The sequence below is a fragment of the Stomoxys calcitrans genome, chromosome 1 (genome assembly GCF_963082655.1).
Source record: "Stomoxys calcitrans chromosome 1, idStoCalc2.1, whole genome shotgun sequence".
In the NCBI taxonomy this organism is placed as follows: Eukaryota; Metazoa; Arthropoda; class Insecta; order Diptera; family Muscidae; genus Stomoxys; species Stomoxys calcitrans.
Window position 1 is genome coordinate 96,857,446 of NC_081552.1, and position 72,089 is coordinate 96,929,534.

Here is a 72,089-nt window from a genome sequence, read left to right on the forward strand (position 1 = left end):
GTCCGTCCGGCCGTCCGTCCGTCTGTCTGTCGAAAGCACGCTAACTTCCGAAGGAGTAAAGCTAGCCGCTTGAAATTTTGCACAAGTACTTCTTATTAGTGTAGGTCGGTATTGTAAATGGGCCATATCGGTCCATGTTTTGATATAGCTGCCATATTAACCGATCTTGGGTCTTGACTTCTTGAGCATCTAGAGTGCGCAATTCTTATCCGATTGGAATGAAAATTTGCACGACGTGTTTTGTTATGATATCCAACAACTGTGCCAAGTATAGTTCAAATCGGTTCATAACCTGATATAGCTGCCATTTAAACCGATCTGGGGTCTTGACTTCTTGAGCCTCTAGAGTGCGCAATTCTTATCCGATTGAAATGAAATTTTGCACGACGTGTTTTGTTATAATACCCAACAACTGTTCCAAGTATGGTTGAAATCGGTCCATAACCTGATATAGCTGCCATATAAACCGATCTTGGGTCTTGACTTCTTGAGCCTCTAGAGGGCACAATTCTTATCCGATTTGAATGAATTTTTGCACGAAGTATTTCGTTATTATATTCAACAACTGTGCCAAGTATGGTTGAAATCGGTCTATAACCTGATATAGCTGTCATATAAACAGATCTGGGGATTTGACTTCTTGAGCTTCTAGAGGGCGCAATTCCTATCCGATTTGGCTGAAATTTTGCATGACGTATTTTATTTTTACTTTCAACAACTGTGTCAAATAAGGTTCAAATCGGTTCATAACCTGATATAGCTGTCATATAAACCGATCTGGGATCTTGACTTCTTGACCCCTAGAGGTCGCAATTATTATCCGATATGCCTGAAATTTTGTACGATGGATCCTCTCATGACCATCAACAAACGTGTTTATTATGGTCTGAATCGGTCTATAGCCCGATACAGATCCCATATAAATCGTTCTCTCTATTTTACTTCGTGAGCCCCAATGGGTGCAATTCTTATACGAATTGGCTGAAATTTTACACAGGTCTCCAACATATAATCTAATTGTGGTCCGAACTGGACCATATCTTGATATCGTTTTAATAGCAGAGCAACTCTTTTCTTATATCCTTTTTTGCCTAAGAAGAGATGCCGGGGAAAGAACTCGACAAATGAGATCCATGGTGGAGGGTATATAAGATTCGGCCCGGCCGAACTTAGCACGCTTTTACTTGTTTTTTTTCTGAATTTTTCATGTGGTCATCATAAATTAACCATCTTTTATAAATAAAGGAACTACCTGAAATGTTTGTAACGTTTACGAAAAGACGATGAATTTTATTGAGATCATGTAGATCTTGAGAAGAGGGAGATGGGAAGGGGGTGATAAGATGAAGAGGTAGGTACGGGGCAACTGACTTGAAAGTTGCTATGGTGGAGCTCCGACTCCAGAGGGAGGGCATTATCCTCGCCAGAACACCAGGCGAGAAGGCTTCCAAAAGGTAGGTGTGGTGCTTCCTCATTTTTTATTTAGACATCTTAGTTTAGTAGTTTCTTTTTCGGGCCAAACATCCCTTTTCTTTTACATAGTAAGCCTGGCATGTAAAACTTTTTGTTCCTGCTCATGTGACACGCTTGCGCAAAGAACCACCCCATCCGGCGGGCACTAGCCGCGCATGCGCTACCATGCCAGCACAGCGACAAGCGGTCAGGAAATTCTTGCATTTATTGGACCAGGACGGGACAGCATCTCTTCTTAAGCAAAAAAGGATATAAGAAAAGAGTTGCTCTGCTATTAAAACGATATCAAGATATGGTCCGGTTCGGACCACAATTACATTATATGTTGGAGACCTGTGTAAAATTTCAGCCAATTCGTATAAGAATTGCGCCCATTGGGGCTCACGAAGTAAAATAGAGAGAACGATTTATATGGGATCTGTATCGGGCTATAGACCGATTCAGACCATAATAAACACGTTTGTTGATGGTCACGAGAGGATCCATCGTACAAAATTTCAGGCATATCGGATAATAATTGCGACCTCTAGGGGTCAAGAAGTCAAGATCCCAGATCGGTTTATATGACAGCTATATCAGGTTATGAACCGATTTGAACCTTATTTGACACAGTTGTTGAAAGTAAAAATAAAATATGTCATGCAAAATTTCAGCCAAATCGGATAGGAATAGTGCCCTCTAGAAGCTCAAGAAGTCAAATCCCCAGATCTGTTTATATGACAGCTATATCAGGTTATGAACCGATTTGAATCATACTTGACACAGTTGTTGGATATCATAGCAAAACACGTCGTGCGAAATTTCATTCCAATCAGATAAGAATTGCGCACTGTAGAGGCTCAAGAAATCAAGACCCAAGATCGGTTTAAATGGCAGCTATATCAGGTTATGGACCGATTTGAACTATACTTGGCACACTTGTTGGATATCATAACAAAACACGTCGTGCAAAATTTCATCGCAATCGGATAAGAATTGCGCACTGTAGATGCTCAAGAAGTCAAGACCCAAGATCGGTTTAAATGGCAGCTATATCAGGTTATGGACCGATTTGAACTATACTTGGCACACTTGTTGGATATCATAACAAAACACGTCGTGCAAAATTTCATTCTGATCGGATAAGAATTGCGCACTGTAGATGCTCAAGAAGTCAAGACCCAAGATCGGTTTATATGGCAGCTATATCAGGTTATGAACCGATTTGAACCATACTTGGCACAGTTGTTGGATATCATATCAAAACACGTCGTGCAAAATTTCATCCCAATCGGATAAGAATTGCGCACTGTAGATGCTCAAGAAGTCAAGACCCAAGATCGGTTTAAATGGCAGCTATATCAGGTTATGGACCGATTTGAACTATACTTGGCACACTTGTTGGATATCATAACAAAACACGTCGTGCAAAATTTCATTCTGATCGGATAAGAATTGCGCACGCTAGAGGCTCAAGAAGTCAAGACCCAAGATCGGTTTATATGGCAGCGATATCAGGTTATGAACCGATTTGAACTATACTTGGCACACTTGTTGGATATCATAACAAAACACGTCGTGCGAAATTTCATTCCAATCAGATAAGAATTGCGCACTGTAGAGGCTCAAGAAATCAAGACCCAAGATCGGTTTATATGGCAGCTATATCAAAACATGGACCGATATGGCCCATTTACAATACCAACCGACCTACACTAATTAGAAGTATTTGTGCAAAATTTCAAGCGGCTAGCTTTACTCCTTCGGAAGTTATCGTGCTTTCGACAGACAGACGGACGGACGGACGGACAGACGGACGGACATGGCTAGATCGACATAAAATGTCACGACGATCAAGAATATATATACTTTATGGGGTCTCAGACGAATATTTCGAGTAGTTACAAACAGAATGACGAAATTAGTATACCCCCCATCTTATGGTGGAGGGTATAACAAGTAAAAGCGTGCTAAGTTCGGCCGGGCCGAATCTTATATACCCAAGATGGGGGGTATACTAATTTCGTTATTCTGTTTGTAACTACTCGAAATATTCGTCTGAGACCCCACAAAGTATATATATTCTTGATCGTCGTGACATTTTATGTCGATCTAGCCATGTCCGTCCGTCTGTCCGTCCGTCTGTCCGTCCGTCCGTCCGTCTGTCTGTCTAAAGCACGATAACTTCCGAAGGAGTAAAGCTAGCCGCTTGAAATTTTGCACAAATACTTCTTATTAGTGTAGGTCGGTTGGTATTGTAAATGGGCCATATCGGTCCATGTTTTGATATAGCTGCCATATAAACCGATCTTGGGTCTTGACTTCTTAAGCCTCTACAGTGCGCAATTCTTATCTGATTGGAATGAAATTTTGCACGACGTGTTTTGCTATGATATCCAACAACTGTGTCAAGTATAGTTCAAATCGGTTCATAACCTGATATAGCTGCCATATAAACCGATCTTGGGTCTTGACTTCTTGAGCCTCTAGCGTGCGCAATTCTTATCCGATCAGAATGAAATTTTGCACGACGTGTTTTGTTATGATATCCAACAAGTGTGCCAAGTATAGTTCAAATCGGTCCATAACCTGATATAGCTGCCATATAAACCGATCTTGGGTCTTGACTTCTTGAGCCTCTAGAGGGCACAATTCTTATCCGATTGGGATGAAATTTTGCACGACGTGTTTTGATATGATATCCAACAACTGTGCCAAGTATGGTTCAAATCGGTTCATAACCTGATATAGCTGCCATATAAACCGATCTTGGGTCTTGACTTCTTGAGCATCTACAGTGCGCAATTCTTATCCGATCAGAATGAAATTTTGCACGACGTGTTTTGTTATGATATCCAACAAGTGTGCTAAGTATAGTTCAAATCGGTCCATAACCTGATATAGCTGCCATATAAACCGATCTTGGGTCTTGACTTCTTGAGCATCTACAGTGCGCAATTCTTATCCGATTGCGATGAAATTTTGCACGACGTGTTTTGTTATGATATCCAACAAGTGTGCCAAGTATAGTTCAAATCGGTCCATAACCTGATATAGCTGCCATTTAAACCGATCTTGGGTCTTGATTTCTTGAGCCTCTACAGTGCGCAATTCTTATCTGATTGGAATGAAATTTCGAACGACGTGTTTTGCTATGATATCCAACAACTTTGTCAAGTATAGTTCAAATCGGTTCATAACCTGATATAGCTGCCATATAAACCGATCTTGGGTCTTGACTTCTTGAGCCTCTAGCGTGCGCAATTCTTATCCGATCAGAATGAAATTTTGCACGACGTGTTTTGTTATGATATCCAACAAGTGTGCTAAGTATAGTTCAAATCGGTTTATAACCTGATATAGCTGCCATTTAAACCGATCTTGGGTCTTGACTTCTTGAGCCTCTAGAGTGCGCAATTCTATTCCGATTGAAATGAAATTTTGCACGACGTGTTTTGTTATAATACCCAACAACTGTTCCAAGTATGGTTGAAATCGGTCCATAACCTGATATAGCTGCCATATAAACCGATCTTGGGTCTTGACTTCTTGAGCCTCTAGAGGGCACAATTCTTATCCGATTTGAATGAATTTTTGCACGAAGTATTTCGTTATGATATTCAACAACTGTGCCAAGTATGGTTGAAATCGGTCCATAACCTGATATAGCTGTCATATAAATAGATCTGGGGATTTGACTTCTTGAGCTTCTAGAGGGCGCAATTCCTATCCGATTTGAAATTTTGCATGACGTATTTTATTTTTACTTTCAACAACTGTGCCAAGTATGGTTGAAATCGGTCCATAACCTGATATAGCTGTCATATAAACCGATCTGGGATCTTGACTTCTTGACCCCTAGAGGTCGCAATTATTATCCGATATGCCTGAAATTTTGTACGATGGATCCTCTCGTGACCATCAACAAACGTGTTTATTATGGTCTGAATCGGTCTATAGCCCGATACAGATCCCATATAAATCGTTCTCTCTATTTTACTTCGTGAGCCCCAATGGGCGCAATTCTTATACGAATTGGCTGAAATTTTACACAGGTCTCCAACATATAAGGTAATTGTGGTCCGAACCGGACCATATCTTGATATCGTTTTAATAGCAGAGCAACTCTTTTCTTATATCCTTTTTTGCTTAAGAAGAGATGCTGTCCCGTCCTGGTCCAATAAATGCAAGAATTTCCTGACCGCTTGTCGCTGTGCTGGCATGGTGGCGCATGCGCGGCTAGTGCCCGCCGGATGGGGTGGTTCTTTGCGCAAGCGTGTCACATGAGCAGGAACAAAAAGTTTTACATGCCAGGCTTACTATGTAAAAGAAAAGGGATGTTTGGCCCGAAAAAGAAACTACTAAACTAAGATGTCTAAATAAAAAATGAGGAAGCACCACACCTACCTTTTGGAAGCCTTCTCGCCTGGTGTTCTGGCGAGGATAATGCCCTCCCTCTGGAGTCGGAGCTCCACCATAGCAACTTTCAAGTCAGTTGCCCCGTACCTACCTCTTCATCTTATCACCCCCTTCCCATCTCCCTCTTCTCAAGATCTACATGATCTCAATAAAACTCATCGTCTTTTCGTAAACGTTACAAACATTTCAGGTAGTTCCTTTATTTATAAAAGATGGTTAATTTATGATGACCACATGAAAAATTCAGAAAAAAAACAAGTAAAAGCGTGCTAAGTTCGGCCGGGCCGAATCTTATATACCCTCCACCATGGATCGCATTTGTCGAGTTCTTTCCCCGGCATCTCTTCTTAGGCAAAAAAGGATATAAGAAAAGAGTTGCTCTGCTATTAAAACGATATCAAGATATGGTCCGGTTCGGACCACAATTAGATTATATGTTGGAGACCTGTGTAAAATTTCAGCCAATTCGTATAAGAATTGCACCCATTGGGGCTCACGAAGTAAAATAGAGAGAACGATTTATATGGGATCTGTATCGGGCTATAGACCGATTCAGACCATAATAAACACGTTTGTTGATGGTCATGAGAGGATCCATCGTACAAAATTTCAGGCATATCGGATAATAATTGCGACCTCTAGGGGTCAAGAAGTCAAGATCCTAGATCGGTTTATATGGCAGCTATATCAGGTTATGAACCGATTTAAACCTTATTTGACACAGTTGTTGAAAGTAAAAATAAAATACGTCATGCAAATTTTAGCCAAATCGGATAGGAATTGCGCCCTCTAGAAGCTCAAGAAGTCAAATCCCCAGATCTGTTTATATGAGAGCTATATCAGGTTATGAACCGATTTGAACTATACACAGTTGTTGGATATCATAACGAAATACTTCGTGCAAAAATTCATTCAAATCGGATAAGAATTGTGCCCTCTAGAGGCTCAAGAAGTCAAGACCCAAGATCGGTTTATATGGCAGCCGTATCAGGTTATGGACCGATTTAAACCATACTTGGTACAGTTGTTGGGTATCATAACAAAACACGTCGTGCGAAAATCCATTCTAATCGGATAAGAATTGCGCCCTCTAGAGGCTCAAGAAGTCAAGACCCTAGATCGGATTATATGGCAACTATATCAGGTTATGGACCGATTTGAACTATACTTGGCACAGTTGTTGGATATAACAACAAAACACGTCGTGCAAAAACTCATTCAAATCGGATAAGAATTGTGCCCTCTAGAGGCTCAAGAAGTCAAGACCCAAGATCGGTTTATATGGCAGCTATATCAGGTTATGAACCGATTTGAACCATACTTGGCACAGTTGTTGGATATCATATCAAAACACGTCGTGCAAAATTTCATCCCAATCGGATAATAATTGCGCACTGTAGATGTTCAAGAAGTCAAGACCCAAGATCGGTTTAAATGGCAGCTATATCAGGTTATGGACCGATTTGAACTATACTTAGCACACTTGTTGGATATCATAACAAAACACGTCGTGCAAAATTTCATTCTGATCGGATAAGAATTGCGCACGCTAGAGGCTCAAGAAGTCAAGACCCAAGATCGGTTTATATGGCAGCTATATCAGGTTATGAACCGATTTGAACTATACTTGACACAGTTGTTGGATATCATAGCAAAACACGTCGTGCAAAATTTCATTCCAATCAGATAAGAATTGCGCACTGTAGAGGCTTAAGAAGTCAAGACCCAAGATCGGTTTATATGGCAGCTATATCAAAACATGGACCGATATGGCCCATTTACAATACCAACCGACCTACACTAATAAGAAGTATTTGTGCAAAATTTCAAGCGGCTAGCTTTACTCCTTCGGAAGTTATCGTGCTTTCGACAGACAGACGGACGGACAGACGGATGGACATGGCTAGATCGACATAAAATGTCACGACGATCAAGAATATATATACTTTATGGGGTCTCAGACGAATATTTCCAGTAGTTACAAACAGAATGACGAAATTAGTATACCCCCCATCTTATGGTGGAGGGTATAACAAGTAAAAGCGTGCTAAGTTCGGCCGGGCCGAATCTTATATACCCAAGATGGGGGGTATACTAATTTCGTTATTCTGTTTGTAACTACTCGAAATATTCGTCTGAGACCCCATAAAGTATATATATTCTTGATCGTCGTGACATTTTATGTCGATCTAGCCATGTCCGTCCGTCTGTCCGTCCGTCCGACCGTCCGTCCGTCTGTCTGTTGAAAGCACGATAACTTCCGAAGGAGTAAAGCTAGCCGCTTGAAATTTTGCACAAATACTTCTTATTAGTGTAGGTCGGTTGGTATTGTAAATGGGCCATATCGGTCCATGTTTTGATATAGCTGCCATATAAACCGATCTTGGGTCTTGATTTCTTGAGCCTCTACAGTGCGCAATTCTTATCTGATTGGAATGAAATTTCGCACGACGTGTTTTGCTATGATATCCAACAACTGTGTCAAGTATAGTTCAAATCGGTTCATAACCTGATATAGCTGCCATATAAACCGATCTTGGGTCTTGACTTCTTGAGCCTCTAGCGTGCGCAATTCTTATCCGATCAGAATGAAATTTTGCACAACGTGTTTTGTTATGATATCCAACAAGTGTGCCAAGTATAGTTCAAATCGGTCCATAACCTGATATAGCTGCCATTTAAACCGATCTTGGGTCTTGACTTCTTGAGCATCTACAGTGCGCAATTCTTATCCGATTGGGATGAAATTTTGCACGACGTGTTTTGATATGATATCCAACAACTGTGCCAAGTATGGTTCAAATCGGTTCATAACCTGATATAGCTGCCATATAAACCGATCTTGGGTCTTGACTTCTTGAGCCCAATCCAAATCTTATCCGATTTGAATGAGTTTTTGCACGACGTGTTTTGTTGTTATATCCAACAACTTTGCCAAGTATAGTTCAAATCGGTCCATAACCTGATATAGCTGCCATATAATCCGATCTAGGGTCTTGACTTCTTGAGCCTCTAGAGGGCGCAATTCTTATCCGATTAGAATGGATTTTCGCACGACGTGTTTTGTTATGATACCCAACAACTGTACCAAGTATGGTTTAAACCGGTCCATAACCTGATATGGCTGCCATATAAACCGATCTTGGGTCTTGACTTCTTGAGCCTCTAGAGGGCACAATTCTTATCCGATTTGAATGAATTTTTGCACGACGTATTTCGTTATGATATCCAACAACTGTGTATGGTTCAAATCGGTTCATAACCTGATATAGCTCTCATATAAACAGATCTGGGGATTTGACTTCTTGAGCTTCTAGAGGGCGCAATTCCTATCCGATTTGGCTAAAATTTTGCATGACGTATTTTATTCTTACTTTCAACAACTGTGTCAAATAAGGTTTAAATCGGTTTATAACCTGATATAGCTGCCATATAAACCGATCTAGGATCTTGACTTCTTGACCCCTAGAGGTCGCAATTATTATCCGATATGCCTGAAATTTTGTACGATGGATCCTCTCATGACCATCAACAAACGTGTTTATTATGGTCTGAATCGGTCTATAGCCCGATACAGATCCCATATAAATCGTTCTCTCTATTTTACTTCGTGAGCCCCAATGGGTGCAATTCTTATACGAATTGGCTGAAATTTTACACAGGTCTCCAACATATAATCTAATTGTGGTCCGAACCGGACCATATCTTGATATCGTTTTAATAGCAGAGCAACTCTTTTCTTATATCCTTTTTTGCCTAAGAAGAGATGCCGGGGAAAGAACTCGACAAATGCGATCCATGGTGGAGGGTATATAAGATTCGGCCCGGCCGAAGTTAGCACGCTTTTACTTGTTTTTTTCTTTTTATTTTTAGATAATCTGTACGTCCGTCCGTACGAATGTTTAGTTTTAAGTATAACGAGTTAAGGGTCTATGTAAGCCGTCACCTGGAGCACTGCGGTCTGCGAGCGCTTTTGAAGGAGGTCCCACGCTGGTGCAGAGGAGATGAGCCGTTGGTGAGCAGCGTTTTTTTTTTATTTACTTTTAATTCAAAATTTTCGTTTAGTTTAAGCTTTAGCTATTTATTCAGTCTTTTTTTTCCTTTTTTTTAAGTTTATAATTAAGTTTCTTTCTTTAGTTTGAAATTTATTTTCCAATAAGTGTTTTAAATTCAGTTCCTTTTTTTCACTCTTTAGAGTTAGGTATTAATGTAGTTTTAAGAATAGTTTTTATGGTAATTTTAAGGTTATTTGGTAATTCAGTTTGTAAGATGTTTTTTTTTTTTTGTTTAGCTGTTGAAATTTCTTTTTTCTTCAGTAATAAAGGATTCGAAATTTTCTGAATTGGTTTTCCTCTTTGTTTTTTTTTATTATTTTTTTCTCTTTTTTTTTGGAATTCAGTTCATTTTTCTTGTTCGTAATTTAAAATAAAAGTGCCCTTTTCAATTTTGGGCTTCTAGAGGTTTTATCCCACTATGGTATTTTCTTATGGGTTATCATACACTTGCTATGCAGTCATTGTAGCAATACCACACAACAACACCAACACTACACGGCGGCGGCTGCACTTTTCTTATACTTTTTTATGCTCGTTAGGCTCACTTCCAGTTGTCTTCTCGGCTCACCTCCGGCTTGCTGCACAGTCAAAATCCAAAAGAAAGATTTTTCCTTCTTAGGGCAGAGGCATATGCTGTCATTTGGCCCAGCCAGAACTTCCTCTGATGGGCCAAATGACAACACAACACCAACTGTCCTACTGTCAATCAGACAGGGGTCGTGGCTCATGCCTAAGCAGTTCGCTATTGTCCGCCAGGTGGCGCTTCGAGCGACATTAAGGCGCACGCGACAAACCCAACCATCCTTTGAACATTACTGTCAAAGGATGGGAGGGAAAAACGTGCAAATTCCTAGGATATCTCTGGTTCAATAATCGAATAAATCCGAGCGGCAATTCCTAAAATGTATCTGCACTGCAATCCCTACATTATTCGAGCACTACCTTCTATAGTTTTACCATCAAAAATACAATGTTTGTACGACCTATCGTTCAGCCGACTTATGCCCAAAAGCTTCGTTCTGTGGCTATTTGTGTACGATCCTACTCCGGTTCTCACTGCCTCGACTTATTATGGGATCTTCTATATAAATCTACTCTGGTTTCTATCATATTTACAATTTTTTCTGTAAAAAAAACATATCTAATAGTGTATACGCCCCTTAAGAACGATAAATTGATATCATTGAAATAGGGTAGGCCTCCCGTATGAGCGGCCGCAACCCCGTAACGGCGTTAAAACAAAAGAATGAACACCGTCATTTATAATTAAAGTGATAAAAGCAGCAGCAACAAGCGGACCGGCCATGTTGGAGAAAATTCAATGGTAAGTATTTTACAAAAAAATTAAATAAAATGGTTTAAAAATATGAAGTGAATCATAAAAAAAAATAATGTATGTGCCGTGCTAACTATTAGTGTTGAGTTCTCTCTGATTTAACAAAAAGGAACAGATTCAGTGCCAAAAAGTTATGTGTGTGTGTGTTTATATGGCAAAAAAAAATGAACGAAAATAATTGATTGCAAGATCGCCATAAATTTGTTAAAAATGCCTGTGTCCAACCAAACCAATTTCTAAAAAGGCGTAATAACGTAAATAACAAAATACCTAAATTGTGTGTGAAAATCTGTGCCTTAAAACAATTGTCAAAAAAAAAAAAAAAAAAAAAAAAAAAAAAAAAAAAATGCGGCCTCCGCCGCATAAATGAGGTCGACCTGATTCAAATAAACAAAAAAATCAGTCAGAATACCAAAAAAAAAATTAATAATTGTAAAGATCCAAAATTCATGTGTGCTTTGAATTAGAAACAAAAAATATATATATACCGATACATATTCCCTGTGAGTGCGTGTATGCGTGTAAAAGTTCCAATTCAAACGTCCATATGTGGTTCTGCAATATGGAAATTGAAAACTGTACCTTTAAGACAGACAAGAAAAAAAACCCACTAGCCAAAAATATAATGGTTAAAAAAAAAATTGTGCCCTGACATATATATATATATACAATATATATATATGGACACATATGTCCTTTGATGGTGTGAGAAAAAGACGCTACAGATCCAAAAATTAGAAGCCTCATGATGAGAACCAGCTTCCAATTACATGTGTAGGTGGCTGTTACTGTGTGTCAATAAGTGTGCGTAGTGTAATAGTATAAGAACTATCGTATGAGGTTGCGGTACCTCATTATGAATGGAGGTGGGGGTACTAAACGAACCTAGTGTCAAAAGAGAACAGAAAAAGAAGAAACGCCATTATTCTGAATTTATGTGTGTGGAGAGAATGGTAAAAGCAAATGTAGAATCAAGAGCACAATAAATTTGAAAATCTTAAAAATCTTCTTCTTCCTGTGGATCCCAAAAAGATCAAAATAAACGAAAAAAATTAATATGTGAGAAAGAGCTATTGTGAATAGACTGCAAGTTCGATGAACTTAAAAGTGAAAGTGTTGAAGGAAAATTAAATTGAAAATAGAGAAAAAAAAATCCTAACAAAACCCAAAAAAAATTTAACCCAATTTGTGCCAAAACTAATAAAAACTTTGAAATTCTAAGAAAAGTAAATGAACAAGAAAAATAAAAACCAAAGAAAAGCAAAAATATTGTATTAAATGTTGGTGAAATAAAGGAATTACTCCAACAAATTAATAAAAACAAATAAAAATGAAACAAAATTTTGCCAAAAACAAAAAAAAATGAACATTTATGACGTTTTAGCTATGTGAAATTAAATTAAAAACTGAACAAATTTTAACGAAAAGTAAAAACTGAGAGAAAAGAAAAAATTCTTTCAAATTATTTTCTCAAAAGTTAAAAAAATCCAAACTAGAAACAAAATTGTAAGTGTTTAAAAATTCGTGAAAACAAAAATTTAAAAAAAAAACAAACAAAGGAAAAATATATTGCAAACCGAGTAAAAAAAATAAATTATTAAAAATCAAAGAAAATTAATAACAATCAATAAAAAACCGAAAAATAAAAAATTTAAAATAAATACACCGATCTCAGTAACCAACTAGATAAAAACGGATTCAAACGCAATTTAATTGTCTAAATCAAACACAACGGAACTACGAAATACAAAAAATACTAAAATTAAAAACTTTAAAAATTTCCAAAAAATCCCTTCGTAAAAAGTATCAACCAAAGTGAATAACCACACCGAAATCGGTTCAGAATTTTAACTCTATTAGCAAAACATACGCCACTTAAAAAGTCTCTTTCTATTTTGCTTGATCTTCTCTTTTCTTTGACAAAAATTATTGTTTTTCTTCTATCCTTCCAGATTCCAAGGAAAAACTAGAGGACGACAACAGCTAAACCCAGGGCTGTACCACCAAAGGCTGGAAGACTCCCACTGGAAATCAGGTGATTAAGGTAGGTAATAAATGTATCGTCTATCAAAGTAATAACGTTCTGATTCCCTAGGTACTAACAAAAATCGCCTGCCAGCCCCATCTGACCAATAAGGTAAGTGCTTCCCCTCTCTACCTCCTTTCCATACTGGTTTGTTTGTCTGGCGAATATGGCCGTGCCGCCCTAAATATCGTGTAAAATCCGCCATGATCAGAAAGTTGTCATACCTACTATACCCGCCGCGCAAGGTGTTGATTACGCGAAATCAATAAGCCATAGAACCAAAAGCATATCCAGAAGAAAAGCGCCAGCCCATGCGTCTTTGCAATCATAACCTGATTCAAATATCCACCGGTATATATATATCTGGGCCCCAAATCACCTGTGGCAACAACTTCTCCGAGACCGTCTACCAGTTCAAAGTCATTGGCGGTGCTCTTGACCACCAACTTCGGGAATGTGTGCCAGAGTCATCGTCACCGGATACTGTGGTTTCGGCCTATTCACCTGGGTGAATTTGCCTCGTGCCTTTCCTCACACTGGGATTCCAACCGCCATAATCGTCCTCTGGCAGCTCATAGTCCTTACCGTCTTTCTCCCTTACTACGATGTGCAGCCTAATGTCATAGCTTCAGTGGGGCACAGGGGGTAGGCTCTGGAGGTCTATGACAAGTCACAAGTTGGCAGCCCCGAAACGTCCGCCCACGTTGGAATCCCCACTTGAGGAAAGCTTTTGCGGTACTCTGGTTACGAGACTCTAGCGCTCATCTCCGATGCCTGGTGTAGATGGTTCATCGCCGATCTCTTGGTCTGTAAGCAACATATGGAGGAAAGATGTCACGTTTGGCCTGGGCCCTCTGTATCTGGTGGCAATACCATAAAAATAGAACATAATCAGAATTAGGTAGACCTACATCCCGTTCGTTTGCGCATGAGTAATCCGAAACCCTATGTGAAGCCGTCTGTCTCACCCCAGGCCAAACAAACCATATCCTATTTGCACTATTGTCTCTTATATTTTCAGCATCAGACATTAGACGCTTGTAAGTTCACCTAAAGTAAGGTATGAAATACTTCCTCTCCTACTTCCATTCGCAACCATTAATACCTTATTTCCTCTTCTTAATTACAGGCTATCTTCAAAGGATCCAGACCGCCTCTTCACCCACAAATGCCATAATCTCCTGTCTCGCATCGAAAAAGGATAACGAAGGCAAAACGGTAAGTGTTTCATCCCTGTATATGGTAGATATAGCGTAGGAAATAGGTCCATATCTTTTCGTCCTGGAAAAAACTCAAAAACAATGTCCAAGAGCAATCCCAGCCTACGTTATTGTTGTCGTTGTTGTAGCAGTGTATTGTACCCGGAGACCTATGTCTGAAGCTGATAAGGTCTTCAATCTTCTGTTAAAGAAAACAGACAAGTCGTTTCACCAATACTATATGAGTATATGGTATCTCCTCTCCATTACCACAGAAAAATCTGGGTTTGGAATCGTCTGACCCAAACCACAGAGAATAGCTGCAGATAATCCGCCAACTAATCGTGATAAAAAGCACTCCTGCACCAATAATCGAACCATACTCTCCTCTATCACCGCGAAAGAGAAAAAAAAATATTAGCAATATGGTGGAAATAGTCAGGTTAAGACCCATATCCAAAGATTTCTGGAATTTATGCAAGATCATCAGAATGCCTGGTCTCATCCCCTTGTAGGTTTCACAGATTAGGTTCACAATTGCGTGATGCTGCCATCTCCTTCTGGTGGTATGATGTTTACATTCTGCAATTTCTCCATCAAATAAAACTAGTCACTCACACCTGCAACAATCGGTGCCAAAAGACAAAGCAGATTTCTATTTGTATATTTTACAAACTTTCTCAAAAACAATTGAGGGTAATTTCGTAATAATTTGCAAATTGATTTTCTATTTGCGAATGGACAAAAAGAGGAATTGGTAAAAAAACGCTGCATTCGAAATGCGATCTTGCATGCGCATAAACCGTGCCACTTCCACGATATTAGAAAGACTAAGCAGACCGTACCTCTCTATCGTATACGGTCTTTGCCCTTATCATGAGGAATACCAAAACATAGTCGAAACTAGGTTATACTTCTCTTAAACGCCGCCGAAAAAAAGTCTGGGTTACATATCATGTAACCACAAATTGTGTGAAAAACTGTGGAACTATGAAATCGAGTTTTCCTTTAAGACATCCTACTGCTTCAAGTCCTTCATGTGGTATACTCCCAAAGGCTTGCCTTTCAAATCCTCTATCTCATTGAGGCAGTTACCAACCGGTTTGACTATCCGGCATTTGTGGAATTTCAGCCCTAATTTCGCATTAAATTGGTTCTTGAAGTCGCTTTGTTGAAAACTTCTTCGGTACACCTCCTGACCGGGTATAAATTTGACGACTCTACTGCGGATGTTTTACCTCTTCTCGTTGCCCAAATATGCCTTATGTAGGTTATCTCTGACGGTCTTCCTTATTAGCTCCAGCCTAACCGACTTCGGAATGACCTCACTTTCGGGATCATTCAACAACTACAACCTCTTCGCCAGGACGTACACACTGCCATGATTTACCATGTTCATGCCAAACAAGGCAAAATAAGGTGTCACCCCTATTGAAGAGTGCACTGAGGAACGCAACGAGCACTCTATCTCAGACAAATGCTTGTCCCAATCCTGATGGCTTTCCTTCAAGTACGAACGTATAGCCGCCAGGATGGACTGATTCACCCTCTCCGAAGCATTTGCCTGAGGAGAGTGCGTAGCCGTTCTTAGGTGACTGATCCCGAAGTTCTTCATCAACTCCTGGAACTCTTTGGCGACAAACTGTTGCCCATTGTCTGACACAACGGTCTCGGGCGTACCAAATTTGTGAAAGACTTCAGAAATCAAAAATTTTATAACATTTTTGGCACTGGCCTTGGCCATCGCCTTCAAAAGTACAAACTTGCTTAGATGGTCTAGAACGATAAAGATGAAAGCATTCCCATTCCTAGATCGAGGGTATGGGCCTAGGAAATCTATATAGATTCTCTGGAATGGTCTTTCTGTTAGGCTCTCCCTTCCCATTGGAGGACGAAGGGTAGCATTGGCTGGTTTCGTGGACTTACACATTTCGCAGCTCTGCACAAATTCCCTAACCTGAGTGGTCATGTTCGGCCAATAGCAATATTCCCTCACTCTTCTCAGGGTTTTGTGAAAGCCGCCATGTGAAGCTTGCGGTGGACAGTGAGATCTCCTAATTATGTCCGCCGTCAACTCTTGGGGAACCCATAGCTTCCAGGAAAAGTCCTCGTTGATGGGTATGCCTTCATAATGTCGGGTCCTCTTGTAAACATACCCGTCTACAACCTTCACATCTGGCAAATTCTCCGCATTAGCCGAAATAATTGTGATAAGCTCGATATAATCACCTGACCTAAAGGCGTCCGAGTCTAAATCAATTAATGCCTCCAAGTCAGTGGACAATTCCTCCATATTATACCTGGACAACGTGTCTGGTACGACGTTCTTCGACCCCTGCCTATGCTCCACCTCAAAAGAAAAGGACTGGAGATGTAAACTCCACCTAGCCAAACGTCCGGCCAGGTCCTTGTGCGACATCAGCCACTTCAAGCTGCCATGGTCCGTGATAATGGTGAACGGCATCAGTTCAATATAGGGGCGAAACTTCTTCACCGCCATTACCACGGCCAAACATTCCCTTTCCGTCACGAAATAATTCTTTTGGGCTGATGTCAGCTTCTGGGAAAAATAAGCTATGGGATGCTCTCCGCCTTCTTCATCCTTTTGGAAAAGGACAGCTCCAATTCCAAGGTCTGAGGCATCACACTGCACATAGAAGTGTCTATCGAAATCAGGATGTGTCAAGATAGGACTGGTAACCAAGGCGTTCTTCAGATTGTCGAAAGCCACTTTCGCCTCATTAGTGAAAACAAACTGCCTGCCCTTCTTTAGGGTCTCAAAAATAGGAGCAGCGATGGTAGCATAATTTGGTATAAACCTCCTATACCACCCAGTTGCGCCCGTAAAACTACGCACCTGCTTGGCCGTCTTCAGGTAACAGAACCGGGTTATAGTATCCACTTTGCTCGGATCCGGTTTGAGCTCTCCTCCACCAACAATGTAGCCTAAATAACGAAGCTCTTTGAACCAGAATTTGGACTTGGCTACATTGATAGTCAAACCAGCTTCGTCCAACAATTCCGCCACACGTTCCAGCAGTACCAGGTGGGTGTCGAAGTCTGGCGATACTATCAGCAGATCATCCAAGTAGACAAAGACACGGTCACGTATCGCTGAGGGGATCACCTTGTCCATTAAACGGCACAACCTTTGAGCCGCATTACACAGCCCGAAAGGCATGACCGTAAAATGGTAAAGTGGTCTCCCCGGCACTGTAAACGCAGTCTTCTCTCTACTTTCATGATCTAAAGGTATCTGCCAGAATGCGTCCTTCAGGTCGACACTCGAAATGAAGTATGTATCACCCGGTCGACTAAGCAAACCTTCGATGTGCGGGAGCGGATAGGCATCTTTGACTGTCAGCGCATTGAGCTTCCGAGCGTCTAGCCACAGCCGGTTCTTCTCGCCCTTGCGAACAAGAGTTACCGGGTGGCTCCAAGCGCTCTCGCTAGGCTCAATAACTCCCATGCCCAACATTCTATCCAGCTCCGCGTACATCAACTTTTGCACTGCTGGTGAGACTGGGTAATGTTTACTTTTCACTGGTACTGCGTCGCCGGTATCGATGGAATGGACTTCAGACTTAGTCTGTCCCAAGTCTTTTTTTGTATAGCAAGGGAATTTTGCCACTATCATCTCCAAACGTTGCCGTTGTAGATCAGATAGGCTATGAGCAGTTCTGTCATCACTAGTCCCATCATCGGCTTCATCACACAAGCTAACATTATTGGTGGTGAGGCTTTCCACCGATGCAAACAAGCCGAAGGCCTTCATAAAGTCTACTCCGAGGAATAGCTTCTTCTTCAAAGTGGGTACTAGGTAGAAGGTCACTTCCCGGGTTCTGTTACTGAAGGCAATTGGAACCTTGAATTTGCCAACCATTTTGTACGGGGTCGCATTAGCGGTGCTAATGAGAGAATAGAAATTCTGGACTTTAATGCCAACTCTCTTCGTAAATTCGATGCAATCCTCACCTAGACAGCACACCGTGGCTCCACTGTCGAGCAAACCTTCTATGTCAGCGCCCTGGATTTGAATCTTCATATAGAGCCTCGCATCATCACCTTCATATAAAGACGCGGAAGCAATCGCATGGCGAATCTGCTTCCTGCGCTTGTAACGCTCTCGCGCTCTCTTCACCTTCGAAGAAACCTGACCAAAAATCCTAACTCTCGCCTCCTCGTACTCCTTCTTACGCACATGCAATGGCTTTATCTCCCTAATACGACCCTCAGGATTAGAAGGTTTCGGCGACGGATTGGTCAGAATCTTGACAGGTGTGGAATTCGAAATATTGGTCATCTGCTTGGAACCCTCTACTGCTGTGGGGTCTCCGTTTGTGTCGAACGCCTCTCCGCAGTACGAGACGCGCTCCGTGTCAAGTTTCCCTGACACTTCGGACACTTGGGCGTTACGACTCCCTCTTTACCACATCGAAAACAGAAAACTCGACTTATGGGAACAGGACACTCTATGTAGCTGTGACCCGACTTCCGACAATTCCAGCAGGTGTACTTAGTAGTGTCTTTCAAGGCGTCCACCTCTAGGTTCACCGCTTCATGCACCGTCTCCATATCTGCTTCTTCAAGGTAGAGCTCATGTACTCTTGGAGCTTGGAATGGTCTTTGTTGGTAGGCCGCTGGTTAGCCAACATGCTTTCTGCACGCTTTACTTCCTGTCTGAAGTGGTTCAAGCCCTGGGAAAAATCAGAGCTGCCAAGTTAGATTTCAAATTGCCCTTCATTATCTCCACTAGGTCACGTTCCGAATACGGAAACCTCTGCTGATTCCTAAGTTTCAAAACAGCATTGAAGAAATCTTCAAAAGACTCATGTGGTTGTTGACGACGGTCCATAATTCTTTTCTGAATCTGAAATTCGCTCTCGAATCGTCTAAATTGGCACAAAAAGGCATTTTTCAGATCATCCCAGCTTTGGAAAGGCGTAATTCTTCGCTGCTGCCAGTAACAATCTAAACCAATCTAGCAGTTGTGGAAAATTTTTAATCAATGCTTCGAAAGGATATGCATAATCTTGCCTCATTGATTCTACTCGGAACACGAAGTCTTCGGCATCCATCGTCTTGTCGCTGCCGTCAAACTTTATTCCCCATTTCTGCAGATCCATTCTTGGACCTTGGGATGACATCTGGGAATAAGGCGTATTTAGTGAAGACTGCCAAAAGCCTTCTGGTGGTTGCGTTACATAGCGATTGAAGCGCTCATGTGTATAAGCATTGTTGTTGGGTGGTGGCCTATTTGCTGTTCCTGGCCCCGTCAAAGGTGGCGGATTGCGGAAACCTGGCCATTGGCCGGACTCCCTAGCTTGGTCAAATCTTGGTGGTGGCGGCATTCCTTGGTGCTCTGCTCTGGAGTGAGCATCTGGTCTAGGCATACTCGGAGGAGGCTGAAGTGCAGCTATGGGTGGAATACTGTGCCTTACATTATCAATTCGCTGGTTTAATGCACTCCCCAATTGCCATATTTCCTCTACGCTCCTCATTAATTGCGCTTGAGCTAAGCCAACGGATGCGACCATTTCGTGTATGCCATCAACATATCCTGATTCCGTCCGGAACTCCATGTTCTCTCTTCGGAAGTCTCTGCGTATGTCTTGCGCTGTCTGGCTAGCGAAGGCGGGTGAAATCACTGTATTGTTTAGGACATCAGAATTAAATGATACGTCACTTGAAACATGTGGTGCTAAAGACGATGTTGTCGTGGTGGTTAGAGCGGCGCTGCTATGGATCGCGGTCGAAGCGGTCACAGCGGTGTTTTCTGCCATCGGACGAGTGTCTGCTCCCGATGCGGAAACTGGAATGTCGTTCTCCATTTCGGAGTGTTGCCTACTTCCTTGCCTGGTTAATACCATTGCCTATATAAGCAGCAAATTGCCAATAAACGAAAGCGTAAATTAACACACACAACACTCACCATAAAATATGTCGCACACATTGGGAAAACAAGGTATATATATAAAGCGTATAGAATTCAATATAAAACAAAACAAGTAAAAGCGTGCTAAGTTCGGCCGGGCCGAATCTTCTATTCCCTCCACCATGGATCGCATTTGTCGAGTTCTTTTCCCGGCATCTCTTCTTAGGCAAAAGGATATAAGAAAAGAGTTGCTCTGCTATTAAAACGATATCAAGATATGGTCCGGTTCGGACCACAATTAGATTATATGTTGGAGACCTGTGTAAAATTTCAGCCAATTCGTATAAGAATTGCACCCATTGGGGCTCACGAAGTAAAATAGAGAGAACGATTTATATGGGATCTGTATCGGGCTATAGACCGATTCAGACCATAATAAACACGTTTGTTGATGGTCATGAGAGGATCCATCGTACAAAATTTCAGGCATATCGGATAATAATTGCGACCTCTAGGGGTCAAGAAGTCAAGATCCTAGATCGGTTTATATGGCAGCTATATCAGGTTATGAACCGATATAAACCTTATTTGACACAGTTGTTGAAAGTAAAAATAAAATACGTCATGCAAAATTTTAGCCAAATCGGATAGGAATTGCGCCCTCTAGAAGCTCAAGAAGTCAAATCCCCAGATCTGTTTATATGAGAGCTATATCAGGTTATGAACCGATTTGAACCATACACAGTTGTTGGATATCATAACGAAATACTTCGTGCAAAAATTCATTCAAATCGGATAAGAATTGTGCCTTCTAGAGGCTCAAGAAGTCAAGACCCAAGATCGGTTTATATGGCAGCCATATCAGGTTATGGACCGATTTAAACCATACTTGGTACAGTTGTTGGGTATCATAACAAAACACGTCGTGCGAAAATCCATTCTAATCGGATAAGAATTGCGCCCTCTAGAGGCTCAAGAAGTCAAGACCCTAGATCGGATTATATGGCAGCTATATCAGGTTATGGACCGATTTGAACTATACTTGGCAAAGTTGTTGGATATAACAACAAAACACGTCGTGCAAAAACTCATTCAAATCGGATAAGAATTGTGCCCTCTAGAGGCTCAAGAAGTCAAGACCCAAGATCGGTTTATATGGCAGCTATATCAGGTTATGAACCGATTTGAACCATACTTGGCACAGTTGTTGGATATCATATCAAAACACGTCGTGCAAAATTTCACCCAATCGGATAAGAATCGCGCACTGTAGATGCTCAAGAAGTCAAGACCCAAGATCGGTTTAAATGGCAGCTATATCAGGTTATGGATCGATTTGAACCAAACTTTGCACAGTTGTTGGATATTATAACAAAACACGTCGTGCAAAATTTCATTCTGATCGGATAAGAATTGCGCACGCTAGAGGCTCAAGAAGTCAAGACCCAAGATCGGTTTATATGGCAGCTATATCAGGTTATGAACCGATTTGAACTATACTCGACACAGTTGTTGGATATCATAGCAAAACACGTCGTGCAAAATTTCATTCCAATCAGATAAGAATTGCGCACTGTAGAGGCTCAAGAAGTCAAAACCCAAGATCGGTTTATATGGCAGCTATATCAAAACATGGACCGATATGGCCCATTTACAATACCAACCGACCTACACTAATAAGAAGTATTTGTGCAAAATTTCAAGCGGCTAGCTTTACTCCTTCGGAAGTTATCGTGCTTTCGACAGACAGACGGACGGACGGACGGACGGACATGGCTAGATCGACATAAAATGTCACGACGATCAAGAATATATATACTTTATAGGGTCTCAGACGAATATTTCGAGTAGTTACAAACAGAATGACGAAATTAGTATACCCCCCATCTTATGGTGGAGGGTATAAAAAAAACAAGTAAAAAGGCGTTAAGTTCGGCCGGGCCGAACTTTGGATACCCACCACCTCGGGTATATATGTAAACCACCTTTCATCAAAATTCGGTGAAAATTTTATACCTTATGTCCCATATGAGTTATATCCAAATATGTTCCGATTTGGACCAGATACTAATAAGTACATTAGCTATATCTAAAAATAAACCGATCTGAACTATATACGACACGGATGTCGAAAAGCCGAACATAAGTCACTGTGCCAAATTTCAGTGAAATCGGATTATAAATGCGCCTTTTATGGGGCCAAGACAATAAATCGAGATATCGGTCTACATGGCAGCTATATCCAAATCGGGACCGATTTGGGTCAAGTTGCATAAAAATGTCGAAGAGCCTAACACAAAGCACTGTCCCAAATTTCAGCGAAATCGGGCTATTAATGTCGCTTTTATGGGCCCAAAACCTTAAGTCGAGAGATCGGTCTATATGGCAGCTATATTCAAATCTGGACCGATCTGGGCAAAATTAAGGAAGGACGTCGAAGAGCCTAACCAAACTCACTGTCTCAAATTTCAGCGACATCGGACAATAAATGCGTCTTTAATGGCCCCAAAACCTAAAACCTAGATATCGGTCTATATGGCAGCTATATCTAAATCTGGACCGATCTGTGCGATATTGCAGAAGTATGTCGAGGGGCTTAACTTAACTGACTGTCCCAAATTTCGGCGACATCGGACAATAAATGAGCATTTTATGGGCCCAAAACCATAAATCAAGAAATCGGTCTATATGACAGCTATATCCAAATCTGAACCGATCTGGACCAAATTGAAGAAAGATGTCGAAGTGCCTAACACAACTCACTGTCCCAAATTTCAGCAAATCGGACAATAAATGTGCCTTTTATGGGCCTATCACCATAAATCGGAGGATCGGTCTATATGGTAGCTATATCCAAATCTGCACCGATCTAAGCCAAATTAACGATGAATATCGATGGGCCATACACAACTCACTGTCCCGAATTTCAGCGAAATCGGATAAAAAATGTGGCTTTTATGGGCCTTAGACCCTAAAACGGAGGATCGGTCTATATGGCAGCTATATCCAAATCTGGACCGATCTGAGTCAAATTGACGAAGGATGTCGAAGGGCCATATACAACTCACTGTCCCAAATTTCAGCAAAATCGGATAATAAATGTGGCTTTTATGGGCCTAAGACCCTAAATCGGCGGATCGGTCTATATGGGGGCTATATCAAGATATAGTCCGATATAGCCCATCTTCGAACTTAACCTGCTTATGGACAAAAAAAGAATCTGTGCAAAATTTCAGCTCAATATCTCTTTTTTTAAAGACTGTAGCGTGATTTCAACAGACAGACAGACAGACAGACGGACGGACATGTCTAGATCGTCTTAAATTTTTACGCTGATCAAGAATATATATACTTTATAGGGTCGGAAATGGATATTTCGATGTGTTGCAAACGGAATGACAAAATGAATATACCCCCATCCTTTGGTGGTGGGTATAAAAAAATAAAAATTCAAAAAAACAAATCTAAATAAAATGGTAAATAAATTCAAGCTTGTGTAAATGAATAAATTCAGACCCAATTGTAATAAACCAGTCACCTAACTCTCTCCCTGAGAAACAGACGGTAAACTAAATTCAAAATCCAGGTCCCAAACTATTAACCTAATCCTAGAAGTAATTACGCTAAAATCGAACTTAATCGTATCGTATAAAGCGTGATTTAAGAACGTCCTTGAAATGTGTAACTATTTAGAGATAGGGTTTTCAGGGGACGATAAGATGAAGAGAAGATATTGCCATAAAACTATGTTAGCCCTATTGAACGTATTTTCGCTTCCTTACAGGTTTGTGGGTGCTTCGTGTGAAATCTAAACTAATGGAAAGGAATATCTCACGCAGACCCTGACCGAAGAGATGACTATGGACACTAGCCGGGGTCTGGGACCGGTGACTAGGGTCACACACAACCCCCTCAGTCGGACCTGGGTAAGATATTCTTGGTCTATTGCTAACTAATCTAATGGATGGTTTTGCTAATTAACCCTAAATCTAAGCTATTAGTTACATAGTATGCTACTAACTAAACTAAGATCATAAATTAGGGCAGACTAACAAAAGGAATGTTAGCTAGGAGTCTCCCGCTCAAATACCAAGAAAGTTGACGGCTACGCGGACCAATTCCTTGGAGCCTTTGCCGGGACCGAAAACTCCTGATGTTTCACCTGGAATTCTCCTAGCAAACCCTCTCTATTTTCATCTAACATAAACTATTGTAACAAACATTAATTCTAAACTAACCTATGGCTATCAATCCTAATCTATAGATTCTTGACTGAGTCCCAGATTAGTCCCGAATCTGTTTGCCTTCTCGGGGCACAATCCAGATCATTGGCAAACGTAGAAGACTCTTAAACTCAACCCTACGTGACCTAAAACTAAATCGTACTGCTAAAGTAAATGCTATGTTTCTTTTTCTGGCCCCACGTTGGGCGCCATTTTGTTCCGTTCTGGTCCAATAAATGCAAGAATTTCCTGACCGCTTGTCGCTGTGCTGGCATGGTGGCGTATGCGCGGCTAGTGCCCGCCGGATGGGGTGGTTCTTTGCGCAAGCGTGTCACATGAGCAGGAACAAAAAGTTTTACATGCCAGGCTTACTATGTAAAAGAAAAGGGATGTTTGGCCCGAAAAAGAAACTACTAAACTAAGATGTCTAAATAAACAAGTAAAAGCGTGCTAAGTTCGGCCGGGCCGAATCTTATATACCCTCCACCATGGATCGCATTTGTCGAGTTCTTTTCCCGGCATCTCTTCTTAGGCAAAAGAGGATATAAGAAAAGAGTTGCTCTGCTATTAAAATGATATTAAGATATGGTCCGGTTCGGACCACAATTAGATTATATGTTGGAGACCTGTGTAAAATTTCAGCCAATTCGTATAAGAATTGCACCCATTGGGGCTCACGAAGTAAAATAGAGAGAACGATTTATATGGGATCTGTATCGGGCTATAGACCGATTCAGACCATAATAAACACGTTTGTTGATGGTCATGAGAGGATCCATCGTACAAAATTTCAGGCATATCGGATAATAATTGCGACCTCTAGGGGTCAAGAAGTCAAGATCCTAGATCGGTTTATATGGCAGCTATATCAGGTTATGAACCGATTTAAACCTTATTTGACACAGTTGTTGAAAGTAAAAATAAAATACGTCATGCAAAATTTTAGCCAAATCGGATAGGAATTGCGCCCTCTAGAAGCTCAAGAAGTCAAATCCCCAGATCTGTTTATATGAGAGCTATATCAGGTTATGAACCGATTTGAACCATACACAGTTGTTGGATATCATAACGAAATACTTCGTGCAAAAATTCATTCAAATCGGATAAGAATTGTGCCCTCTAGAGGCTCAAGAAGTCAAGACCCAAGATCGGTTTATATGGCAGCCATATCAGGTTATGAACCGATTTAAACCATACTTGGCACAGTTGTTGGGTATCATAACAAAACATGTCGTGCGAAAATCCATTCTAATCGGATAAGAATTGCGCCCTCTAGAGGCTCAAGAAGTCAAGACCCAAGATCGGATTATATGGCAGCTATATCAGGTTATGGACCGATTTGAACTATACTTGGCAAAGTTGTTGGATATAACAACAAAACACGTCGTGCAAAAATTCATTCAAATCGGATAAGAATTGTGCCCTCTAGAGGCTCAAGAAGTCAAGACCCAAGATCGGTTTATATGGCAGCTATATCAGGTTATGAACCGATTTGAACCATACTTGGCACAGTTGTTGGATATCATATCAAAACACGTCGTGCAAAATTTCATCCCAATCGGATAAGAATTGCGCACTGTAGATGCTCAAGATGTCAAGACCCAAGATCGGTTTAAATGGCAGCTATATCAGGTTATGGACCGATTTGAACTATACTTGGCACACTTGTTGGATATCATAACAAAATACGTCGTGCAAAATTTCATTCTGATCGGATAAGAATTGCGCACGCTAGAGGCTCAAGAAGTCAAGACCCAAGATCGGTTTATATGGCAGCTATATCAGGTTATGAACCGATTTGAACTATACTTGACACAGTTGTTGGATATCATAGCAAAACACGTCGTGCAAAATTTCATTCCAATCAGATAAGAATTGCGCACTGTAGAGGCTCAAGAAGTCAAGACCCAAGATCGGTTTATATGGCAGCTATATCAAAACATGGACCGATATGGCCCGTTTACAATACCAACCGACCTACACTAATAAGAAGTATTTGTGCAAAATTTCAAGCGGCTAGCTTTACTCCTTCGGAAGTTATCGTGCTTTCGACAGACAGACGGACGGACGGACGGACGGACAGACGGACGGACATGGCTAGATCGACATAAAATGTCACGACGATCAAGAATATATGTACTTTATGGGGTCTCAGACGAATATTTCGAGTAGTTACAAACAGAATGACGAAATTAGTATATCCCCCATCTTATGGTGGAGGGTATAAAAATGAGGAAGCACCACACCTACCTTTTGGAAGCCTTCTCGCCTGGTGTTCTGGCGAGGATAATGCCCTCCCTCTGGAGTCGGAGCTCCACCATAGCAACTTTCAAGTCAGTTGCCCCGTACCTACCTCTTCATCTTATCACCCCCTTCCCATCTCCCTCTTCTCAAGATCTACATGATCTCAATAAAATTCATCGTCTTTTCGTAAACGTTACAAACATTTCAGGTAGTTCCTTTATTTATAAAAGATGGTTAATTTATGATGACCACATGAAAAATTCAGAAAACAAACAAGAGGCATCATCCAAAAATCATAATAAAAAAAAAACTCGAAACATTATGACTTTAACTTACTATCTCAACTTTTTCTACATTATCTTAAAAAAAACAAGTAAAAGCGTGCTAAGTTCGGCCGGGCCGAATCTTATATACCCTCCACCATGGATCGCATTTGTCGAGTTGTTTTCCCGGCATCTCTTCTTAGGCAAAAACGGATATAAGAAAAGAGTTGCTCTGCTATTAAAACGATATCAAGATATGGTCCGGTTCGGACCACAATTAGATTATATGTTGGAGACCTGTGTAAAATTTCAGCCAATTCGTATAAGAATTGCAACCATTGGGGCTCACGAAGTAAAATAGAGAGAACGATTTATATGGGATCTGTATCGGGCTATAGACCGATTCAGAACATAATAAACACGTTTGTTGATGGTCATGAGAGGATCCGTCGTACAAAATTTCAGGCATATCGGATAATAATTGCGACCTCTAGGGGTCAAGAAGTCAAGATCCCAGATCGGTTTATATGGCAGCTATATCAGGTTATGAACCGATTTGAACCTTATTTGACACAGTTGTTGAAAGTAAAAATAAAATACGTCATGCAAAATTTCAGCCAAATCGGATAGGAATTGCGCCCTCTAAAAGCTCAAGAAGTCAAATCCCCAGATCAGTTTATATGACAGCTATATCAGGTTATGGACCGATTTGAACCATACTTGGCACAGTTGTTGGATATCATAACGAAATACTTCGTGCAAAAATTCATTCAAATCGGATAAGAATTGTGCCCTCTAGAGGCTCAAGAAGTCAAGACCCAAGATCGGTTTATATGGCAGCTATATCAGGTTATGGACCGATTTAAACCATACTTGGCACAGTTGTTGGGTATCATAACAAAACACGTCGTGCAATATTTCATTTCAATCGGAAAAGAATTGCGCACTCTAGAGGCTCAAGAATTCAAGACCCAAGATCGGTTTATATGGCAGCTATATCAGGTTATGGTTCGATTGGAACCATACTTGGCACAATTGTTGGATATAATAACAAAACACGTCGTGCAAAATTTCATTCTGATCGGATAAGAATTGCGCACGCTAGATGCTCAAGAAGTCAAGACCCAAGATCGGTTTATATGGCAGCTATATCAGGTTATGGACCGATTTGAACCATACTTGGCACAGTTCTTGGATGTCATAACAAAACACGTCGTGCAAATTTTCATTCTGATCGGTTAAGAATTGCGCACGCTAGAGGCTCAAGAAATCAAGACCCTAGATCGGTTTATATGGCAGCTATATCAAAACATGGACCGATATGGCCCATTTACAATACCAATCGACCTACAATAATAAGAAGTATTTGTGCAAAATTTCAAGCGGCTAGCTTTACTCCTTCGGAAGTTAGCGTGCTTTCGACAGACAGACGGACGGACGGACGGACGGACGGACAGACGGACAGACGGACAGACGGACGGACATGGCTAGATCGACATAAAATGTCACGACGATCAAGAATATATATACTTTATGGGGTCTCAGACGAATATTTCGAGTAGTTACAAACAGAATGACGAAATTAGTATACCCCCCATCTTATGGTGGAGGGTATAAAAAATGTAAAGAAAGTATAAAAGAACCATATGTAGGTGGGTATTGCTAGCTTCGAACAGATCTAATGGCATCCCATCTCTTCTTTCGGGGCTCCTGCCGCTGAGTAAGTTAGGCTGTGCCCACAATGGCAGCTTACTCCGTCTGTCCGTCTATGTCCGTCCGAATATTGGAAAGTTCAAGGTAAGTAAAAGGGGTATTATAAAACAAGTAAAAGCGTGCTAAGTTCGGCCGGGCCGAATCTTATATACCCTCCACCATGGATCGCATTTGTCGAGTTCTCTTCCCGGCATCTCTTCTTAGGCAAAACAGGATATAAGAAAAGATTTGCTCTGCTATTAGAGCGATATCAAGATATGGTCCTGTTTGGACCACAATTAAATTATATGTTGGAGACCTGTGTAAAATGTCAGCCAATTCGAATAAGAATTGCGCTCTTTGTGAGCTCAAAAAGTAAAATAGAGAGATCGATTTATATGGGAGCTGTATCGGGCTTTGGTCCGATTCTGATCATAATAAACACGTATGTTGATGGTCATGAGAGAATCCGTCGTACAAAATTTCAGGCAAATCGGATAATAATTGCGACCTCTAGAGGCTCAAGAAGTCAAGATCCCAGATCGGTTTATATGGCAGCTATATCAGGTTATGAACCGACTTGTACTTTATTTGCCATAGTTGTTGAAAGTAACAATAAAAAACGTCTTGCGAAATTTCAGCCAAATCGGATAGGAATTACGCCCTCTAGAAGCTCAAGAAGTCAAGTCCCCAGATCTGTTTATATGACAGCTATATCAGGTTATGAACCGATTTGAACCATATTTGGCACAGTTGTTGGATATCATAACAAAATACTACGTGCCAAAATTCATTCCAATCGGATAAGAATTGCGCACTCTAGAGGCTCAAGAAGTCAAGACCCAAGATCGGTTTATATGGCAGCTATATCAGGTTATGGACCGATTTAAACTATACTTGGTACAGTTGTTGAATATCATAGCAAAACGCTTCGTGCAAAATTTCATTCCAATCGGATAAGAATTGTGCACTCTAGAGGCTCAAGAAGTCAAGACCCAAGATCGGTTTATATGGCAGCTATATCAAAACATGGACCGATATGGCCCATTTACAATACCAACCGACCTACACTAATAAGAAGTATTTGTGCAAAATTTCAAGCGGCTAGCTTTACTCCTTCGGAAGTTAGCGTGCTTTCGACAGACAGACGGACGGACGGACGGACGGACGGACGGATGGACGGACGGACGGACGGACGGACGGATGGACGGACGGACGGACGGACGAACGGACGGACGGACGGACAGACGGACGGACATGGCTAGATCGACATAAAATTTCACGACGATCAAGAATATATATACTTTATGGGGTCTCAGACGAATATTTCGGGTGGTTACAAACAGAATGACGAAATTAGTATACCCCCCATCTTATGGTGGAGGGTATAAAAATAAAAGGGGTATTTGGAATTAGTTTTCTTATTTCATATCTGATTTTTTTCTTTTCTTCTTTTAGGCCTTTACCACGCCCGAAAGGACGACATCTTCAAAGTACTAGCTTGGAATAAAGATCCCTATTGAGACTTCCTACCTGCCTAGAGAGAGCTCTATCTATTGGGGAAGGGTAAATACCATATAATACTGTTGATGGTATAACAAAAAAATAAGTATCCTAGATGAAAAATGCCTGCCTTTTCAAAAACTAATTTCCTTTTTTTTTTCTTTTTATTTTTAGATAATCTGTACGTCCGTCCGTCCGAATGTTTAGTTTTAAGTATAACGAGTTAAGGGTCTATGTAAGCCGTCACCTGGAGCACTGCGGTCTGCGAGCGCTTTTGAAGGAGGTCCCACGCTGGTGCAGAGGAGATGAGCCGTTGGTGAGCAGCGTTTTTTTTTTATTTACTTTTAATTCAAAATTTTCGTTTAGTTTAAGCTTTAGCTATTTATTCAGTCTTTTTTTTTCCTTTTTTTTAAGTTTATAATTAAGTTTCTTTCTTTAGTTTGAAATTTATTTTCCAATAAGTGTTTTAAATTCAGTTCCTTTTTTTCACTCTTTAGAGTTAGGTATTAATGTAGTTTTAAGAATAGTTTTTATGGTAATTTTAAGGTTATTTGGTAATTCAGTTTGTAAGATGTTTTTTTTTTTTTGTTTAGCTGTTGAAATTTCTTTTTTCTTCAGTAATAAAGGATTCGAAATTTTCTGAATTGGTTTTCCTCTTTGTTTTTTTTTATTATTTTTTTCTCTTTTTTTTTGGAATTCAGTTCATTTTTCTTGTTCGTAATTTAAAATAAAAGTGCCCTTTTCAATTTTGGGCTTCTAGAGGTTTTATCCCACTATGGTATTTTCTTATGGGTTATCATACACTTGCTATGCTGTCATTGTAGCAATACCACACAACAACACCAACACTACACGGCGGCGGCTGCACTTTTCTTATACTTTTTTATGCTCGTAAGGCTCACTTCCAGTTGTCTTCTCGGCTCACCTCCGGCTTGCTGCACAGTCAAAATCCAAAAGAAAGATTTTTCCTTCTTAGGGCAGAGGCATATGCTGTCAGTTGGTCCATCATGGCGCTCTTCCCAGCCAGAACTTCCTCTGATGGGCCAAATGACAACATAACACCAACTGTCCTACTGTCAATCAGACAGGGGTCGTGGCTCATGCCTAAGCAGTTCGCTATTGTCCGCCAGGTGGCGCTTCGGGCGACATTAAGGCGCACGCGACAATGCCGGGAAAAGAAGTCGACAAATGCGATCCATGGTGGAGGGTATACAAGATTCGGCCCGGCCGAACTTAGCACGCTTTTTGATATAGGCCCAAATAAACAGGTCTGCCAACTTGGAGTCTCGCAAATTACAAATTTGTTCATGAACATTCCATTAAGGAATAGGGGCAAACTCCTCACATATCAATGAATGCTGTCCGATTCAAGTTTAAGCTTAATGAAAAGGTCCTCCTTTTGTAGCCGAATACGAACGGTCACTTTACTTAAAACCGGTTTAAGTTAAGTACATTCTAAATATTAAGGCGAAACATTTTTGAACGGCGTCTTAAACCATAAAATGTGAATTGTCCATAGTAGTTAACTCTGCTTTAAAGGAATACTTGTAAAGCGAGATAATTTCAAAGGAGATCAAAAGGCATCTCCTCCGATTGACGGCAGTGGGAAAATAGCAAATGTATTATATTATGAATATCTCAAATGAATAAAGGGGTAATTTTATTTGGCAAGACTTGGACATTGATTACCGAGTGCAATACCATATCAAACGAAGTTGGAATGTTATGTTTTGAGAGTGACGATTCTTCTTCATTTGGGAATTCCATTATCATTATCTGTTGTTTGCTTCGTCGCGTCAAAAACAAACATGATTTAGTTTGCATTCTATTGCGTAAAACGAAAAATGTTTCCAAGTAAAACAAATTGCATTTTTCATTTAAATCAGACCAATGTTGGCTTTTTTAATGGCTAATAATAGGCGTGTCTTTAACATGATTTTACTGAAATTTTGAGCAGTGAGTTGTACAACAACCCTCACATATATGCTAAATAAATTCTTAATCGAATCATATTTGGGTATAATTACCATATAGACCGATTTCCCGAATATTTTCTCGCCTCATAAAAAGGAAACTTGTCCAAACTCATAATGGCGTTTAAAATTCTTAATAGCATATTTCATAATAAAACAGAATTTTGCTATTTTTAAATTTAGCAGAATAAATTATGTTATGTATATCGGGGGATAAATAATTAGATTTTTAATGAAATTATAAAAATTATAATGCATTAGTTATAAATTTCATTCCAAATACATTTTTAACTAATGTATTCTATTAAACGAATTTTAACTGCTTTCTTCGAACACATAAAAAGAATTTATTCAAATATAATTGGTCAAACGGTGGCCTCCACAAGTGCGCAAGAAACTATCGATTACCTTCTCATATCCCTTTACTTACCCTTTGCCACTGGGATGTTACCCAACCCGAATCTACGAGAGAAGAGAGATTGTTTCATCAAATATAATTGGTCAAACGGTGGCCTCCGCAAGTGCGCAAGAACATTAGATGAAATATTGTTATATATATACATATATATGAATCGGTTTGGAGCTATATCAGCTAATGGAAAAATGTAGACCATGCATGGATGCAGAAAGTCATAAAAGAATATCACAGCCAGTTTTCAATTTAATTCAATAAGAATTGCGGTCCTCAGAATACCTAAAAACTCATAAAGTGGGATCAATTGATATACAAATTCTGGCTGGACCGGGCCCGCTCCGCTGCGCCTTCTTTTACTTTATACGAAACACAATTTTCCTTGGAATATTAATTTTCGACAATTAAAGAGCTTTTCGTAAAATACCATGCTACGAAAATAGTATATCGCTTGACTAATATAAGACAATATAAGTGCCTTTATCTGAATCCCATATGATCTTTATTGGTCTACGAATTTAAGGTTGGATGTAAGGTGTACTCTATTCTTTAAATACTTTATTTCAGCCCGATATTCTCATGATATCTGATTTAGGGGTTGAGGTGGTCCCCCAGGCACTTGGCCCTGAAAAAATATCAGCATCGTGCCGTTGTTTCAAATACCATTTATTTAAACCCCATATTGCCATTGGTCTAGGGGAGTTTACACGATCAGGCGTCCCCCAAAAGTGGCCCCAAAATAGGTTATCAAATTCGTGTTCTAAACTCAAATAACATTCATTTGAGCCACATATTTGCATGGTCGAAACATTTTTACCCTTTGGGGTGTGTTTTGTGGAAGGGGTGATGCCCTAAATACATAGTCCTACATTTGGATATCAAATTCGTACTCTACCCAAATACCTTTATTTGAGCCCCATATTGCGTAGACCCCCAAAAAATTGGTCCCGAAAGTGGGTATCGATTCTTGCTCTACCTCCAATACGTTTCATTTAAGCTCCTCATTGACATGGTCGGTTAATATGCCCGATTTGGAGGTATTTCGGGGATTGGGGTGGTCCCCCACACACCAAGCCCGGAAAATATACCTGCAACGTGCTCTATTCTCACATAACTATATATCATTTGTTTTAACCCCATATTGCCATTGACCTCAAAATTGGATATCAAGCTTTCTAATCTCATTTAAACTCCTCATTGCAAAAGTTAGCAAATATGTCCGGTTTGGGGTATTGGCCCTAAAAACTATAAATATTTAGTTTCACTCTCTTTAAGACCCAAATTGTCTTGGTGAGCAAATACGTCCTATTTTGGGGTTGTGGTGGTGGGACGTTCCCACGACAGTTGGTCCCTAATGTTGATATCAGATACGTTTTCTACTCCCAAATACCTTGCATTTGAGCCCCATATTTCCATAGTCGGTAAAATATGACCGGCTTGGGGGGTGTTTTAGGGGATGGGCGGCCACTCAGTAAGTTGGCCTAGAATATATATGTTGGTTTCGTGTTCTACTCTAAAAACCCTCTTACTTGAGCCCCATATTGCAAAAGTCAACAAATACTTCCTATTTGAATGGTGTTGTTGGCGTGGGGTGGCCCCATAGAAACTTTTCCCGAATATTGATATCAGATTCGTGCTTTACTCCCAATGACCATTCATTTGAGCCCCATATTGCTATGGTCGTAAATATGTCCCCTTTAGGGGATGTTTTTGGGGAGAAGCGGCCCCAAACACTTGGTCCCATATTTGGATATCAGATTCGAGTTCTACACTTAAGTACTTTTATTTAGGCCCCATATTCCTATGGTCAGTAAATAAGTCCTGCTTGGGGAAGGGGTGGACCCCGCGAAACGTGGTCCCACATTTAGATATCAGATTCGTATTCTATTCGCCAATACCTTTCATTTGATTGCCATGGTCGGTTATTATGTCCGATTTAGGTGTGTTTTGGGGTGGCCACCCTAACACTTGGTTCGACAAATGAATATGAGATACGTTTTCTTATCCTAAACACATTTCGTTTGAGTTCGTTATTGTCGTGATTGGTTTAACTATATGTTTGGTAGGTTTTAAGGTGGAGCGGCCCCCCTAGGTACCCCATCCGAAATTTGGATACCAAATTTTTATTTTTAGGGTACTATATGAGAGCACACAAAATTTCGCTTAAATCGCACCACCCATCTCCGAGATCTGGCGTTTCTGAAAATAAGGGTAAGGGGGAGGGTCCGCCCGCCCTTCAGATATCTAAAAATTTAGTACCCTATTTTCACCACGGGTTGATTATGCACCATCTGTGAATTTAAGCTTGTTTAAGGTGTACTCCATTCTTAAAGTACTTAATGTCAGCTCGATATTCTCATGATATCTGATTTAGGGGTGTTTTCGTGGGTGAGGTGATCCCCCAGATACTTGGCCCTGAAAAAATATATTCATTGTGCTCTTCTTTCAAATACCATTTATTTAAACCTCATATTGCCATTGGTTTAGGGGAGTTTACACGATGAGGCGTCTTCCAATCACGTGGCCCCAAAATAGGTTATCAAATTCGTATTCTACTCCCAAATACCTTTATTTGAGCCCCATATTGCGAGGGTCGGTAAAAAATTGCTGTTTGTGGGGTATTTTGGGTAAGGGGTAGACCCCAGAAAATTAGCCCCGAAAGTGGGTATCAATTCTTGCTCTACCCCCCAATACCGTTCATTTAAGCTCCACATTGATATGGTCGGTAAATATGCCTGATTTAGGTGCGTTTTGGGTTTGGGGTGGTCTCCCAAACACTAAGCCCGGAAAATATATCAGCAACGTACTCTATTCTCATATATCTATATATCATTTATTTGAACCCCACATTGCCATTGGCCTCAAAATTGGATATCAAATTCGTTTTCTAATCTCATTTAAAATCCCTATTGCAAAATCCAGCAAATATGTCCGGTTTGGGGTATTGGTATTAAAAACTATATGTATTTAGTTCCACTTTCTTTAAGACCCAAATTGTCTCGGTGAGCAAATACTTCCTATTTGGGGGTTGTTATGGTGGTGGGACGTAACCAAGAGAGTTGGTCACTAATTGTTATATCAGATACGTGGTCTATTCCCAAATACCTTTAATTTGAGCCCAATATTTCCATAGTCGTCAAATATGACCGGCTTGGGTTGTGTTTTTGGCGATGTGCGGGCTCTCAGTGAGTTGGCCTTGAAACTATATACCAGATTCGTGTTCTACTCTAAAACCCCATTTATTTGAGCCCCATATAGCAATAGTCAGCAAATACTTCCTATTTGGGTGGTGTTGTGGGGATGGGGTGGCCCCATAGACACTTTTCCCGAATATTTATATCAGATTCGTTCTTTACTCCCAAAGACTTTTCATTTGAGCCCCATATTGCTATGGTCGTAAATTTGTCCCCTTTGGGGAGAGGCGGCCCCCAAACACTTGGTCCAATATTTGGATATCAGATTCGTATTCTACACTCAAATACCTTTTATTTAAGCCCCATATTCCCATGGTCAGTAAATAAGTCTTGTTTGGGGGTGTTTTGTGGAAGGGGTGGACCCCCAGAAACGTAGTCAACAATTGGATATTAGATTCGTATTCTATTCGCAAATAACTTTCATTTGAGTCCTATATTGCCATGGTCGGAAAATATGTCCGATTTAGGGGTGTTTTAGGCGTTGTGGTGGTCCCCCTAGCACATGGTCCGACAATTGGATATCAGATACGTTTTCTTATCCTAAATACCTTTAATTTGAGTCCCATATTGTCGTGATTGGTCTAAATATATGTTTGGTAGGTTTTAGGGTGGGGCGGCCCCTCTGATACCCTATCTGAAATTTTAATACCAAATTTTTACTTTTAGGGTACTATATGAGAGCACACAAATCGCACCACCCATCTCCGAGATCTGGCGTTGCTGAAAATTAGAGCAAGGGAGGGGATGGCGTGTATACTAATTTCGTCATTCTGTTTGTAACTACTCGAAATATTCGTCTGAGACCCTATAAAATATATATATTCTTGATCGTCGCGACATTTTATGTCGATCTAGCCATGTCCGTCCGTCCGTCTGTCTGTCGATAGCACGCTAACTTCCGAAGGAGTAAAGCTAGCCGCTTGAAATTTTGCACAAATACTTCTTATTAGTGTAGGTCGGTTGGTATTGTAAATGAGCCATATCGAATCATGTTTTGATATAGCTGCCATAAAAACCGATCTTGGGTCTTTACTTCTTGAGCCTCTATAAGGCGCAATTCTTATCCGATTTGAATGAATATTTGCACGTAGTATTTTGTTGTGGTACCCAACAACTGTGCCAAGTATGGTTCAAATCGGTCCATGAGCTGATATAGCTGTCATATAAACCGACCTTGATCCTTGACTTCTTGAGCCTCTAGAGTGCGCAATTCTTATCCGATTGGGATGAAATTTTGCACGTAGTATTTTGATATGATACCCAACAGCTGTGACAATGGTTTGGTTCAAATCGGTTAATAACCTGATAAAGCTGTCATATAAACAGATCTGGGGATTTTACTTCTTGAGCTTCTAGAGGGCGCAATTCCTATCCGATTTGGCTGAAATTTGATGTATTTTATTCTTATTTTCAACAACTGTGTCAAATAAGTATCTGAGATTTTGACTTTTTGAGCCTCTAGCGGTCGCAGTTATTATCCGATTTGCCTGAAATTTTGTACGACGGATTCTCTCACAACCACCAACATACGTGTTTATTACGGTCTGAATCGGTTTATAGCCCGATACAGCTCCCATATAAATCGATCTCTCTATTTTACTTCTTGAGCCCCCAAAGGGCTCAATTCTTATTCGAATTGGCTGACATTTTACACAGGTCTCCAACATACAATTTAATTGTGGTCCAAGCCGGACCATATCTTGATCTCACACTAACCGGAAGTTAGCGTGCTTTCGACAGACAGACGGACGGACATGGCTAGATCGACATAAAATGTCGCGACGATCAAAAATAAATATACTTTATGGGGTCTCAGACGAATATTTCCAGTAGTTACAAACAGAATGACGAAATTAGTATACCCCCCATCCTATGGTAGAGGGTATAAAAATAAGGAAGTAAAAATAGAATGCTCCGACTTGTACTGGATGCTAGTTGACAATAGATTATCGATTCAAAATAAACTTCTTTTGTATAATCAAATGATCAAACCCATATGGATTAACGGAATAGAGCTTTGGGGTTGCGTTTTCAAGAATGAAGTTGAAAAGATCAAAAACAACTCAAAATTTAATACTTCGCACCATAGCTAATGCACCATGGTACATACGAAACACAGACCTACACAGAGACTCAGAAGTGAGGACAATATCGGAAGAAATATCCATCCACGTCCTGAAACATGCGAACAAACTACAGTCACGTTAACTCTGACTTAAACTATTCAGTCATTAAAAGACTTCTAAGAAGTGTACCAATGGATCTAGTCCCTTAAGAGGCCATAAATCCGGGGAGAAACTAGGATGTAATTACTGAACTATTTCCACAACATGGATTCGAACTAGGCTAAATTTTCCAATTTATATTACAATATATATCTAAATATTATTTTAAAATTATTAGATGAGTGTAACACAGTCGCAACAAAAATTAATAGAAACAAGTGGAAGCGTGCTAAGTTCGGCCGGGCCGAATCTTATATACCCTCCACCATGGCTCGCATTTGTCGAGTTCTTTTCCCGGCATCTCTTCTTAGGCAAAACAAGTAAAAGCGTGCTAAGTTCGGCCGGGCCGAATCTTATATACCCTCCACCATGGATCGCATTTGTCGAGTTCTTTTCCCGGCATCTCCTCTTAGGCAAAAAAGGATATAAGAAACATGTAAAAGCGTGCAAAATTCGGCCGGGCCGAATCTTACATACCCTCCACCATGGATCGCATTTGCCGAGTTCTTCTCCCGGCATCTCTTCTTAGGCAAAAAAGGATATAAGAAAAGATTTGCTCTGCTATCATTTTATTATTGCATGTTTGAGACCTGTGTAAAATGTCAGCCAATTCGAATAAGAATTGCGCACTTTGGGGGCTCAAGAAGTAAAATAGAGAGATTGATTTATATGGGAGCTGTATCGGACTATTGACCGATTCAGACCATAATAAACACGTATGTGGATGGTCATGAGAGAATCCGTCGTACAAAATTTCAGTCAAATCGGATAATAATTGCTACCTCTAGAGGCTCAAGAAGTCAAGATCCCAGGTCGGTTTATATGACAGCTATATCAGGTTATGAACCGATTTGAACCTTTTTTGACACAATAGTTGAAAGTAAAAATAAAAAACGTCATGCAAAATTTCAGCCAAATCGAATAAGAATGGCGCCCTCTAGAAGCTCAAGAAGTCAAATCCCCATATCTGTTTATATGACAGCTATATCAGGTTATGAACCGATTTAAACCATACTTTGCACAGTTGTTGCATATCATAACAAAATACTACGTGCCACAATTCATTCAAATCTAATAAGAATTGCGCCCTCTAGAGGTTCAAGAAGTCAAGACCCAAGATCGGTTTATATGACAGCTATATCAGGTTATGAATCGAATTGAACCATACTTGGCACAGTTGTTGAATATCATAACAAAATTCTACGTTCCAAAATCCATTCAAATCGGATAAGAATTGCGACCTCTAGAGGCTCAAGAAGTCAAGACCCAAGATCGGTTTATATGACAGCTATATAGGGTTATGAACTGATTTGAACCATACATCTCACAGTTGTTGAATATCATAACAAAACACGTCGTGCCAAAATTCATTCAAATCGGATAAGAATTGCGCCCTCTAGAGGCTCAAGAAGTCAAGACCCAAGATCGGTTTATATGGCAGCAATCTCTAAACATGGACCTCATGCAAAATTTCAGCCAAATAGGATGCGAATTGCGAGCTCTATTGGCTCAAGAAGTCAAGATCCAAGATAGGTTTATATGACAGATATACCAGATTATGAACCGATTTGAATCGTACATGGCACAGTTGTTGGAAGTGATACCAAAACACCACGTGCATAATTTCAGTTAAATCGAAGGAGAATTGCGCCCTCTAGGGGCTCAAGAAGTCAAGACCCAAGATCGGTTTATATGGCAGCTATATCAAATCATGAACCGATTTCAACCATTCTTAGCACAGTTGTTGGAAGTAATACCAAAACACTACGTGCAAAATTTCAGTCAAATTGGATAAGAATTGCGCTCTTTAGAGGCTGATGAAATCAAGACCGGTTTATGGCATCTATATCAAAACATGCACAGATTTGGCCCATTTAAAATACTAACAGACCTACACTAATAAAAAGCATTTGTGCAAAATTTCAAGCGGCTAGATTTACTCCTTCGAAAGTTAGCGTGCATTCGACAGACAGACGGACGGACGGGCAGATGGACGTACGAGGCTAGATCGACTTAAAATGACATGACGATCAGGAATATATATACTTTATGGGGTCTCAGACGGATATTTCGAGGTGTTATACACAGAATGACGAAATTAGTATACCCCCATCCTATGGTGGTTTAAAAATAAACCGATCTGAACCATATACAACCTGGATGTCGAAAAGCCTAACATAAGTCACTGTGTCAAATATCAGTGAAATCGGATTATAAATGCGCCTTTTTTGGGGCCAAGACTTTATATCGAGATATCGGTCTATATGACAGCTACATCCAAATCTGCACCGATCTGAGCCAAATTGAAGAAGGATGTCGAAGAGCCTAAAAAACTAACTGTCCCAAATTTCGGCGACATCGGACAATAAATGAGCGTTTTATGGCCCCAAAACCTTAAACCGAGGTCTTGATTTCTGAGCCTCTAGAGGGCGTAATTCTCGTCCGATTTGAATGAAATTTTGCAAGTGCAAGTGCAACGGCGCTAAGTATGGTTTAAATCGGTTTATGTTTTGATATAGTTGCCATATAAACCGATCTAGAGTCTTGAATTCTTGAGCCTCTAGAGGGCGCAATTCTCCTTCGATTTAACTGAAATTATGCACGTGGTGTTTTGGTATCACTTCCAACAACTGTGCCATGTACAATTTAAATCGGTTCATAATCTGGTATAGCTGTCATATAAACCTATCTTAGATCTTGACTTCTTGAGCCAATAGAGCGCGCAATTCTCATCCTATTTGGCTGAAATTTTGCACGACGTGTTTTGTTATGATATCCAACAACTGTGCCAAGTATGGTTCAAATCGGTTCATGTTTTGATATAGCTGCCATGTAAACCGATCTTGGGTCTTTACTTCTTGAGCCTCTAGAGTGCGCAGTTCTTATCCGTTTGGAATGAAATTTTGCACGACTTGTTTTTTTATGATATCCAACAAGTGTGCAAAGTATGGTTCAAATCGGTTCATAAACTGATATAGCTGTCATATAAACAGATCTCCTATCTGGTTTGGCTGAAATTTTGAATGACGTTTTTTATTTTTTCTTTCAAAAACTGTGTCAAATAAGGTTTAAATCGGTTCATAACCTGATATAGCTGCCATATAAAGCGATCTGGGATCTTGACTTCTTGAGCCTCTAGAGGTCGCAATTATTATCCGATTTGCCTAAAATTTTGTTCGATGGATCCTCTCTTAACCTTTAGCATACGTGTTTATTATGGTCTGAATCTGTTTATAGCCCGATACAGCTCCCATATAATTCAATCTTTCTATTTTACTTCTTGAGCCCCCAATGGGCGCAATTCTTACTCGAATTGGCTGACATTCTACACAGGTCTCCAACATATAATTTAGTTGTGGTCTAAACCGCATCATAGCTTTATATCGCTCTAATAGCAGAGCAAATCTTTTCTTATATCACTTTTTGCCTAAGAAGAGATGTGGGGAAAAGAACTCGACAAATGCGCTCCATGGTGGAGGGTATATAAGATTCGGCCCGGCCGAACTTAGCACGCTTTTACTTGTTATGTCTAGGGTCATTCCCGAATATTTGGCTGTGTTTGCGAATGGCATTACTTTACCATGCAGATGCAATGGTAAATAACGAGGCTCCATGTTTGTGAACAGTTTGTGGATTTACTTATTTTCGTTTAAATTCTTTCTCCATTTTTTTATCCAAAATAAAATATTTGAAAGGGCTGCTGAAGTTTATTTGTAGCTTCAGTTTCAGTATTGGCAGTAGTAAGAATTGCAGTGTCATCGGCAAATGTTGCAATTGCTGTATCAAGAGGCTTAGGGGTATCTCTGGTGCAAAGAAGTTTCGAAACAGGGCCAAGGACACTCCCCTGAGGTACTCCAGACTGTATTGGTTTGAATTTTGAAAACTTATTTTCTATTTTTACTCGAAAGTACCGGTTAGTTATGTATGACTCCAAAATGATTAGTTCGGAATCCAAACTAAAGGTCTGGTATGAGAAGCCTACTTGTTAATATGGGACGCAGTCTTTTTTATAGTAATTTTTGACATAACCGGTAGTAGTAATATCGGATGGTATGATGTTATTTCATGGTCACGTTTTCCAGGTTTCTTGATTACGATAACTTCTGCAACTTTCCATTCTAATGGAACATGTCGTAGACGACATGCATTTATTATAAACAAACGTTTTTTATAGCTATAGGTGGAAGTTTTTTTTAAATATTTTGACGGTTATTAAGTCATAACCTGGAGATTTCTTAGTACTCAGATCTTTGGCGATGAGATTTTGTAGCTCTTTAAATGTCGATGGCTTGATGACTTGGTTGTCACATTTTTATACCCTCCACCAAAGGATGGGGTGTATACTAATTTCGTCATTCGTCTGAGACCTCATAAAGTATATATATTCTTGATCGTCGCGATATTTTATGTCGATCTAGCCATGTCCGTCCATCTGTCTGTCGAAAGCACGCTAACTTCCGAAGGAGTAAAGCTAGCCGCTTGAAATTTTACACAAATACTTCTTATTAGTGTAGGTCGGTTGGTATTGTAAATATCGGTCCATGTTTTGATATAGCTGCCATATAAACCGATCTTGAATCTTGACTTCTTGAGCCTCTAGAGTGCGCAATTCATATCCGAATGGAAAGAAATTTTGCACATAGTGTTTTAGTATTACTTCTAACAACTGTGCTAAGTATGGTTCAATTCGGTCCATTACCTGGTATAGCTGTCATATAAACCGATCTTGGGTCTTGACTTCTTGAGCCTCTAGAGTGCGCAATTCTTATCCGATTAGAATGAAATTTTGAACGACGGATCCTCTCATGACCATCAACATACGTGTTTATTATGGTCTGAAACGGTCTATAGCCCAATACAGCTCCCATATAAACCGATCTCTCTGTTTCACTTCTTTCCGGAAAGAGATGCCGGAAAAAGAACTCAACAATTTGGCCCAGATCGGTCCAGATTTGGGTAAAGCTGCCTTAGAGACCGGAACATATTTCGATATAACTGCTATGGAACATTAGGTTGCATTTTTCACCGGATTTTGACGAGTGGTTCACATATATACCCGAGGTGGTGGGTATCCAAAATTCGGCCCGGCCGAACTTACCGCCTTTTCACTTGTTTTTCCATGATCCATCTTCATTTTTAAGTGGTGGGATTGTTGGGGTAGCCAGATGTAATTGCCGCATGGCTTTCCATAGATTGTAGTTGGTTTCTTTGATTGCTGTTAGGTTTCGTAAGTATCTAGACATAGCCTTATTTGTTGACTCTTGTGTGATATGTTAATGTTTGTTGACAAGCCTGTTCAATATTCTTCTATTTTCGATTGTTCTTTCTCTTTGCCATTTCTTTCTGGCTTCTTTCGATAAAAGGTCTCTTATTACCTTCAGATTAGTGCTAGTAAGGTTGGTATGGCTTGAAGTAGGAGTACTTTCCCATGCAGGCGTTTATATTGCGTTGATGGAGCTTGTCAAATCTTCATCAATTTGATCTTTAACCTCTAGTTAAATTTTTTCTGACAGTATATATTGTATAAAGTATCAGTTAGTACGGTTATTGGAGAGAAAGCTTGGTGTTTCTTTTTCCAAGAAATTATCACTGACTGTCATTATCACTGCAGAATGATCGGATGATGATAATGGCGTTTGTATTTTCAAGGTAAGTGAAGTTTTTAGGTATATTATAAATCAATCAAGTCTGGAATTCGTTGCTTATTCGACGGCCAATAAGTAGGCTCGATTCCTGAAAAAATTTCACATTTTAGGGTTCTGCTGCTTTGTGAAGTCGCTGTCCTTCGGGTGTACTTAATGTAAAACCTTATTTTTAGCATTGAAATCTCCTCCTAATATAAAGTGGTTTTGTAATATTTTTGAAACTTCAATGTGTTCGCTTTTAATGTTATGCCTTGGAGTTGAATATGTAGCACATATTTTAAACGTTTTATTATTTTGTAAGCTAACTGACATACATGCTATTTAAAACATCTTGTTCTTTATTATACCCTCCACCATAGGGGGTATACTAATTTCGTCATTCTGTTTGTAACTACTCGAAATATTCGTCTAAGAACCCATAAAGTATATATATTCTTGATCGCCGCGACATTTTATGTCGATCGAGCCATGTCCGTCCGTCCGTCCGTCTGTCCGTCTGTCTGTCGAAAGCACGCTAACTTCCGAAGGAGTAAAGCTAGCCGCTTGAAATTTTGCACAAATACTTCTTATTAGTGTAGGTCAGTTGGTATTGTAAATGGGTCATATCGCTCAATGTTTTGATATAGCTGCCATATAAACCGATCTTGGGTCTTGACTTCTTGAGCCTCTAGAGTGCGCAATACTTATCCGATTGGAATGATAATCTTGAATCTTGACTTCTTGAGCCTCTAGAGGGAGCAATTCCTATCCCGTTTGGCTGAAATTTTGCATGACGTATTTTATTCTTACTGTCAACAACTGTGTCAAACGATGTTCAAATCGGTTCATAACCTGATGTGGCTGTCATATAAACCGATCTGAGATCTTGACTTCTTGAGCCCCTAGAGGTCGCAATTATTAACCGATTTTCCTGAAATTTTGTACGACGGATTCTCTCATGACCATCAACATACGTGTTTATTATGGTCTGAATCGGTCTATAGCCCGATACAGCACCCATATAAATCGATCTCTCTATTTTACTTCTTGAGCCCCCAAAGGGCGCAATTCTTATTTGAATTGGCTGACATTTTACACAGGTCTCTAACATATAATTTAATTGTGGTCCTAACCGGACCATATCTTGATATCGCTCTAATAGCAGAGCAAATCTTTTCTTATATCCTGTTTTGCCTAAGAAGAGATGCCGGGAGAAGAACTCGACAAATGCGATCCATGGTGGAGGGTATATAAGATTCGGCCCGGCTGAACTTAGCACGCTTTTACTTGTTTCCTCCTCTTCTTGATGTTCAATATTATTTTTGATTATTACTGAGGATCCTCCTCTATGTCGTTGGGAAGGATGAACTGCATTGTAAATCATATACCCATTGACATGTGTATTTTTAGTCAAATGGCTTTCTGAGATTAGTAATATATCAATTTTGTGATCATTAAGAAAATATTTCTTTAATGCGACTTTCTAAATCATTACAGTTTCATGTTGTTATTCGCAGAGTAGCGTTTATAATGATAGCGTCTATTTTATCTATTAATTTTTCATTAAATACCGCTTGATTATCCAAGCGCTGATTATATTTTTTTATATTTTTTAAAATTTCTTTTAAGATCATTGCATTATAAAGGGTGATTTTTTTGAGGTTAGGATTTTCATGCATTAGTATTTGACAGATCACGTGGGATTTCAGACATGGTGTCAAAGAGAAAGATGCTCAGTATGCTTTGACATTTCATCATGAATAGACTTACTAACGAGCAACGCTTGCAAATCATTTTCAGTGAAATCATTTTCAGTGAATCGACAAATTTTGTTCAGCGATGAGGCTCATTTCTGGTTGAATGGCTACGTAAATAAGCAAAATTGCCGCATTTGGAATGAAGAGCAACCAGAAGCCGTTCAAGAACTGCCCATGCATCCCGAAAAATGCACTGTTTGGTGTGGTTTGTACGCTGGTGGAATCATTGGACCGTATTTTTTCAAAGATGCTGTTGGACGCAACGTTACGCAACGTTACGGTGATTTTGGTAATAAAATTCAATGATTTGCAAGCGTTGCTCGTTAGTAAGTCTATTCATGATGAAATGTCAAAGCATACTGAGCATCTTTCTCTTTGACACCATGTCTGAAATCCCACGTGATCTGTCAAATACTAATGCATGAAAATCCTAACCTCAAAAAAATCACCCTTTATGTTGTTGTTTGTTTTTGTTTGTACTCAAAACCTCTGTAAACGTTTTTGGTTGCATGTTTTGTCGGTTCATTCCTTGAAATGGACGCGTGCTTGTTGGCCTCTTTGGATGGTTAAAACAATTGGTGCCCTCTCGTGTATGTTTCCGGTGGCTTTTTATACCCTCCACCATAAGATGGGGGGTATACTAATTTCGTCAATCTGTTTGTAACTACTCGAAATATTCGTCTGAGACCTCATAAAGTATATATATTCTTGATCGTCGCGACATTTTATGTCGATCTAGCCATGTCCGTCCGTCCGTCCGTCCGTCCGTCTGTCTGTCGAAAGCACGCTAACTTCCGAAGGAGTAAAGCTAGCCGCTTGATATTTTGCACAAATACTTCTTATTAGTGTAGGTCGATTGGTATTGTAAATGGGCCATATCGGTCCATGTTTTGATATAGCTGCCATATAAACCGATCTTGGGTCTTGAATTCTTGAGCCTCTAGAGAGCGCAATTCTTATCCGATTGGAATGAAATTTTGCACAACGTGTTTTGTTATGATATCCAACAACTGTGCCAAGTATAGTTTGTGACTGATAAATTTTAACAATTTGGATGAGGAAATTTATACTGCATGAAAAGTTTTTTTTGGTTAGACTCACAGAGGCTTTGGAATGTAAACTAGAGATTTCTAAATTCTTTTATACTCAAACAACTAATTTTCGATTGATTTTTATTTGAAACTTTGAACTGTCAAGACGTTGTTCGGAAAGGACAGAAAATAATTAATTTTTGTTTAAAATTTTATTAGAATTTTTCATTTAAAACGAAGAAAATTCTAAGATTTTTTACAATTTTGTCAAATAGCGCGTTAGAAAAGAAGCTTTGGCTTTCAGTTTTTGTGGAAAATCGCCGTGTTCCACATCGTTCAAGAAGTTCTAAAGGATTTTTGTGAGGCAATATTTTACCTACCACTGAAAATTTTAAAAGGAAATCTAGAAGAATCTCTACGAAACTACACAAGGATTTGACGATATAATTTTAACTGGACTTTGGAAAATTTGTATAACCGGACGCAACAAAAATAGTAAATCTGATTAGTAGATCTATTTGGAATTGCCGCTAAAGCGGGAATTCCCCATCAAATGGCAACTATTTAAGGAGGGCATTCATTGAAGCCAATATCACAAAGGGATGTTCTCCACCAATTTAAGAATATTTTGCAACCAAATGCTGTCTTTTAAATGGAAGAAACCCTAATTTAAAAATTCTACTTAATGAATTAGCTATCGAAATAATTTAACAACATTTTATACAAACCGTGAGCTCAGCAAACTAAATTTAAAAAAAAAAAAGAAAGAATTTCAGCTGCCAAAACAATGAATAACTCCCAGTCAACAGGCCTGATGACAACGTTGAATTAACGGGTGAGTCCTTATTTTATTTTTACATTCGCGATTTAGTTTGCATATGCTCAAATACCTACAACTAGTACACTTTAAAAAATCATAGAAATCAAAAAGATTTCTTCTGCTCATTTATTAATTGTTTTAATTTTTTTTTTTTTTTTGTTTAACATTTAAAATAATTATTACTAGTTTTTTTTTTTATCAAATTTGCAATTAATATTTCCTCTTATCTTAATATGATTGATAGCATCACTTTTTACTATTGTTTTGATTAATTTTAAATATATATTGTAATGAATTTCTAAGCATTATCCGTTCATTTGTGAAAGGTGATGGTCTTTAAGTAGAGGAGGTTATTTAAGGGCTGAAAGAACTTGGAATTCAGCATGGTAGGGTGGGAAGCTGAGCAGTTACGAGATCAATAACTGCATCCTGTAGTAATAACATCATCTTCCTATTTCTCCCTTTTCTATTTCCTTACTTCATTTTCTACCTCTATCTTTTCCTTTTCAAGAGCTACCTTATTTTACTTTTATGTTTGCGAAACCGAGTCTACTTCTGAAGGGAAAGAACTGCCCCAAGACTGAGCGCGGCCGGGGCAAGGAGGTAGCCACTCCCAGAGGAAGTAGAGCCCGTGTGGTGGTTCGTTACATAAATTAAATGGCGCCCAACGTGGGGCAGCAACTGGCCGTTATCTGGCTATCCTAGATTTTTGGTTAAACAGTAATTTGACACCTTAATGCTGGTCCCTTATATTTATTTTCCTTTTAAAACTTAAATCTTTTAAAAGAATTTGAGACTTTCAATTTTTGCTGTTGCGAATTTCGTACCATATTACTTTTTTAGGATTTTCTATCTTAATCTATATCTTTTTTCTCTTTCTTTCTTTGCTATCAAAATTTCTTTAAGCAATTGTGGTGGACTTTATTAATTGGTTCAGATCGTTTATTTACCGCTGCAATAGTTTAAAGAAATCTTTCTTTTTACTTTCGAATCTACCTTCGCATTTTTGTACTATTGTAGTCTGGACTTTATAGGATGGTTTCATATCGTTTTGTTGCCACTACAATGGTTCAAGAAAATTGTTAACTGCATTTTTCAAATTATAGTGGATTTATGCTTTCTGGTTTTAAGCTGGAAACGTACCCTGTAGTTTGATATGCAAAATTCTTATTACTTATGATGATGTTACTGCAACTTAACACCTCTACTTTAAAGTACCTTCTTCCGAGTAGCAACTGAATAATTTTTTATATAAAAGTCAATTTTTTTTTAATTTTTTTTTTTTTTTTTTTTTTGCGCTGGTTACATTTTGTCAGTTAAGGCTATATCTTAAATCCGAATCAGAAAATTACACACATACAAAATGCCTGTTACACGAAGCAGGGACAGAAGTGCTAATATTGAAGCACAACCGAATGCTTCTAACGTGATAGATGATAATGCTGCCCCTCCTGAAGAGGAAAATAGAGGTAGGAGCAGGAGTAGGAATTCGCAGACAGATCGTGCTAGGGCACCATCTGCTAGTGACGTGAGAAGAAATGAAAGATGAATCCGTTTATTGGTTTCAGAATCTATTTCTGAAATGCGTGATGAAATTTCGTCCTCTATTGCAAATGAACTCGAGAGATTAGTTCAGGGGTTGGATTTGAACAGAAGTGCTACTGTACCTAATGAGAATATGAATTCAGTGATAAGATCTGGATCAGTCAGAAATACAGGATTGGACACATTACAAGATAGTCCTGAGAAGATTATGAATACAATCCGTAATTGGAAGTTATCTTTCTCAGGTTATAATAAGGATATACCAGTCGAAGAATTTATCTATAGGGTGAATATTATGACCACTAATACTCTAAATGGTAATTATGAATTATTATGCAAATATATTCATATTCTGTTTGAGCACAAGGCATTGGAATGGTATTGGAGATACCATCGGCAGAATGATGCTGTTGAATGGTCAGGTTTGTGTGCATCATTGAAGACTCAGTACAAGGATTCGTTCAACGATTTCGATCTAAAGGACGATATCCGACGCAGGAGGCAGAGACACAATGAGACCTTTGATGAATTCTATGACTCCATAATGTCTATAGCCGATCGACTTCGGGTGCCCATGACAGATGAGGAACTGTGTGAAACAATGATTCGCAACCTTAGGTCAGAGATAAAACATGAATTGCTTCATTTAGAAGTTTCTAGTGTTTCACAGCTTCGGTAATCGGTTAGGAGACACGAAAAGTTTGTCACAGAGCTTCAAGCAGCAAATAAATGGGGCCGATATCGTGATAAGGGCCAAATAGCTGAAGTTGGTAATGAAGATTTTCAGGGCAGCGACGATTCCGAGCAAGGAGATGTGATGGAAGTCCACCGAGAAGTTTTATGTTGGAATTGTCATGAAAGCGGCCTTACATATAAATCTTGTATGAAGGACAGAACAATTTTCTGCTATGGTTGTGGTTTAATTAATACTTATCGGCCTACTTGTCCTAAATGCAGGGAGTCGGGAAATGTCCAGAGGGGTGTCCCTCAAAAGAAGAGTGGACATCCGTCACCATATCCAAGGAAATAGGGAACATATCTCCCTATTCGAATTCACAACCAACACAAGACCCAGACGAGAGAGAAGATAATTTACTCAGACTTATAACAACCGGACCTACACAAATTTACTATAGAAATGCAAGACTGAGACGAAATTCTAAGCGTATACAAACATATTGGAAAAGATTGAAATCATTTAGAAAATTTACCATCGCATCTATAATTACAAAAGAGAATGATACTAGACCATATATCCCTATTACCATCGACAATAAACTATACTTTGCTTTATTAGACAGCGGGGCTAATAAGAGCGTTATTAGGGGTGATTTGTGTCATAAGGTGCAACAGTTACCAGGATTCAAGAAAGCCCATGGAAACGTTAAGACAGCAGATGGTCAGAACCAAAGTATATCTGGTATAGTTAACGTTGATTTTAAATTTCAAAATGATGATTACAAATTTGAGTTTTTAGTAATAGAATCAATAAGGCAAGACATTATATGTGGGATGGACTTTTGGAAGAAGTTTAACATTTCGATATCCATGATTGGTGAGATTGGAGAACTTCATAATAACGATTCAGATGAATTCATAGAGCTGTCTTCGGAGCAGAAAAAGAAATTAAACGTGGTGACCGAAATGTTTCCGAGTTCTGAGCGCGAAGGATTGGGTTGTACACATTTAGTTGAGCATTCAATCGATACTGGGGATTCGAAACCAATTAAACAGAGATATTACCCCATCTCACCGGCGAGAGAAAAGATCTTGTGCACGGAAATTGACAGGATGTTGTCACTGGGTGTTATCGAAGAATGTCCCCAGTCACCATGGTCATCACCTGGGGTACTAATTGTTAAGCCTGACAAAGTTCGGTTCTGCGTAGATAGCAGAAAGCTTAACTCAGTTACAATTAAGGATTCATATCCCATCCCAAATATTGAAGGAATTTTGTCTAGGTTGCCATCCGTTCAGTTCATCTCCAAGGTGGACCTTAAAGATGCATTTTGGCAAATAAAGTTGGATGAGTCATCTAAGCCCAAAACTGCATTCACCTTTCCCAACCGGCCATTGTACCAGTTCACTAGAATGCCATTCGGGTTGTGCAACGCACCCCAAACAATGTGCCGTCTCATGGATCTAGTCATTCCGTATAACATGAAATCTCATGTTTTCGTTTATTTAGACGATTTATTAATATTGTCTGAAAGTTTTGACGAACATGTGCAGCACCTTCAAGAAGTAGCCTTACAATTTCGAAAGGCTGGACTTACCATAAATGTCAAGAAGAGTGTTTTTGCCATAAGACATGTAAAGTATTTAGGATACCTTGTGGGAGAAGGTTCACTGAGTGTCGACCCAGAAAAAGTAGGAGCTATCCTAAATTTTCCAACTCCAACTTCGCTACGCTCATTACGTCAGTTTTTAGGAATGACTGGTTGGTACCGACGTTTTATTGCTGATTTTTCTACTCTCACCTTTCCACTAACTGAGTTACTGTCGAAAAAGAGGTCTTTTAAATGGAACGATAATGCTCAAAAATCTTTTGATTTGTTAAAATCCAAATTGTGTCGAGCACCAGTTTTGGTCCACCCCAACTTTGCTAAGCCGTTTATATTGCAATGTGATGCAAGCACGGTTGGTGTTGGCGCAGTTTTGGCTCAAGAGGATGGCGATGGTAATGAAAGACCCATAGCTTACATGTCTCAGAAGTTGAATAAAGCTCAGCGAAACTATACCATTACAGAGCTAGAATGCTTAGCTGTAGTTCTAGCTGTTAAAAAGTTTAGAGCTTACATAGAGGGGCATGAATTCAAAGTTGTCACAGATCATGCCAGCCTTAAATGGCTCATGAGGCAGAATGATTTATCTGGACGATTGGCCAGATGGGCATTAAAATTACAGTGCTTCAATTTCACTATCGAGCATAGACGAGGAAAAGACAACATTGTTCCAGATGCATTGTCACGAAGTTACGAAGTCGAAGGCAATGTTTCAGAAATAGAAGTAAGTCCAATGATAAATCTTGAATCGGACGCTTTTGATGACAATGAATATTCTGAATTGAGGAGCGAAGTGAGAAAGTCTAATCATCCTGATTTTAAAGTTGATGGAAAATTCATTTATCGAAGAACGAAGTTTGGCAGTAGGGATGAAGATGGTCTAAGTTCGTGGAAGTTGCTTGTGCCGACGAAATTACGTTCTGAAGTTATTTATACAGCTCACGATATCCCTACCTCTTCTCACTGTGGTATTGCCAAAACCATAGAGATGATTAGAAGATTTTTCTACTGGCCAAAGTTAGTGGCTGATGTCAAAAGGTATATTGAAAAATGTGATATTTGTAAAACATCTAAGACTCCTGCTATGGCCCTGCGACCTCCCATGGGTAATATGGTAATAACTGACAGGCCATTCCAGAGGCTTTATGTAGACATTATTGGTCCGTTTCCTCGAACACGTAATGGTAATATTGGTATTTTAATTGTGCTAGACCATTTCTCAAAATTTTCATTCCTGAAGCCTTTAAAGAAATTGGAAACGAAACCTATTATCACGTACTTGAGGGATGAGATATTTACATGTTTTGGTGTGCCTGAGGTACTGGTATCCGACAACGGTACCCAATTTAAAAGTAAAGATTTTGAAAAGTTTCTGTCTGAGTTTGGTGTGCAGCACATGTGTACGGCGGTTTACAGTCCACAGGCTAACGCGAGCGAGCGAGTAAATAGATCTGTTGACGCGGCTCTTCGTGCATATGTTAAGGATGATCACCGTCAATGGGATATATATTTGCCGAGTGTGCATTGTGCCCTTAGAAGTACTATACATCAGACGACCGGCAAGACACCCTATCAGACTGTTTTTGGACAGCAAATGATTACTAACGGTGGGGATTTTAAACTTTTAAGGAATTTACATTTGTTGGAGGAAAATGACTCTGAAATTCGGCGTGAAGATAAATTTACAATACTACGCGATAAGATAAAGGAAAAGATGAAAGCAGCATATGAAAAGAATGAAAGAATATATAATGCAAATGCTAGAAGTAGGAAAATAGATGTTGGTCAAGAAGTCATTCGACGTAATTTTGTCCAAAGTTCTCATTTGAATTATTTTAGTTCAAAATTCGCTCCTGTTGGTGTTAAAGCGAAAATAGTACGGAAGATAGGAAAGGTATATTTTGAGTTACAAGATTGTGAGGGTGGTAAGATCGGAGTTTATCATTTAAAAGATATTTGGACTTAGTATTATTATTTTTTTTTTTTTTTTTTTTTTTTTTTTTTGAGCGTGTTATTATTTGTGACTGATAAATTTTAACAATTTGGATGAGGAAATTTATACTGCATGAAAAGTTTTTTTTGGTTAGACTCACAGAGGCTTTGGAATGTAAACTAGAGATTTCTAAATTCTTTTATACTCAAACAACTAATTTTCGATTGATTTTTATTTGAAACTTTGAACTGTCAAGACGTTGTTCGGAAAGGACAGAAAATAATTAATTTTTGTTTAAAATTTTATTAGAATTTTTCATTTAAAACGAAGAAAATTCTAAGATTTTTTACAATTTTGTCAAATAGCGCGTTAGAAAAGAAGCTTTGGCTTTCAGTTTTTGTGGAAAATCGCCGTGTTCCACATCGTTCAAGAAGTTTCTAAAGGATTTTTGTGAGGCAATATTTTACCTACCACTGAAAATTTTAAAAGGAAATCTAGAAGAATCTCTACGAAACTACACAAGGATTTGACGATATAATTTTAACTGGACTTTGGAAAATTTGTATAACCGGACGCAACAAAAATAGTAAATCTGATTAGTAGATCTATTTGGAATTGCCGCTAAAGCGGGAATTCCCCATCAAATGGCAACTATTTAAGGAGGGCATTCATTGAAGCCAATATCACATAAGGATGTTCTCCATCAATTTAAGAATATTTTGCAACCAACTGCTGTCTTTTAAATGGAAGAAACCCTAATTTAAAAATTCTACTTAATGAATTAGCTATCGAAATAATTTAACAACATTTTATACAAACCGTGAGCTCAGCAAACTAAATTTAAAAAAAAAAAAGAAAGAATTTCAGCTGCCAAAACAATGAATAACTCCCAGTCAACAGGCCTGATGACAACGTTGAATTAACGGGTGAGTCCTTATTTTATTTTTACATTCGCGATTTAGTTTGCATATGCTCAAATACCTACAACTAGTACACTTTAAAAAATCATAGAAATCAAAAAGATTTCTTCTGCTCATTTATTAATTGTTTTAATTTTTTTTTTTTGTTTAACATTTAAAATAATTATTACTAGTTTTTTTTTTTTATCAAATTTGCAATTAATATTTCCTCTTATCTTAATATGATTGATAGCATCACTTTTTACTATTGTTTTGATTAATTTTAAATATATATTGTAATGAATTTCTTAGCATTATCCGTTCATTTGTGAAAGGTGATGGTCTTTAAGTAGAGGAGGTTATTTAAGGGCTGAAAGAACTTGGAATTCAGCATGGTAGGGTGGGAAGCTGAGCAGTTACGAGATCAATAACTGCATCCTGTAGTAATAACATCATCTTCCTATTTCTCCCTTTTCTATTTCCTTACTTCATTTTCTACCTCTATCTTTTCCTTTTCAAGAGCTACCTTATTTTACTTTTATGTTTGCGAAACCGAGTCTACTTCTGAAGGGAAAGAACTGCCCCAAGACTGAGCGCGGCCGGGGCAAGGAGGTAGCCACTCCCAGAGGAAGTAGAGCCCGTGTGGTGGTTCGTTACAAGTTCAAATTGGTCCATAACCTGATATAGCTGCCATATAAACCGATCTTGGGTCTTGACTTCTTGAGCCTCTAGAGAGCGCAATTCTTATCCGATTGGAATGAAATTTTGCACGACGTGTTTTGTTATGATATCCAACAACTGGACAAGTATAGTTCAAATCGGTCCATAACCTGATATAGCTGCCATATAAACCGATCTTGGGTCTTGACTTCTTGAGCCTCTAGCGTGCGCAATTCTTATCCGATCAGAATGAATTTTTGCACGACGTGTTTTGTTATGATATCCAACAACTGTGCCAAGTATGGTTAAAATCGGTCCATAACCTGATATTGCTGTCATATAAACAGATCTGGGGATTTGACTTCTTGAGCTTCTGGAGGGCGCAATTCCTATCCGATTTGGCTAAAATTTTGCATGAGTATTTTATTTTTACTTTCAACAACTGTGTCAAATAAGGTTCAAATCGGTTCATAACCTGTTATAGCTACCATATAAACCGATCTGGGATCTTGACTTCTTGACCCCTAGAGGTCGCAATTATTATCCGATATGCATGAAATTTTGTACGATGGATCCTCTCATGACCATCAACAAACGTGTTTATTATGGTCTGAATCGGTCTATAGCCCGATACAGATCCCATGTAAATCGATCTCTCTATTTTACTTCGTGAGCTCCAATGGGCGCAATTCTTATAAGAATTGGCTGAAATTTTACACAGGTCTCCAACATATAATTTAATTGTGGTCCGAACCGGACCATATCTTGATATCGTTTTAATAGCAGAGCAACTCTTTTCTTATATCCTTTTTTGCCTAAGAAGAGATGCCGGGAAAAGAACTCGACAAATGCGATCCATGGTGGAGGGTATATAAGATTCGGCCCGGCCGAACTTAGCACGCTTTTACTTGTTGTTATTCTGTACTTTCCGTGTGTCCTCTTTAATGAGTGTAGTTTTATTTCTTATTTTTATACCCACTACCGAAGGATGGGGGTATATTCATTTTGTCATTCCGTTTGCAACACATCGAAATATCCATTCCCGACCCTATAAAGTATATATATTTTTGATCAGCGTAAAAATCTAAGACGATCTAGACATGTCCGTCCGTCTGTCTGTTGAAATCACGCTGCAGTCTTTAAAAATAAAGATATTGAGCTGAAATTTTGCACAGATTCTTTTTTTGTCCATATGCAGGTCAAGTTCGAAGATGGACCATATCGGACTATATTTTGATATAGCCCACATGAAGACCGATCCGCCGATTTAGGGTCTTAGGCCCATAAAAGCCACATTTATTATCCGCTTTTACTGAAATTTGGGACAGTGAGTTGCGTTAAGCCCCTTGACATCATTCATCAATTTGGCCCAGATCGGTTAAGATTTGGATATAGCTGTCATATAGACCGATCCCCCGATTTAGGGTCTTAGGCCCATAAAAGTCAATTTTATTATCCCATTTTGCTGAAATTTGGAACAAAGAGTTGTGTTAGGCCCTTCAATATCCTTAGTTAATTTGGCCCATATCGGTTCAGATTTGGACATAGCTGCCATACAGACCGATCCTCCGATTTGGGCTCTTAAGCCCCTAAAAGCCACATTTATTATCCGATTTTGCTGAAATTTGGGACAGTGCGTTGTGGTAGGCTCTTCGAAATTTTTCTGCAACTTGAACAAAATCGGTCCAGATTTGGATATAGCTGCCATGTAGACCGATATCTGGATATTACAGTGACTTATATAAGGCTTTTCGGCATCCGTGTCGTATATGGTGCAGATCGGTTTATTTTTAGATATAGCTACTAGAAGGACCAATATTTTGTTCTACACAATTGAACAATGACTTGTACTTATTAGTATTTGGTCCAAATCGGAACATATTTCGATATAACTGTTATGGGACATAACGTATGCAATTTTCACCGGATTTTGATGAAAGGCGGTTAACATATATACCCGAGGTGGTGGGTATCCGAAGTTCGGCCCGGCCGAACTTAACGCCTTTTTACTTGTTTTTGAGTTCCTTTGCCACTTCACAACCTCTATAGCTGGCTGTGTGTTTACCTTTACAGTTAATACATTTTGGAACTATTGTTTTAGATTTTTCACAATTTTCGGTGTCGTGTTTACCAGCACATTTAACACATCTCGCTTCATTTTGGCAATATCATTTAGTACAATTGAAATCCTGACACCTTTTACACTGAGGAACTCATCTCGGTTGTACACGTACCGCTTCTACTTTAACTTTTAAGTTGAGAATACTACTAATTTTAAAGAAATTTTCCATGTTACCGTCATTATGGAAAGTAATTCGAAATATAGGTAGTTTTCTATAGATATAACAGCTGTTTTATTCTACACTCTCATTCTTTAAAATGTTAACTGCATAAAGGGGTTAAAGCCGTTGTTTTGAAGATCTACTAGGGTTTCCTTTTTAATGCAGGTATGGTAGAGGCCTCTTATGATTACTTTGTTTGGCATCTCTATTTCCTTTTTAATGCAGGTATGGTAGAGGCCTCTTTTGATTACTTTGTTTGGCCTCTCATATTTGTGCGATTCGATTTCATTGTATTTAATGTTGCAGATAAGTTTCGGTACCCTGTAGAGTCAGAAGTGTTAACTTTCCAAACATCAATTTTTAATAAAGTAATAGTAAAATTGTGAACCTTTGCGGATCTTAATCTATTTTTTAATCCTTCGTAGATAGTAACTCCTACAACATTAATAGGAGTCGGTTTATCAACCCATCCCTGATTCACTTCATTGGATTATTCCCGTTATTATTTACAATATTAGTTTAAGGAGGGTTGTTTTTTATAGCCTCCACCATAGGATGGGGGTATACTAATTTCGTCATTCTGTTTGTAACTACTTGAAATATTCATCTGAGATCCCATAAAGTATAAATATTCTAGATTGTCCGTACATTTTATGTCGATCTAGCCATGTCCGTCCGTCTGTCTGTCCGTCCGTCCGTCCGTCTGTCTGTCGGAAGCACGCTAACTTCCAAAGGAGTAAAGCTAGCCGCTTGAAATTATGCACAAATATTTTTTATTAGTGTAGGTCGGTTGGTATTGTAAATGGGCCATATCGGTTCATGTTTTGATATAGCTGTCATATAAACCGATCTTGGGTCTTGAATTCTTGAGCCTCTAGAGTGCGCAATTCTTATCCGATTTAAATGAATTTTAGCACGAAGTATTTTGTTATGATATCCAACAACTGTGACAAGTATGGTTTGAATCGGTTCATAACCTGATATAGCTGTCATATAAATCGATCTTGGGTCTTGACTTCTTGAGCCACCAGAGGGCGCAATTCTTATCCGATTGGAATGAAATCTTGCTCGACGTGTTTTGTTATGATATCCAACAACTGTGCCAAGTATGGTTCAAATCGGTTCATAACCTGATATAGCTGCCATATAAACCAATCTTGGGTCTTGACTTCTTGAGCCTCTAGAGGGCTCAATTCTTATCGGATTTGAATGAATTTCAGCACGAAGTATTCTGTTATGATATTCAACAACTGTGCCAAGTATGGTTCAAATCGGTTCATAACCTGATATAGCTGTCATATAAACCGGTCTTGGGTTTTCACTTCTTGAGCCTCTAGAGGGCTCAATTCTTATCGGATTTGAATGAATTTTAGCACGAAGTATTTTGTTGTGATTTTCAACAACTGTGCCGAGTATGGTTCAAATCGGTTCATAACCTGATATAGCTGTCATATAACCGATTTTGGGTCTTGATTTCTTGAGCCTCTAGAGGGCGCAATTCTTATCCGATTGGAATGAATTTTTGCACGTAGTATTTTGTTATGATATCCAACAACTTGCCAAATATGGTTCAAATCGTTCATAACCTTATAAAGCTGTCATATAAACAGATCTGGGGACTTGACTTCTTGAGCTTCTTGATGGCGCAGTTCCTATCCGATTTGGCTGAAATTTTGCAGACGTTTTTTATTGTTACTTTCAACAACTATGTCCAAATAAAGTACAAGTCGGTTCATAACCTGATATAGCTGCCATATAAACCGATCTGGGATCTTGACTTCTTGAACCTCTAGAGGTCGCAATTATATCCGATTTGCCTGAAATTTTGTACGACGGATTCTTTCATGACCATCAACATACGTGTTTATTATGGTCTGAATCGGTCCATAGCCCGATGCAGCTCCCATATAAATCGATCTCTCTATTTTACTTTTTGAGCTCACAAAAAGCGCAATTCTTATTCGAATTGGCTGACATTTTACACAGGTCTCCAACATATAATTTAATTGTGGTCCAAACCGGACCATATCTTGATGTCGCTCTAATAGCAAAGCAAATCTTTTCTTATATCCTTTTTTGCCTAAGAAGAGTTGCCGGGAAAAGAACTCGACAAATGAGATCCATGGTGGAGGGTATATAAGATTCGGCCCGGCCGAACTTAGCACGCTTTTACTTGTTTTTATTCCCTTGGCCTTAGTCTTGGTTTATTAGCAATGGATCTGTTCTTTTTAGATCTCAGAACGATCCAATTAGTTTCCCTTTTTAATGCTTCTTCATCGGTTACATCTTGATGTGCATTTACATTCTCGTTTGGTTCCTCTTCGGAGTTTTGTTCATAGTTTACGATGTTTTCATTAACCATGGATGCGATATCGCCAGAGCTTTCAGGTTGAAACTCGTTATTAGAATTTAGTTTTTCCTTACGGACAATGTTTTCATGTTTTAGATGTTGTAGTTCAGCAAAAATTGTATCATTAGAATGCTGCATTTGATGAATTTGCTGCTTTAACATAATGTTTTCATTTTGAATAATTTTTATTCTATTACCTCGTAAAGGCCAGCAGACTGAAAGTCCCCCTGACACAATCGTGAAACGAAGGGAAGGCATCGAAACGCGACCGGCAAGCCCTGCGTGGTTAGTCATACGTTTGGAATGGACTCAAAGTGTGCGCCAGAGGGGAAGTACGGAACTCAAAAAGTACTTCCACAGCAGCAGCTTGTGAAGCATCTAAGCAGGAATCGTCCACACCGCAAGTGTCCAGTGTCCTGGAAAAATGTTGCGGCTGGGAAATGTTGGATGACCACAGCTTCTCTGACCATCGTTATATTTCAGTCTTGGAGAAAATACTGCAGAAATGGTCCCTCTGCACGTCTATACCTTCTATACCAGAAAATGAAGTGGCAACTGCGCAGGATATAGACATAATGGTTAAGCGGATCACGAAGGCCGTGAATGACTCGCTTGTGTCAGCATGTCCTAGTGTCAAGCCAAGGGAAATAAGCGAGTGCATGATGGACCCCAGAGATGATAGGTCTAAGGGGACCTCAGAAAACTCTTCAACAAAGCAAAAGCCACAAGAGCACCACAGCCAATATAAGGCTGAGCTAAAAAAATATAAGGGCGAGCTGAGAACGTTTTAGAACAAATCCTGGGTGAAATTCATTCATATACAATGGTTGCATTACTTGACGTTGAAGGCGCTTTCAATAATGTAAAACCGATGTCAATCATGGAGTTTTTAGGCATCAACCGTAAGAAAGTTTATTAATAACCTACATACTAAAAAATACATTACAACAGGCTTGGGATCTGTGGAAAGAAAATATGAAAAGATGGGTGAGCAAGGAGGTGTACTGTCTCCTTTACTTTCAAATATCGCACTATATTATTGCCTCTGGTAGAAAAAGGTTAAAAAATGACCGCGTATGCTGATGACGTGGCAATTGCGGTTAGGTGAAAGTTTCCCAGAACTCTAAGAGATATACTTCAGGAAGCTTTAGGTGCAACATCGAAATGGGCTACCGAAAGCCTTGCGAGACAGGATTAGTTCTTTTCAGCAGAAGATACAAGTATCCTTCAGTGGAACCTGTCTCCTTGGGAGGAGAAAATGTTCCATTTACTGAAAGCGCAAAATGCCTGGGTGTTTGCTGGGCAGGTAATTGAACTTGAAATCCAACATTTTGGAAAGGGCGAGAAAGGCAACTCTTGCCCTATACACCTGCAAGAGAGCCATTGGCAAAAGTAGGGGGCTTAGACCGCGCGTCATGCATTGGGCATATACTGAAGTTGTCAGACTTAGAATGCTATATGTAGTTGTGGTCTGGGGGACGGCGCTTCAAAAGTCCACCTGCTGCTAATCCTTAACCGGATCCAAAGGATTGCTTGTTTGTACATCACAGCCGCACTGAAGACGACACCATTTGATGCACTGAATTTAATGCTACATCTTATGCCTCTGGACATTGTGGCTAGACCAAATGCAGAGACCACTCCCGTGTGGGAAAGAGAGATTTCTCTTTGGCAATGTGGCGACTATGGACATTGTGTTATCCTTGATACAATATCCGGTGTTACAGGCAGTGTGGATTACACTTTACCTTAGCAGCTGTTTTGATAAAAAGTATTGTACCACTTTTCCTGATAGAACCGATTGGAACAACGATATCCCTGGTAACAAATGTAACATAGACTTCTATACGGATGATTCCAAACTCTAAAGATCTAGAACTGATCATATCGAAAAAGTTACCTGACCACTACAGTGTATATCAAGCGGAGATCCTTGCAATTATGGAAGTGGTAATGTCATTACGACGATTGGCATAAATATCTCCTCAGACAGCTAGGCAGCCATTAAATCCCTGGAGAACGTGTTTCTGAACACAAAAACCGTCCTCGAATGTTGCAGATCTCTCAACGAGATGGCTGAACAGTTCAAAATTCACCTGTTCTGGGTGCCCGGCCACAGAATAGCGAATGAGCTTGCGAGATAGGAATTACCCAACACATTCTAGGGATACTGGAATCTATGGGTATGCCTCTAGCGACATGTAAGCTATGTTTTCAGGACCAGGCCCGAAGGACAACGAATGATAGATGGTCACAAAGATGGAGTTGTGTGCATTCCAAAACTATCTTGCCTAATCTAGACTTGAAGAGGTTTTCCGCTTTGCTGTCATTGGCTATAACAGATGTCTCAGTCATTGTGTTCGTCATGACAGGTCACTGTTTAATCGGAAAACATGCTGATTAAACAGTGACCTGACCTTCTGTTCCTATAGCATCACAATGGACGAAAACGTCTAAGTGAGTCTGATGACTAAAACCTAACCTAACATATCCTCTGCAGGTGGACGAGCCGGCACCAAAGCCATCGGTTTGATGTTTGTTTCTGACTCCTGTACTTATCAATTCGCTTACATTCATGTCTTTCCATTTCTTTTTTATACCCTCCACCGTAGGATGGGAGTATATTTATTTCATCACTTCTTTTTCGAAACACCTCGAAATATTCATGTGAGACCCCACAAAGTATATATATTTTTGATCGTCATGACATTTTAAGTCGATCTTGCAATATCCTCTCTGTCCGCCTGTCGAAAGCACGCTAACTTTCGAAGGAATAAAGCTAGGCGCTTGACAATATGCACAAATACTTCTTATTAGTATTGGTCAGTTGGGATTTTAAATGGACCAAATCGGCCCATGTTTTTATATAACTGCCATATAAACCGATCTTGGGTCTTGACTTCTTGATCCTCTAGAGGGCGGAGTTCTTATCTTTGTGTTCTGGTATCATTTCCAACAATTGTGCTAAGTGTGGTTCAAATCGTTTCAAAACCTGATATAACTGTCATATAAACCGATCTCCCGATTAGAAATCTTGAGCTCCTAGAGGGCGCAATTCTTATCCAAGTTGGGTGAAATATCGCACATGTCTTTTAGGAATGACTTTTAACAATTGTGTCAAGTATGATTTAAATCAGTCTATAACATGATATACCTACCATGTAAACTAATCTCCCGATTAGACTTCTTGAGCATCTAGAGGGCGCAAGTCTTATCCAATTTGGTTGAAATTTTGCATAGGTCGGTTTGGTATGAATTCCAACAAGTATGGTTTAAATCGATTGATAACCTGACTTATCTGTCATATACCGATCTACCAATTTGACACTTACCCACTGGAAGGCGCAATTTTGCCTGATATGTTAGAGGTGGTATTTTTCTTTGACTTCTTCTAACAGCCATGACAAATACGGTCCATATCGGTCAAATACTTGATGTTTCTCATATATATATATTGAAAAAGTTATTCAAAGAACTTGACAAGTGCAATCCATGGTGGAGGGTATATAAGATTCGGCCCGGCCAAACTTAACACGCCTTTACTTGTTGTTTCTGCGGAATAGACGTTTCTCCCCTCTTCTTTTCATCCGATACCTCTCCTTCATCTGGCGCATTGGTACTGATTGCAGGGTTGCGCTGTATGCCGCATTCTTGGCTTCAGAAGCATCTCGACACTCTTGGTCGTACCATGGGTTTCTTGGGGAGGCTTCCGGTACCCAAGTACAGATTTCGCGCCATTTTCCATCTAGTGGGCAATGGATTGCCACTACTCCATTATATTGGGTTGCCCAAAAAGTAATTGCGGATTTTTTAAAAGAAGGTAAATGCATTTTTAATAAAACTTAGAATGAACTTTAATCAAATATACTTTTTTTACACTTTTTTTCTAAAGCAAATTAAAAGTAACAGCTGATAACTGACAGAAGAAAGAATGCAATTACAGAGTCACAAGCTGTAAAAAAAATTTGTCAACGCCGACTATATGAAAAATCCGCAATTACTTTTTGGCCAACGCAATACAATATCATCGAAACAAGGAGTGCTTTCATCAAGCAGCTTTTCAATGTCCAGCTTCCGTGTAGTGTTACATCGTATTTTCCTCGCCATGCTCAAACGGGTGCGAGTTGATCGGGTGACAGCCAATTGGGTCTGTGAATATTATTATGTTGGTTCTGCTAACTACTATGTTTTTTGCCGCGGCGAAATCTATTAGACTCAAGCCATTATTGGACGTTATCTCGCGAAGGCTAAATTTTCCGACTGTTGGACCAAAGATGTCTTCCTTCCCTATCTACCGCATGAGGCAGCGGTCATATTCTCTTCCTAGGCGCTCGTAAAAAATATCCTTGGTATGCTCGTCCTTGTCTTCCGTCGGGTAATGGGCACAAATAAGGCTGATGTTAAAGAATGTGACTTTAATGCCGATTATCGCTAGCCTCTCAACCACCGGAGTAAAGCTTGAGACAAAATGTTTCAGGCTCCGACTAACCACAATTCCACAGTAAAATTCATGACTCGTTTTAAGGCTGTAATATCTGCCTTGTACTTCTTTAATGTATCCGCCAGCGAGTATAATGGACCTTCTCTATAGAGAGTGCGAACATTCCAGGTGCAGATCCGAAAATCACGGTCCTTTTTTGCGTTTGCGTGGGTCGTCAACGTCAAGGGGGAGCCCGTTTTTCTATTCTTTTGTTTCTCAGAGTGATTCCTTTAGTTTTCCGGGGCGGGTTACTGGCTCAGCGCCCCAACCGCATAGGTTTTGTGGGATTGCACATACATCCCTCGTTGTCGCGAACTGCCTTCTCCAAGATCCGACGCTCGCCTCCAGCCGCCCCTAACCTGGGAACAGACGCTGATGTTGGCCATTGGTTATTTGAAGGCGCAAATAACTCGCTTTGTCATCGCGAGTATCATTGGCACTCAGTATTTAATTAAGAGCCAGCGCCATCCAACGCCTAACTTAGACCCTCCTCTCGAAATCGCTGACGGCCCTCGGCCGCATTTGCTTATGATAGGGTGCTGATGGAATATTAACGGCTTGATCATATGAGGCCAGCATCTGCCCCTTCTGACATTCTTGCTTGTTATTTGCCTCATCATCCTGTAATAAACCCCGAGAAAGATTACGAATCTAAGTTGTTCTATAGTTGTCAAATAAAACTTCTAACGAGAATAGTTTGAACGATATTTGACATTTCGGGCCAACATTATAACAAGATCTAGTACTTCGTCGGCAAGTGTTTGAAGTCGTGCTTAACTCAGATGTGTAGACAGATCAACGTGGACCCTAAGTACATCCCTCTTCAAAGAATTCTCTTTCAGCACTCGCTAACAGAAAATATTCAAGATTATAAATTGCAAACGGTGACCCTCGGTTTGAATTGTACGCCTTATCTTCCAATTCGGACGCTATTGCGACTGGCTGATGAGACTGAGACAGAATTTCTTCTAGCGGCGTACATTCTGCGAAAATCCACATATGTGGATGATGTTTTGGCAGGAGCTCACAACCTCAGACGCTAGGGATCAGCTTATTGCGTCACTTTCTTTTGCAAAGTTCGAGCTAAGGAAATGAAAAGGCCATTTTAAATTGTTTCCATCCAGAGCATCTGGTTAATGCGCAATTGTTGCCCTTCGTAGAAGCTAGTTTTTCTAAACCTCTTGGTATAAAGTGAAACGCAAGGTTGGATTCCTTTTATTTCGAGGTCACAGATTGTCTATGCATAGAAGACATTGACGGTAATGTCAACAGGATTACGACTGCACTAGTGGAGGCTTTCGAAGATAGTTGTCCTCTTCGAGAAAGGAAATCAGGATGGATGACCGGGTATATTCGCAACATTGGGAAAGAGGTCCGCAAACTTTTTAACAGAGCACGTCGTAAAAAATCGGAAGAATCCTTCGATGACAAGACGTACACATTGGCGGCTTGCTTTGACTTCGACGGGGCATTTAATAATGTGTGGACCGACACGTTAATTCAATCCTTAGAAAAGTACCGGGTGGACCGGGTTCTTAGAGACCGGATAAACCATATGCTAAGGAACAGGTGGATAAATTTTCCCTTAACCGCAATTGCCACGTCATCAGCATACGCGACAACTTTTACGTCTTTTTATTCCAGACATAATACTATATTGTTAATGGCTATATTCCAAAGTAAAGGAGACAGTACACCTCCTTGAGGTTGACCCATATTTTAGATCGTTAGATCCCAAACCTGTCGTAATGCATATTTTAGTCAGTAAGTTATTAATAAACTTTCTTACGGTAGAGTTGATGCACAGAAACTCCAACTCCTTCATGGTTGCCGTCGGTTTTACATTATTGAAGGCACCTTCAATGTCAAGAAATGCTACGAAATGAAAGCGAGAGAATCCTCTATGTAGCCGACAAGGTTTTTGTTTACTACAATATATGCATGCTGCTGCAGGGACAGGCGATCTCCGGGAAACTTTGCCCTATGATATGCTTCTATCAACCTAACAAGAGTCTTCAGCATAAAGGATGACAGGCTAATAGAAGGAAAATCTATCGCTTTCGTGTGGTAGGGATTTCCTGCTTACGGAATGAATGTTACCTTCGTGTCCCTCCATCCCACAGGTATATATTACATTCCGATGCAAGCAGAGTATATCTTCTTAAGCCAGGGAACCAGTCTATCAGACACAGCTTGTAATTCAACCGGTGATATATCATTAGGGCCTGCCGACTTAAAGCAGTCGAGACTTTCAAACCAAAGGATTTTCGGCTCAGAAACAATTTCCATAATAATCTCCGTCAAATGCATTCCAGTGACAACCTGTTTTGGCACCAAGTTGTCCGTTGGAAAATTTCCTGGGAAATGTGTATCAACGAGTAGTTCTAGTCTTTCCTCACTAGACATTATCCATACACTCTCTGACTTCTGAATATACCCCACCGTAATTGGTCTCGAGGACAGAATCTTTCTTAGCCTAGATGCCTGAGATGTACCTCCACGGAGCTGCAGAATTATATACAGATTTGTTCTGAGCCTTTCTAAGTTCGCCCTTATATATTTTTACCTCAGACTTATACATGTCCCAATCGTTCGGTTTTCTTGCGACTTTTTATACCCACCACCGAAGGATGGGGGTATATTCATTTTGTCATTCCGTTTGCAACACATCGAAATATCCATTTCCGACCCTATAAAGTATATATATTCTTGATCAGCGTAAAAATCTAAGACGATCAAGACATGTCCGTCCGTCTGTCTGCTGAAATCACGCTACAGTCTTTAAAAATTAAGATATTGAGCTGAAATTTTGCACTGATTCTTTTTTTGTCCATAAGCAGGTTAAGTTTGAAGATGGGCTATATCGAACTATATCTTGATATAGCCCTCATATAGACCGATCCGCCGATTTAGGGTCCTAGGCCCATAAAAGCCACATTTATTATCCGATTTTGCTGAAATTTGGGGCAGTGAGTTGTGTTAGGCCCTTCGATATCCTTCGTCAATTTGGCCCAGATCGGTTCAGATTTGGATATAGCTGCCATATAGACTGATCCTCCGATTTAGGGTCTTAGGCCCACAAAAGCCATATTTATTATCCGATTTTGATGAAATTCGGGACAGTGAAATGTGTAAGGCCCATCGACATCCCTTGTTAATTTGGCTCAGATCGGTTCAGATTTGGATATAGCTGCCATATAGATCGATCCTCCGATTTATGGTGTAAGCCCCATAAAAGCCACATTCTTTATCCGATTTTGCTGGAATTTGGGACAATGAGTTGTGTTAGGCCCTTTGACATATTTCTTCAATTTGGTCCAGATCGGTTCAGATTTGGATATAGCTGCCATATAGACCGATTTCTTGATTTATGGTTTTGGGCCCATAAAATGCTCATTCACTGTCCGATATATATTCTTGATCAGCGTAAAAATCTAAGACGATCTAGACATGTCCGTCCGTCTGTCCGTCTGTCTGCTGAAATCACGCTACAGTCTTTAAAAATAGAGATATTGAGCTGAAATTTTGCACTGATTCTTTTTTTGTCCATAAGCAGGTTAAGTTTGAAGATGGGCTATATCGAACTATATCTTGATATAGCCCTCATATAGACCGATCCGCCGATTTAGGGTCTTAGGCCCATAAAAGCCACATTTCAGATTTCGCCGAAATTTGGGACAGTGCCTTGTGTTGGGCTCTTCGACATGTTTATGCAACTTGGCCCAAATCGGTCCAGATTTGGATATAGCTGCCATGTAGACCGATATCTCGATTTAAAGTCTTGGGCCCATAAAAGGCGCATTTATAATCCGATTTCACTGAAATTTGACACAGTGATTTATGTTCGACTTTTCGACATCCGTGTCGTATATAGTTCAGATCGGTATGAGGTATATGAGTATAAGGCATGAAATTTTAACCGAATTTTGATGAAAGGTGGTTTACATATATACCCGAGGTGGTGGGCATCCAAAGTTCGGCCCGGCCGAACTTAACGCCTTTTTACTTGTTCTCTGTTGAAGATTTTTCTGCAGTCCTTCCTTAGAACAACCAGCTCTGGGGTCCATCATGGCGGTCGCTGTTTGCCGCTTGGTTTGGCACTGGGCATGCTCACAAGCGAGTCATTCAGGGCCTTCGTGAGCCGCTTGACCACTATGTCTATATCCTCCGTAGTTTCCACTTCCTTTTCTAGTCTAGAAAGGATAGTGGTGCAGAATTTGTGCCGAAATTTATCCCAATCCACCTTTCATCTGTTTAGCCAAGGGACCACTACTTCAGTATTTTCTCCAAGGCTAAAACTAATATAACGATGATCAGAGATGCTGTGGTCATCCAACACTTCCCAGTCGCATATTCTTCCACTTATATCTTCCGATACAAAGGTAATATCTAGTACCTCCTGCTTGTTCCTGGTAATAAAGGTTGGTTTATCACCTTTATTACAAATCGCCAGATTGCATCTTATAATATATTCAATAAGCAGCTCACCCCTTTCGTTGAAATCCGAACTTCCCAATATCTGGTTATGTGGATTAGCATCACTTCCCACAATGAGCCTTTTCTTTCCTACAGAAGCAGTTTCAACCAGCGACTTAAGGTTTGAAGGCGGAATCTCTGAGTCGTGTGCCAGCCAGTAATGAGCCTTGTTTATTTCAGGGCTGGCTGGTATGCTTATCGACGCAAAAAGAAAAACATTTAGACTACTCTTTGAAAGAAAACAGGCTCTGTGTCTCCCATTCCCCGTACCCTTGAGTGGTTTAAATCCCAGAATTCTCAGTCCACGAACCATTCCTCCACGCACTCATGGTTCCTGAATAAGAACCACGTCAAATCCCCCAGCCATCAGGAGAACCTTTAGTGTTGCCGAAGCGGCCTTACAATGGTGGACATTTATCTGTAGAAACCGGACCATAGTCAGGATTCAGAACTTCCACCACTGTTGTGTTAGCCTCGTCATCGACTCCACCAGGAGTTCATCCTCACAAGATTTGTTAGAACTTGTCATGATGAGCTTTCGTACTCATCCAGGGGCAGGTGAGAAAGCTGTGGAACCACTCTTCCTCAGGACACTGGGCACTTGCAGTGTGTACGATTCCTCCTTAGATGCTTCACTTAGGCAATTAATCTGTATCGGCCTTGATACGAGCCTGCATCGTCACAAACTGGAGGAGACCCAGGAAATTCCGTAAGGACATAGAAGTATACTGATGACAGTCCATTGACTATACCACTCCAACTATTCCTGCGTATGCAGCCCTGTTCTTCTGTCGTCGCCAAACTGTCCCTAGCAACATCAGCAAAGGTCCGAATCTAGACGTGTATTCTTTGGGGTAACCTGTGCAGCGAATCCTAGAGCCCATTTTAGGGAGTCTCTGTTCCTAAAAGTGAGAGTATTAGGAACATTCTCACCAAGCCTCTCAATAAACCTGAGAGCGATTAGTCTTCTATTATTCCTACCTCTGAAAGAGCGTGTTGGTTTGCCGGGAAAGACCGATGGCCTAGGAAAATTAAAGACATGCGAAGATTGGATAGGTTCGGCCTTGTCCTTAAGACACGAACCAGGTGTCGTCGGCAAAAGCCCCTGCTGACCAGTCGACTGTCGGCTAGTGGAGCCTGGGGCAGCCGCTCCACCACTCGAGGTTTCAGTAGCAGACAACATGCTACGACCTGATACCACCACCGCAGCTGTTTGGCCTTTGGAGACCATTCTAAACCCACTCCCGGGCTCTAGATCTGCCACTCCACTGGAAACAGACGCAGATAATCAACCGCCTAATGGACAGCAGTATCGTAGCTGTCCTTGAGTAACTTTAATTTTTTCTTTCAAAAATAATGACCTTTTACGAGTTACGGAAAAATTCTTGCGGAGCGAAATAACAAAACGTCCGCTCGACTCAACGGTTCAAACAAGAAGGTTTTAACCGGATAGTCCTAGTGAATTGGTGATTTGACACTCGGACTTTTTTTAATCGGCGCGTCCTCACTCTCTCCTCCGGCACCCGTCATAATTGAGCAACCATTGTCTCTCGTGAATCGGCTTAGAAGGTTACAAGCTCTAGCATTTTTGAAATCGGTGGAAGGAAAAATATCTTAAGAATCTACATATGCGGTACAAGTAGAAATTCCAGAAGATAGAAGTGGAAAAGGACGATTTTGTCGTGATTTGGGACAAGAGTCACCCTCCGAGCTTGTGGACGTTAGGTCCCGGGAGTTAACGGACACGTTCAAGTCGTGTACATTCGCACGGCAAATGACATTGGAGAGCGACTAATATCGAAGTTGATCATTCTTACCGACCAAACCGTGAACGAATATAAAATTCTCTCTTTTTATCGTAGTAATATGGATTAAACGAATATCTACAATATTGAATTACTTATGGAAATCGATAATATGTTGTTAATACGGAAATCCGATTTGTCGAAGTATGACCACGAGCTAGTGAAGCCAATAGCAGCAGTAAGATTGACGGAATCGGAAACTGAAACAGTCACTGCGGTTTCGAAATCGTTGCCAGTTTCAGCCATTCCCGTTACTGCGGGATCGAGGAAGGTCTGCCGCAAATGTTGAGGCTATCATCACTTCTTGTTGCACGATAATCAGAGAATTGCAGGTCCAGACAAAAAAGCTTCATCACGTCCCCGTCAAGGTGCAAGGTCCCGTCCGTATGTCATTTCTGCGTCTCGCCCAAAACCTAGACCAGAAAGCAGCTCGTCCGTTGAATACAAGTCTGTTTGCCATCCACGTCATGCCGACATTATCAACCAGGCTGTTGGTTCGTGTACAAGGTGTCGGTCCATCTTACCCAGATCGAGTGGTACACGATCCATGCATAATACAAAGCCAATAATGGTAGACTATCTCAGGCTAACCACGTCAAGTCTCGACGGAGTCCGTCTGTGGCATTTCGGTCACCTCGGTGTATGATGCGACGCAGTCGTTGATAGTAACGCCTAGGGTGACCGACCTGCGACATGTTTACACTCCAAACGAGCATATACCGGAAAGGCTGAAGGAGGTCTTTTTGGACTTGCCTCTGGCAGACCATCCATTTTACAGGCCTGCTCGTGTTGCGTCGGTGTTCGGTCCTGATTTCTACCAAAAGGTATATCGGATAAGAATTGCGCACTCTAGAGGCTCAAGAAGTAAAGACCCAAGATCAGTTTATATGGCAGCTATATCAAAACATGGACCGATATGGCCCATTTATAATCCCAACCGACCTACACTAATAAGAAGTATTTGTGCACATTTTCAAGCGGCTAGCGTTACTCCTTCGGAAGTTAGCGTGTTTTCGACAGACAGACGGACGGATATGGCTAGATCGACATAAAATTTCACGACGATCAAGAATATATATACTTTATGGGGTCTCAGACGAATATTTCGAGTAGTTACAATCAGAATGACGAAAATAGTATACCCCCCATCCTATGGTGGAGGGTATAAAAAAATGGAACTTGTGACAATGCATTCGGGTTCAAATAAAAAAACAAAGTTGGAAAGATTTGACTATTGACAAACTATAGGTTTGGCTATTGGTAGAAAAAAAGCAAGGTAGGAAAAATATGAATTCGGGGATATTTTCCGACTATACTAATTAAACACACTCCCAGATGTTGTTGGGGGAAAGTGCCTCGCAACCCACACCTACCAATTTTCTTCAGGGCACGACCATTTTGGTATTTTAGCAAAGAACCCCAAAATTTACCTAACTCCTCCTTTTTATGACCGCATCTCGTGAGATGAAAACATCAAAAAAAAAAAACTGTTTAACACATCATATCGATATTCTTAATAAATTTATTCAAGACATTCTTTTTTATGAAGTTCATGATATGTTTTCTGTAAACGCAGAAAAATCCTCAAACACTTTTCATTAAGATTAAATACTAGATTAGAGTATTATATGTACATTAATAATCAAATTTTTCGGTGTTCCAACGAATGAACTTATAAATGGACAAATTGCATATAAAAATCTTATTTCATTCTAGATAGATATTCATTTTTTTTAATCTATATGATGAGAAAAAAAAACCCAATAAAAATTATCTTTATGAAAACAGATATCTGTTTATGAAAAATCAATAAGGTTCGTGTCGATTAACGAAAAGATCCAATATTGCTTGCCAGTAGCAAAACAAAACAAAGAAAAAATGAAATTTGACAGCGTTTGGATCATGTAAAGACTCTTAAGAATTATTGGCATAAATAGAATCACAAAACAAAACAAAGCGAGATAATTTCCATTACTGGTTGATAATGATAGTCATCTTACATGTTTTCTCACTCTACAAAATAGGTATGTAAAGCAAACCGATGCAATTCA

At 39.8% G+C, this 72,089-nt stretch overlaps 1 long non-coding RNA gene across 1 annotated transcript; it reads left to right on the forward strand.

Annotated features, from left to right (window-relative positions):
- Nucleotides 1–11,198: 11,198 nt before the first annotated feature.
- Nucleotides 11,199–24,233, forward strand: LOC131994312 (uncharacterized). Its single transcript, XR_009396621.1, has 6 exons — nt 11,199–11,250; nt 13,215–13,306; nt 13,358–13,399; nt 14,310–14,348; nt 14,418–14,506; nt 24,147–24,233. It is a non-coding gene; the product is annotated as an uncharacterized LOC131994312 (long non-coding RNA).
- The last annotated feature ends 47,856 nt before the right edge of the window (nt 24,234–72,089 follow it).